Below are 72,089 nucleotides of genomic sequence, written 5' to 3'. Positions count from 1 at the left end.
ATCTGTCGTATCGTGAAATAAGGATCTAGATAGTATGCAGTAATTAAAGATTGACTTTGATTTAGATAATCTATTTTAATTGCATTTTTAATTGTAGTGAAAATTTCATGAAGTACCATCTGAAAATGCTGATGTGGAAAGATTAACTAATCAAGATCGTGCCTTTCTATTGGAATGACTAGAAAAGGACCATGAGAAGTCAGCATGAAATACATCTCTCCACTAACGCACAGGTCCCTGTGATCTCATCTCGCCTCCTGGAACAATGTAAAACAAATTAAAGGTGCTTCACGAAATGTCATACAATCTGGCAGCAAGATTCTAATTGATGAAGAAATGGCGTTTTAATGATTCCTTAACAACCACAGAAAAATTCAGTAATTGAATGACAAAAACTACCTTAAGGGGACAAAATAATTTCCACCAGTTTTCTTTAACTGACTCAGAGGTCCCACTGGACACTTTCTGACCTACCCACGGTCTATTCTGTTTAGTTTGGTTGAATGGATGGGCAGCTGACTTGTTACTGTGAAAGTTTTAAAAATATACATATGTTCAGAATTAAAAAAACATAACTTGCAGTGACCAGGTTTGCTCGATCTGGATCATGACTTTCTCACTTAATACAGTCTTACCCGATATTGTGAACCTCCTCCCCAACAGTAGTTTAGTAATGAGTTTGGATATATGGAATTTGGTTTTATTGGTGGCCTTACCATTCCTCTGACTTCCTCAGTGTGCCAACCTCCATTGCAGAATGTATCACACTGTATTTGTAAAATATAAATTTATTTTCAGTCTGTCACTAATCAATGAAACACAGTAAATGTTCAATACATATTCTGACATTGGATAGATTATTATAATGTTCTTCTATTTTGATTAATGTTCTGGATGTTGTAATATGTATTGATCTTCAGAGCTTATAGCTCTATATGCCTTCCCCAAAAAGGATACACACACACACGCACACACACATATTAATTAAAGATGATACAGACATATTGTCTTTGCTTTGGACGTACCAAATATATCAAAGTTTATCTGAAACCTGCCAACAATGCTGGCTTTATGTCTAATAAGAGAAGTGTATTAACCATATTTTAGACCTTTATATTTACAATTCCATTTCTCCAGAATTATGACAGCATTAAAATTCAAGGTTTTGGTAAGATACGAATTATCATCAATAAATTTTGAGGGTGACTGCTAGAAAGAGTTGCTAGCAATTTTAGAAAGAATAAAGGGTTTAGAAAGAGGATATAATTAAACAGAAACTTAAAAAGAATTATAATTCAGATAATTTGATAAAGGTCACTGGATTGTCCAAAATTCTGTGATTCTGCTAAAGTTAAAATCATGTTTTGAATCTATTTCTCACCTCACATTTCCTTCCAAAATAAATCATTAAACTTAGAAAAAGCATACATTCACCTTGGAAATTTGGATTACAAAAAACACACTCAACATAATCAGTGGATATTTAATAAATTATTTTTCCAGCCCCCAAATTTATTTCTAATCACATATCCATTATCATTAGTAAAAATTAATAAGTAAGGCTGCCCAAATATTTTTTTACTCAAGTATTTATTTAGTAAATATTATATCTTCAACTCTGGGTTTTATGCAGTGTTGGGCAATGGTCCTCAGACTTTAGTGTGCCTAAGACCCAGAGGAAACTGGTAAAAGTATGTATGTCTTTGTCTCACCCCCAGGAGATCACAGTGAGGCTCAGCAATCTAGAAACTAATAATATAACATTATATAACAATTATATAATAACATAGAGGAAGTAACCACCATTTAGGGTCAGAGATAACTCTAATTTCATTTATTTCTCTTATCACCAAACTGAATATAATTAAAATTTCCTCAAATATGTGGTTTAAGATTATTTTCTAGCTGACATCATCAGATCAACAGCAAAGCTTCTCTATCTGCTACTCCATGAGTACACGGGACATTCAGAGAGGTTCTACGGGATGTCGCTTTTGGAGGGTGCTGTGGGGGGAAGGCAGTTGTTTACTGAGCTCAAATTAGCTGTTTATGAAACTGTGTTCTGAAGGGCATTAGAAAATAAACTCTGGCACTATAATCATCTTAAAATTTTCAGAAATAGTTCTACAATTTCAGTATTGAGGTTAAGAAATGCCACTTCTGTTAACATAGGAAACATATGGAAGTTCAAAAAACAAAAAAAAGCAAGATTCGTGCTACTTTTTCAGATAAAGGTATATCACTCTTAAGGATTTCAGTATCGTACAGATGAACGATCTTGATGAAAGATGATGATGTGTGAGCAGGCACTCATTTTCCCACTCACAAAAACTGTGCATGCAGAATAAATTCATCCATATGCTGGAGATTTTTTTTTAAGGAATATCTGCTACATTTTGTGTAAGTCACATTATTTACTTCAATAAATATTTATTGAGCATTTATTATGTGCAAGCTGAAATTTAGCACCCTCAGAACGTGGGTATTATCAGGGGAAATAAATGGAGATATTTTTGTAGACCCAGTTAATATCTTTTACTATGGAGGAATGAAGACTGACATTGGGTTTGGGTCCACAAAAGAGAGGGCTCTTTCCACTTAAAGTTTGTTTTCCTGCCACAAACTGGGGGAAAATATTTTGATAACATAAAACTAACAAATAATCAGAAAGTGTTGTAAATCACAGTATTTCCTTATTCATATAAGAAATAAACAAAAAAGCTAATAGAAAAGTGACGAAATTCTTAAGTACATATTTCTTGAAAAAGCAATGCAAGTGACCAATAAACTAAGATAAAGAATCGGAGTCCCTTAGTAACCTGAAAAATGCAAATAAGCTGACAGTGGGATACCACGTCACTCGAACTAGACTGCCAAAACCAAAGTTTAACGATACCAAGTGTTGGTAAAGATGTGGATTAGTGGGGACATTAATAAAATGTTTATAATAGCAGAAAGCTGCAAACAACCTAAATGCATCAACGTAAGGATGGAAAAATAAATCGTGATGTAGTCGAGCAATAGAATTCGGCACAGACACCAACACTGAGTCACGGCTCCAGCTACAGGACATTACAGCCATGATGCTGAATGAAGAAGCAGCCGACAAACTGCACTGAAAAGTCCCATCATTAGTCTTAGCTCAGGCAGCCATAACAGAACACCACGGAGTGGGTTAAGTGACAGAAATTTGCTTTCTCACAATACTGGAGGCCGGGAAGTCCAAGATCAAGTTTCCGGCGGAAAGCGTTCCTGCTAAGGATGCTCTTCCTGACTTACGGACGGAGGGACGGCTGCTTTCCAGCTGTGTCCTCACGTGGCAGCGAGAGCGATTCATTCCCCTCTGCTTCAAAGCCCACTGTCCTGTTGGATTAAGGACCTCATTTTATGACCTCATTTTATCTTAATTACCCTCTACCTGCAGACACAATCACACTTGGGGGGGGGGCTCCAATATATGAATATCGGGGACACAATTAGGCCATGGTATCATCTTTATGGAGCTTAAATACGGACAAAGTGAACTAATGTATTATCCAGATACTCATATATATTTAGAAAAACCATAAAGAAAATAATATAACAAGGGGAAAAAAGAAAAAGCCAAATTCTATAACAATGTGGAGGATGGGGCCAGGAAGAGTCACACACGTTGACTAAATGATATTAGTGATGCTCTATTTCTTAACTAGACGATTGACATTTATTTGGCTATTATAATCTATAGTATTTTATTTCATAATCAAAATGGGAAAATAATTATAGAGTATTCCCATTTGGGTAAATAAATCATGTATTTGTAAAATGTATTATTTGGAGTAATATGAGCGGAGAAATTTTATTACACTACATACTAAATCGCTAACCTTAGCTTTCTCTGGATGGTGGATTATGAGGGATTTTTTTTAATTATATAATTTTTCTATTCATTCCTAAAATATACATCCTCCGTTAAACAGAAGTTAAAACTAAATAAAGATAGAATGAGTTCATTTCCAAAGACCAAGCAGCCATCAGAAACCCACCCCAGTTCCATGTTTTTCAGGAAGGTTCCACTGTGTTGTGACAGCAGCAGAGCGGAGGGAGGGTGAGTGGCACTGACAGTGCCCATGGCTGCAGGGGGTTGGGGACTGCGGGCTTCTTTGCCAAGGCTCTTCCCGAGCATTTAAATGAAAATGAATTTTATTGCCAAATAGCTCAGTTATTAGATGGGAAATTTAGGGAGTTCTGGTTGCAAGTATTTCTTCATTTTAATGCGTGACTGCTTCTTGAGTACCTGTCAAATTAAAAGACCTAGCTTCCCAGTTTGGCTTTTATTTACTGTCATTATTAATGATCCAAAGGTTGGAGTAAACACCGAGCCAGTTAAGCCGGGAGGGATTGCTAACACCTGGGAAAACAAAGGAACACAGAAATTTCAGTACTGAGGCTCTACTTCTGAGGAACAGCTCCATTTAAAATCAGTCATTAAAATTCTACAATTCTCAACTTTATTTATTTTATTTTATTTTTTTGAGGGCATACAACACTTTTACCCAATGTAGTTTTGCTTTTGAAAGATTACAGGGAAAAAAGGTCTCTTTATTTATAACCTTCCTCTAAGGAAATAGCCTCAAACTATCTTACCAACATATATTGAGGGTGATGTATTGCTTACTAGGGGCAACTTCTGAACCACAATGAAATGCATTCTCTTTAATTACATTGCCTGAAGGCTGCCTCTAACTTTGAAGTTCCAGTAGCTTGTGAGGAAACCTAGGGGACAGACTTAAGCCAGCATATAAAAGAACCTATGGGTTTTCAAGAGACTTGCTTTTATCCCCATGGAAGATCGATGGAGAAGGCCTTCTGCAGAACTTTCCAGCAATGAGGCATTACAGATGGCAATGCTAACTTGCCTGGGAATGGGGAATCCTGAGTACACAGTGTGTGAGGAGAGAGCTGCTAGGTGTACAGATGGTGTGGCACATGGTGTGTGTTTACGGTGCGCTTATATCTAATGGTCATGTGATTTATAGTCAAGGGACAGTGTAACCTGTCAGGAGCAGGAAGGACATATTGCAGAAGGTAACAAAAAACAAAGTACTTGCTACTGCAGACAAGATTCTGAACGCAAGAATTTAATCATCTGAAAAGTGCAAGTAATCATGACCATGAGAATATCTCTGTGATAACAAAAATAAAGAAGCAAAGATTAAAACAAATGTATGGGGGGAGGGTATAGCTCAGTGGTTGAGCATATGCCTAGCATGCACAAGGTCCTGGGTTCAATCCCCAGTGCCTCCATCAAAAAAATAAATAAGTAAACCTAATTACCTACCCCCCCACACACAAAAATGTATAGGAACCCTGGTGGCTGCACAGAGAACCCAGTTTTCAAGAGCACACATACAGAAGACAAAATAAGGACACACATCCTTTGATACAAAGGTAAAATCCTACAAGAATTGAATCAGAAAGGGCCATATCCAGAATGAAATGAACTCAAAAATGTGAAAATGTCAACACAAAGGAATGATTCTGAAACATTTAGGCTGACGGAAGAATAATAACAGGTTTGCAAAAGCACAACTGTTTCGTTTCCATTTTTACTTCTTCATTAGAAGATGGGTATTTAACCTAAACAGGTAGAAAAAATTTTAACAAGAAAGACATTTTGGGCTGAAACAATACTAAGTCTTCATGACCATGCGGTGTTGCTCTGATGTGAAGACTACATTTCCCAGCCATGTGTCTAGTTCTAAGCAATTCAAGTTGGTAAAAATGCTGCATGATGAGGTTTGAGTCTGGGTGCCAGACATCTTCTGCATGATTCTCAGTTTGCCTTCTCCTTCCTCTCATGACTGCAAGTCAGAGGTAAAGAACCCAGCAGAACTTTGAGGTCTCAAGAACAAAAAGAACCACCAGATGGAAGATTCTGGATCCCCAAGTCATCTTTTGAGGGAGACTCCAGTAGAGTTGCCTGAATGTAAACATTCATGTTGGAATTTGCACGAGTGAGAAATAAATGTTGATTATGCTAAGACACTGAGATTTGGGGAATGTTTGTTATTGCTGTTAGCCTACACTTTAGTAATACAGATTAAAATCTCAAGTAAAAAATATCTTCCTTTTAACAAAATTTAGTGTATTTAAAAAACTTGCAAATGAATTTGCGGAATAATCTTTAAGAAACAATGGACAATGTAAAAAGTACCAGAAAGCTAGGAATAGATTGACACAAAATTTTGCAGAAGAAAAGACAAATTGGTAAGCTTCATGTCAATTTCAGGCAATGAATTTCTGTTGTTTGAGTCACTTCGTCTATGGTGTTTTTAATATAGCAGTCCAAGCCAAGGCAAGCTAAGACATGCTCTGTACAATATAGGAGAAAGATGGGTTTGTTTTAGTCCATCTGTAATCTCTAGGCTCCATTTATCCCAAAGTGTCCAAGATATGTGTCATTGGGTTAACCCCCAAGACTCAAATGCCAATAGTAACACGCACAGTAAGAACAAACCATTGCCAAAAATCCTACCATCAGAATTCTCTCTACCTTGGAGGCACTTACCAGCTCTAATCTACCTCCACAGTTGATTATTAAGGAGAAGGAAGTACACTTTACAGAAATGCATGTTAAATAGCATGTGAACAAATGCCTTTCAGAAAGTAGGCAAGTGGATTCTATCATAAAACTTATACAATTGATATCAACATATTCTATTTTTAGAACAGCAGATTAAAAAAGCATAAAGACAAGTCTTCCACCATTTTTATCATTTTTTAAAAATTGTTAAAATTGTGAGTGAAGGTGAGAGTAGTAGGAGGTGATGTCTAAAAAGTAAAGGGAAGGCCAGATCACGTAGGGTCTTATAAGGTCCTATAAAAAATTCCGGCCTTTATATCAAGAGCAATGAGAAGTCACTGAGATGTTTTAAAGAGGAGTAAAGTGATCGGACTTATATTCTAATTAGGTCACTTTGGCTACTCTGTTGAAACAGCAGGGCAGCCCGGCATGTAATGGGAGCGGAGAACCTGGAGAGGGGAAGACAAGTGCTGAAGAGCAGTCAAAGGTGCAGCTAGTGACCTTGCCCTATTCCCTAGGCAACCAGGAGCCATGAGATGAGGAGTCAACTAGGGTAGAGGCATCCAATACAAGCGCTTCCTATGTAAACGACTTTATAACCATAGACTTCTCTGTGTATCTTACTAAAATTATGAACAGTTTACCCCAGAACAGGAAAAATATATGCCCATACACAACAATTCCATGTATAATTACAGAGGCCCCTTAGGGGCTAGATTGACTGCCCTGATTCAAGTTGATGACTCCTGGATTTTGAGTTGCTCATTGACCCCATCTTCTTCAAGAAAGGAGATACATCAGAGAATTAAGAGAGCTCCTCGCTTTGGGCTCAGAGTGACCGTGACCCAGTTACTTGGTTGTGGCAGAGGATTCTCACTGGTAGAGCTTAGTATCCATCAGCTAATAAAGAGACAACAATCATCCTGGGTGCCTGTGCCAATGGAACATTTTACTAAAGACAATTAAATCAAGTTTTAGTTGTGAATTGTTAAAGTAGCTTGAGGCAGTGTCACTTACATGGCCTCAAATAATGTCTCCAGTGTTGCAGAAACAACTATTTTCTCTCTGCATTAGAAGAAGAAAGGTTGGGTTTATTTTTTTCCCCTTCTCTTCCCTGAGCAAATCCCCATAACAAATAAAGTTACACTTCAAGACCGGATTACTCAGACTATTGGCTTTGCATGCCAATGTTTACTTTAAGTAAAAATGATACTTCTGAGAATTCAAATAATATGTTTAAGTATTTCCAGGCTATAGCTCTGCTTGCATTTGTCTTGGCACTAGCTCACCACAAACGTGTCAGCTTCAAGAACGATGACTCTTCAGTCATGGTTGAATGTCTTCATCCAATGTCTCCCACGTGCTGAATGTGTTTCTGTGGATTTTCTGACTATTGTCATTTGATGAAAAGTTTACTATCATACTGACTACACAGTTTCTGAGTAGGATCCTGTTATCTCATCTAGAAATAGTCTCATTTTGTTCAAGAAAGAAAAATTTAAAGAGAGAGAGGGAGAGAGATTAATTTAAAAATCGACTAAAATAAATGAGGTGCTACACAATTTATAATAATGGAAATAATCATCTCTCAACTAACTGTCTCAAAAGACATCAGTGCTGTCCTTGTTCTCATTTTAAATAATTTTACAGATGTCAATAATTGACCACAGTCTGGTTGCACTGAATTTATTTTAGAGAACGCAGCAGTTTTTTTCTCACTTTACTTTCTCTCTCTGATTCTACGTTCTCTAAAGCATATTATCAGGTGACTAGAACAGTTCACATTTCCTAGGGATATCTATTGATTGTACTCATGTGATGATTACTCACTGGAAAGAATATATTATGGTCCTTACCTCTATAGTCTAAGAAAATATAACTTTTTTAAGAGGAGAACTAGTAACATACCTTATCTTTAAGTTACCTGAAGCTCAAAGATTTTTTTATTCTAAAGGTACTAATTTCAGGCACTATAGTCAGAATAGTTTGGGAGGCATTTTAAGATAACCCAAGTGAACATGTTTAATTTTATACATTTACGTCCTTATTTGAGAATGAATCACACTAAGAGTCTCTGTGACGGCACCTATGGCTTCAGTGATGCATGTAGCTGTTCTCTTACCTGGCAAGATTTCCAGCTATAAAATCCACATTAAAAAATGACCTTGGGTAAAGTTGAAGGGAACTCTGATTTCAGACATGATTATTTTTCAGCCTTTCTTGAAGGTTTCTTAATTATCTTATATAACACTCTAAAAAATTTCCCCTAGGGGCTAGGAAGTTCTTTCTGTTTAAAATTCTACCTGGGTAAACCTGTTTCTCCTTATTCTGCCCTCAGTTGATATTGAGGACAACTATGTACTGTTCTTTTGAGATACATGTTTATAAATGTTAGGGAACCATAATTTTATTTATATATACACAGGGAATGCCAAGAATTCTAACTTCTTAAAAAGCAGTATTATAGAGACAGAAAGCAGATCAGTGACTATCCATGGCTCAGGGGAGGAGCAGAGAATAACTCTAAAGGGTCATGTGAAACTTTATAAGGTTATAGAAGTGTTCTGATACTGGATTGTGCTGATGGTTGCACAATTGTATACATTTACTAGAAATCATCAAACTGTATACTTACAATGGATGAATTTTACAGTATATATTCCTTACTCAACTTGCATATAATTATGTGAAATATATATATAAAAATATACCATGAAATGTATCATATATGTATGATAAACATATATATATATATGTTAAGCATGAATTCTATGAAAGACTGAGGTGTCATATAGTTACCACATAAGTGCAAAATCTTAAATTTACTCTATAATTCTGAAAAATGATACAGCTTTTTTCAGTAGGAGCTAGCTGCATTTATGCAGCCCTACACATTTTTAAAGAGTATTCTGTTTTATGGTTGTTTACTAGCTATGCCTTCAAAAGATAAAGCATTTCTTGGGACAAGAAAATAAACTGTTCATAATGGATTGATTTATTAGGAATGAAGGTTATTTCTTTATGGTCAAAGAACAATTCATCTTTCCTTTCTTGAGCTTAAAATGGGAACTTTTAATTTGCATGCCGTTCACCAAATACTTATGGCTCTCTGTCTTCTAGACACCTGCAAAGATGGCTTACTTCAGTGTGGTTGGGTAATGTTACATGACTAGTTCTAGTCAGTGATTTGTGATCAGAAGTCATGACTGTCACTCTTCTGCTGGAGAATTTAATTGAGAAATCTACTAGAAATCTTTATCTTTTTTCCATGGAGACTATTAACTCACTAGATTGTGACTGTTCCAACAAATTGGACTTCAGAGTGAAGAAATATGGAAACTTCCCAGCTGAGCTGTGATGAATTTTACATATACACATATATACATGTATAATATATATAATATATATATAGTTCTCATTCTGAGATTATATATAATAAGAGATCTATAAATTATGTGTATTACATTCATTTAATATAAACTGTGAATATATATAAAATATACATATATATGAGAGATACAGAGAAGAGACAAAACACCAAACTTCTGGCAGCGCTGGTCGCTGTCGCCTAACACTGCCTGTCTTGAATGACTGAGGAAGCAAGCACAGATAAAGGGAGATCAGGTTAGAAATTAACTGAAATAATTCCTGCAATAGATAACGTGTCGGGCCAGGGCGATAGCAGCAGAGGCGGTGAGAACTGGTCAGGTCTGAGATATGATTTGGAGGTGGAGCTGACAAGATTGCTGAGTTGGATCTGCTTTATGAGAGAATAGAGGAGTCAAGGATGAAGACGAGGTTTTTGTTCTAGCAGTTGGAAGACTGGACGTTGCCGGGCACTGCGACAGGGAAGACTGGTGAAGAGCAGCTTTAGAGCAGAATGTTAGGAGTTAGTTTTGGACAATATTAATTTTGAGATAACTATTAGATGTCCAAGTAGAAATGCTCACTGGCAGTAATATACATAAGTTTGGAGTTAAAGAGTGAAGCCAGGGTTGGACACATGAATTTCTGAGTTACCAGATTAGAGACAGCATTTAAAACCACAGCATACATGAGATTACCGAGGAATGAATGTGTTCAGAGACAGAAATCCCAGAACCCAGACGGGCAAACCAACATTTAGAGCGGCCGTTCTCAACCTATTTGTTTCAGGAGCCTCTAGACCCTGAAGAATGATTAAACCTCTGCTTCTGTGGCTTACATCTATTGATATTTACCATATTAGAACTTAAAATTGAAACAAAATATACATTCAATGACTCATTTACAAATAACAAGAATAATTCAATTATATGCTAACATAAATAACATATTCATTATACAAATTAACTATATTCCTCCCAAAAAGTTTAATGAGAAGTGTTGCATTACTGTACATTTTGCAGATCTCTTTAATGTCCAGCATAATGAGGACAGCTGAATTCTTGTATTTGTTTCTACAATCTGTTGCAATATGTTGTTTTGTTTGGAAATTACAAATTAATCAAAAATCCAACCTCACAAAGATATGTAATTGGAAGAGGGAGAAATTTTAATAGACAACTTTTCAGATATTTGTGGATATTCTTCTTTGAACCAATTCCCAAATTAGACAAGTAGCAGGTTCTTAAAAATCAGTAGCCATGTGGAGAATAAAATCCTATGTGTTACATTAAAACCCTTTGGCCTGTCTCACATTTTGAATGAATCTTTTGCACCTGTGTGATTTTATAACATCGAGGTTACTTGGAAAATGTTTCACTGAGTTATGCAGATTTACAAATGCTTATACACATCACACTCACACATACACCAACAAGCACACTGTTACTATTATAAACAATTTCATGAGAAAAATTTTTAACTACTGAAGTTTTATCAAGCCTTGTAGCTGAAACATCCTCCAAAATTGTAAGTTTTATAGGAAAGCTCAAATTTTATCATGGGTAACAAATACTGTTAAGAGTTTCCTTGAAGTAATAAATTTCTTGTATTGATTTTTTTAGAAAATATCTACCAATACTGCATTCTGGTTCTCAGTCATTCTTTCAAGGGTAAATGGTTTTCCATGAAAAATGCAGTTAGTTTAGCTCATAACTCAGACAATCACACAAAATGTTCTCCTTAATATTACCATCCCATTTCAGACGTAGCAGTGTTTTATGCATTCTTCCCATTCTGTTACACACAGTATTAAAAAGATGTACTCAAGAGTAGATATTTCTGAAAATTAATAATTTTTACTGCTCTATCCAGGACAGTCTTAAGTGAATGTAATGTCTCCTAGGACAGTTTGATCAGGCTAAGGCAGTTACCCACCACTGATTTCCATTATCAGTACAAATATCAAAATAGCAAAAAGGCAAGTAATATTTTGCTATTGTGAAAATACTTCTAAATCTGAGAACCCTTGAAAGTGTGTCTCCAAGGCTCCCAGATGTCAGAGGATCATATTTTTAGAATCACTGGCTTAGAGATTATCTTAAGAAAGTCCTCCAGATATCATGAGTATAAATGGCATATCTGAAAAATCTTACAATCATACAGTCCTATTGTTGTGGAAATCAACTTTTTTTAAAGTTAAGTGTGATTATGTTCCTTTTAAAAAGTGAGACTGCGAATGTAGTAAAGACTTTCACGGGATAGAAAAACTATCATAGGTGTGTGAACTAACCACCAGCATAACAAAGTAGAGGACCTAAACACTTGCTGCTGGTCCTGTTCTGCCCCACGTAATGAATAAAAGGAGAAGTGGGTCAAGTTAATTAACACTTTGTTAAAGAGCAAAAAGACATAACAACAGTTTTAGGAGTGACTTGACCCTGAGATAAAGCAATGTCATGAATTGGTTATCTTGTAAGGATTTTGGGGAGAGTCCTAACAAGGTTACCATGACTTCAGCAATGACTACAGTTAGACTGCACTCAGGAACTTCAAGAGAAGGGAAAAAGCATATAAAGAGGAAGATAAGAAAATTGGATAGGTAATTATGCAAAGGTCTTAAGTAAGGGTCATGTGATTTCCAGAAGGTCCAAAGGCAAAGTGTGTAATCAACATGGCCAAAATAATAGTTAACCCTAAACGTACTGTCACTTTTCAAACTGACATCAAAGAAAATTTAAAAGGCTGATAGTGGTTGTAAGAAGACAATTAGAAAGAGAGCCACAGACCATCCTAAAGGTAGCTAGATAACAATGCTAATTAAAAATGTGTACAATCTAGGAATACAAATGCCACAAAACAGAACAACACTAATACAAACGCAAAAAATTAAGAAAACCTAAAATTGGTCGGGAAGAACATAATTTGAGTTTCCTGTATAGGTCAATGTAAGTGTGAGAATTTACAGTCTTTGTGGTAGATTTATTAAATGTGCAATCTTTATTTTTTAAGTATGATTTTTAAACTTCTAACATTAATTATTCTTTTAATATTCGTTGACTTTCCTGACTGCTCATTGTGTGCCCCTCACTGTGCTATTACTACACAGAACTTTGGAAAATATTTTTGGAATATGTCTTTCTAGCACACGCTTGGGCTTGAAAACTACACTTTACTGTCTGAAGTTATAAAACGATGAACTGAAAGCACTGTCATCATGTTTGTTAAGCCACAGTGCTTTACTTATTTGCAAAACCAATAATGTAAAAACAAACATGCTTGGGGCACTTTAGTAATTAAATTCTTTGGGAAAAGGCCCAGAAGGAAAGGCAGGCACTGCTGTCTGTTTCGTGGTGAATCCAGGTATCCTTCTGAGCACTTTTTCATTCTGCAAGAAGTGGAAGATTTAGGAACTAGGTACAACTCTTTGATAGTTTAGGGATGGGCTTAACTTAAAGAAGGAGAAGGGACTAGTCCTTTTCAAGAGTTGTAAAATGTATCACAGAAAAATAGATTTGAAAGATTTTGTATACTGGGGCAATCCGTTCTTCAAGGTTACTGGAAAAGTCAAAATGTAATTCTGTGCATATTTAAGGCAATAAACATGTTTGTTCGGGGGATTTCTTTTTTTTTCTTTTTTTGCATAAATTTCTTACTTTTATATTAAAATTTTTACATCCAATTCCATTTATGAATCAGCTGATATATTTTACTATTCTATTACTCTATGAATATAAACCAAAAGTTAATTCCATTTCTTAATAAAATAATTTATACAGTGATTTCATGCCTTAATGAAATAATTTATATATCTGTTCTCTTCAATGTCATTATTCTGAATTGCAGGAAATTTAAAGAAAGGATAGCTGGAAAAGAGTGTTCCTTGAAAAACATTAGTTTCATATTTTTGACAATTATTTTGATTTCCAAAATAAACTTCTGGAAAATATTTGGATGTATCAACAAACACCCTTGATTTCCAGGAATTTACTAGATTATGATAACTCCATTGTGGTTTTTTATGGTGATAGCATGGACACAAGAAATTATGTTTCAAACATATGAAATATTTTTAGAATAAAATGCCTTGGGACTATAACTTCCTGGTAATACTGAAATGTTTTTTCAGGTATTGGTTTCTACAGAAGACTATATCATTTATTCTTAAAAAAAAGTTTTAAAGATACTTAGCAATGTCAAGTTTAAAAATGTAGGTTAAAAAGAAAATATTGCTCTTAACATATTTTAGAGGTCCAACAGTGAATAGGAATGTATAAGGCTAGGCTGAAAAATATGATGCATTAAGGTTTCTTTCCTCATGTTTGAATTCCATCTGAATTGGGCTACGGAGCAAGCATGTACATCCAGGGATAAAGACAACAACACTGGCTTCCCCAGGTGTCGATTCTCATCCCTCTTCCCACTCATCCCCAAAGACTCAAAAGCGTCCCACTAAAGTGCTTTATTCTACACATTCCAACACTGTAATGTCTACTTCAGGCGATGAGGAGGAGTCCAGAACCTATGGACCTGTATCCTGGGAGGAGACAGTGTTCCCTGGTTTTAGACGTTGCGAAGATGGATAAGGAGAGAGTTTAACTTTGTCAGGTGAAGACCTTGCAATTCCTTCCACTCCACAGGACGGAAAGGAGAAGTTTCTAAAAGGGAAACAGGAAGTGGTGCTTCTAACTGAGGATGTGCTGTGTGGCTAACTTTTCCTTCGCTCTGTAACATTTACAAATGACTCCTCACTGCCCTTTAGGATTAAGTAAAGCTGGTTCCCATAGAAACTGCCTGTCTCTGATTTCACAGTCTGTAGCACACAAATTGCTCAACTTTCAGGAAACAAGGGTGATTGCTTGTGGCAGCAAAAGTAGGAGCTGTAGATGCACACCTGGACTGGGAGAAGCTACTGACCCCTAATGCTGAGTGAATGGTGCGGGAAGAGACTCCCTCTAAATCATAGAAACAATATGATTGCCTGTCAGACTACTTAATGCAGTCACTTGAGCCATCCTAGGCTAGGCAAGGATGCGAACCTGTAATTCACGGACTTTGTTAAGAGCTAAGGTTCCTCATTCAGCGTGCACGCCGCCCTATTGACTGAGGGAGGTAACTCACGATGTTGAGTGAATTCTGCAGTCTGCTCCCCCGATGCCCAAATCCTGGATCTGCCACCCCCACCCCGTGACTATGGGAGCTTCCACAAGCTACCACCAGTTCATGGACTTTTGTTTTATCATTTGTACAGTGGGATAAGGGGAATACTTTCCTTAGAAATGTGTTACGAGAATTCAATGAGTTCATTCATGTCAAACAATTTAGATTGTGGTCTGCCAAATCATATTAAGGACTCAATATATTTTATGTATTTTTAAGAAGTTGTCCCAAATCTATTTAAATCATAAAACAGTACATGCTCTTAGGCTTAACTTGGAAAGCAGAAGATGACAAATTGCCCTGTCTTTAATAATACTAATAATGTTAATGACTTTTTGTATATTTGAAATATTTTCTTCCCATCTTTTCATGAGCATATTCGTTTTGTACACACAGGTATAATTTAATGATATCTTTGGGTATACTGCTTTTCCTCACTCAGTATAAAATATAAGGATTTCCTGTGTTATAAATATTAATATTTCATCATATTCCATCATGTTTAATACTGTTGAAACTCCTCCTTCTCAGTCATGTGACATACTATTTTAAAATATTAAGTTTTATGAATATCAGTGTGTACGTGGGCTTCCTTCTTGGTTCCACTGATTTACCTCATTAGTCTTGCAAGAAAATCTTACTATTTTAGTGACGATAGCTTTGGGGTCTTTACTAACATGTTATATGAATATACTTTATCACTCTGATATTGATAAACATGACTTAGCTATTTAAAATTTCTTTTTCTTCCAAATGATTCATAAACACATTTATATAAGTTCCACAAACAAAATTTCAAAAGAGCAAACAAAAATGCCATTATTGGAATTTACTCCAGATTTGTATTAACATGTGTTCACTTGTGAGGGAAAAAATACCGATTATATTGACTATTATCATCCAGAAACAATGTATGTATTATTTATTAAAATCTGTTTTCATTTCTCCCCATAGAATTTGGGTAGCATTTTCTCTTTATTTATATACCCCTCATTTTTATAAGGGGAAAAAAAATAAACATAATATGAGGAGGGGTTTGATTTTGTTTATCTTGTAACTGTAATCTCTTGAATATTTGTAGTTTCTAACAGATTATTTTTGGTGTACAGAACTGCTGGTGCTTTTACATCTTTATCTTGTTTTCAGTCACTGAACTCTTCAGTTAATTTTTAATGTTTTTATTTTTATATTTAATACTTTTCATTTCTTATTAAATATTTTCATTATTTTTTCAAGACAGAGTATTTTTAAATCTTTTTTTTTTCCTTTGGAATTTGTCAGTCACTTTTCTCAGCTGTCTGTGTAGACATTTCTACTTAACAGTAAAGTCTTCTCGACTTTTTCTGTGGCTCATTTGACTCACTTTTTCTGTGCCCTTCTGTGTATCGCAGGTGGGCTGATCCCCCTTTGTCTGGATTCTCATCTATCAACTGACACATATTCTCATATATCAACTGACTGTCAACTAGGAAGTGTCTGGTGGGATACTGGGGGTGGGGCATCGAGATATGGGATGGAGAGGGGACACTAGGCTTATATCCTTCATCCTCTCTGCTGCCAGTGATGATGGACAGTGGTCGCGTTTCATCCGTGACTCTCCTCCACTGTGGCTCTGGCACCCGTGGGGAAACCCTGGACCTCCCAGCCTGCACTAACATGACACTCTTCTATCATTCCAGCCTGGAGGGGATGGGTGCTGCCTGCTTTCAGAAACTTTGAGTTGCCTCACTATTTCTGTTTGCTTTTAGCTTTCCTGATGCCCAGCCCAAACTCCCTCTGTTTTAAATTCCCAAGTGGATTCTATTTTCTGATTGGGTCCTGACTGATCCATTACTCACTCATCCCTCAGATCTGTACTCACTTTCCCTCTGAAATGGTGGCTGAAAATAATGTTGCCAAACAGCTGTCACTGAAAATAGGAGATTTATCATGATGAGCTGAAGGACTTCTGTAACAGACCTACCATGTGCAAAGGTGGGCACGTTGGTGGAAGGAGTCACCAATGCTACTTTTTCTTGCATTTTCAGCATCTCTTTCCAAGAGTGCTGCCATATTGAGATGACAAAGACATGCATGCTCCTGGGTAACAGAAAATTCAACAGAACATTTTTACATTTAATACAGAACTAAAAAGTTGCTACTTAAAAATGGGAATGATCATGTATTCACCTGTCAATTTACTTTTTTCAATGCCATATTGATAGTCTTAACAAGAAACTATAAAGACAGAAAGTGCCATTCACTGAGGCATTTTCCCAATGGTGCTTGGAAATAAAGACTGAGTCCATTAATCTTGTTACACAAACCAATGTATTAAAATTAGGTGGACAATTGCTATGCCATTTCAGGTATTCATAATGACACTTACTAAGCTTCTGCATGTATGAATTATTCTACTGTCAAAATGGTCAGCTTTGCTCTGCGTTAGGACTGTCTCTCACTCTGTACCATCATAGTGACATAATCATACGTTGTATATTTTCGATGGAAATTTCAGAGAGGATCTCATTTTGTAAGTTTAAAAAAAAAAACACAAAGGAAAACAAACTAAATGGTAAGAGTGTTTGAGTCTCCCTGCAGTGTGGTGGGTCCTTCCTTAATGTCTGGCACAAAACAAGCATTTGTAGAATGCGTGAAGAGAGCAAGTTCCCTGAGAGTTCTAGAAAGACAACTGGTAGGGTTCCCCACCACCACCTCTTTTTTTTTTTTTTTTTCCTTCTGAATTGGTTATCTCATTCCCTTCCCACTTTCTTAAGAAACTTCAGAGCCAATTGAAGAATTAACTCATAACAAACTGAATGGCTAATTTTCAGCAAGTGTGGACCACCTTTCAGATGACCAAGATAAAAATTAAGCATTTTATTCATACATTAGACCCACCCCGTTCCTATTTATGTCCATCAAAGCTTGGGTGTATCTAAAACAACCCAGTTATTGATATCTTGTGTCTTTGTTTTGTTTTCAACATCACAGTCTTTGGGGATTTTCCAACACAAATGTTTCAACTTTTGTGTTAGACAATTGCCGTGAAAATGCAGCAGAGACTAGGCCTGTACCTCAATGCAGTTTCCTCTAATTACCCTCTACATTCTCCCATTATTGTCCCCATTTTCAGTCATCATTTGGTCATCAGTTGAGAACTACCGTTGCCTTGGCAAGGCCTAGCTGGGCAACAGAAGGGGATCCACACCCAGCACACTGCAATGTCTGCCTATCAGCAGAGGAGGTTGTGAGTTTCCTCATCCATAAAAACGGAGTTCATTAAACCGGCTCCCTTCCTAATCACAGGGGTGTGTTTTGAATTAACAGAATCATAGTTTAAAAACACATTGGGCTTCACAAAGAAAGGAGCTGCCTGAATACAAGTTATTATCTTTATTACTGGGCTGAGCTGCTCCTGAAACCACACCTGCATCACCGTAAACCACCACCTACTTTTTTTTTGCACAACCCCAGCTTCCGCACTGCCCTCCGGATTGCTTAGTTTTGGTCTGCAGAGTCGTGTGATGCACTCTGAGGCTCCTGCACGATGCTGCAGGCAATTTTGTACAAAAGCAAGAATGAGTGATTTTATTCCAGGTGCGACTCAGCTGCTCAGTTCAAAATAAATTATGCTCGTGTGCATTCTTTCTTTACTTCTGGCGCAGACCGCTTTATGCTAATGAACTTCACACACTAATAAACTGTTTTTTGAAAAGAAATCAGTTTCATGTCTAAGATTAGACTGTCCAGCCCCTTGTGGTCTATTTTTCCTCCTATAAAAAGCATTTCTTACCACTTTTTAAAAGATTGGTTTAAGAATACATGTTTAAACGGAGCTGAGAATGGTCTAACCTTTGTGAATTAGTAAAAGCAGGGTAATTAATAATAATGCTTCCATGAAAATATATTTTGTACATGGAAGGGTTACTTTGGCATCACCAAACTTGCTAGGAAATTTCTTCTGCAAATTAAATTCATTATCAAAAATGCTTCATGAACCAGCCTTAAAAATTCCCATTTAATTTTTTTGAACAACTTTAATTAAAATCTCCCGAATTCCTAGTGTGTTTCTCTTTCAATTAATGGAGAAAATACTTTAGACTAAACCCTCAGGATTACAAGCCTGTAACAACCATTTATAATCACAGGGCTTGAGATCGCTGTCACCGTTTTAAAGTCAGCCCATCTTTAATACAATGTTTTAAGCGGACAAAAAATGGAAATGGTTCCAATCACGAAAATAATATTTCATAGAAGCTATGACTTATTCTTCTCCCCACTAGTGTTAATCAGATTTCATTTATTTTTATAGCATGCCAGGCATTAGCATTACCCTCAAGACACAGCCCCCTTTCTCTTTGTCCTTGGATAAGTTATCTGCTGCATTAGGATAACTTTCTTCCTCAAGATAAATGTTTCCTGATAAGACAATATTATTAACCTGTAGCAATGGCGATGTGAAATAAATGCAGTTGTCAAGTCAGCTTTGAAGTGGGGGAAGAACTGTGACAGATGAAAAAACTACGGGATTGTTCTCCGCTTCCCCCGTGTTCATTTATCTTCCCAGCTACCATCTATGACTGAACGGTAGAGAAGGCACCTGCAGGTAGGAGCCATGACAAAAGATAGTAGCATCGTGTCTGCGCTCTGATGCTTGAGAGGGCCCAGTAGTCCCACCCTCTGCATCATCCTGGTCACTTAACTTCATCAAACAAGAGAGAGTTCAGTTCAAGAGGCCAAAATTTGTTTCTCCACCAAAGGGTGGGAGAGTGTTTTCCTGTGGTTCTAACTCTCCTTCACAGATGAACTAGTGCTCTATGACCAGACCTCCCTGAGCAACACTCAGAGGAGATCTCTAAGCGCCTCTGAGTGGGGACCGCCCCCCCACCTTGCCTTTGTGTTAATCTCTGCTTTACCCACCCCAGTGCCCATCCCATCACTTCTGAAAGCTACTCACATGCCATGGACAGTGCTAACTGCATGAGCTCATCAAAACCTCACGACACACACAGGAAACAGGTGTTGCCATCATCCTGGCACTGAGCAGGACTCTACGAGGCCCCCAGCTACAGAACCTTTCCGTGTCCCCCATCTCTTGTCTGTGGGAAATAGGCTTCATTCAGCCTCCTTGACCTTCCCTGACTTCCAAAGGGCAGATTCAAACAGTTACTCATCAGGGAAGGGAGGGGGAGGCACAAACAAAGGAGGAGCAGTCAAGAAACAATAGCGCAGTGATTAAAGCAGGGCCCTGGTTCCTCCTCAGGGGATATACATAACGATACATCTGAGTTCTTCTGCGGGAACTACAGCTCCCATCCCGGTGGAGAACGGCAGCTTCAGCCTGAACGCAAGATTCCTGAAGGACCCCATTACCTCCCCATCGGCCAAACAGAAGAACGTCACACACCTTGCAGCCCTCACCTTAAATTTCTGCCTATAAAAACTTCTCCCTGAAAACCACCGGGGAGTTTAGGTTTTGCAAGCATGAGCCACTCCTTCTCTTGGCCCTGCATAAAACTTGTTCTGCTCCAAACTCCAGCATTTCAGTTTATTTGGCCTCACTGTGGGTCGGAAACACATGAACTTGCATTTGGTAACAATCTGCATTTTACGAATGAAGACACTGAGGTGTAGAAAGACAGAGTAGCTTGCCTGTGGCCACACAGCTAGTAAGCAGGATTCAGACTTAAGACCATATGACACCAGAGGTTTCATTCTTTTACCCATGCAGCTTGGTGTCACTAGCTCATCTGTGTGTCTTGCCTTCACCCTCCTAGAAAAAAGGAGTTTTCTTTATTTGCTTTTTGTTTTGTTTTGTTTTTTCATCCCTGGCTCTTAGCACAGTGAGCAGCATGTACCGGGGTACAGTTGGAGTTAGCTGAATGAACAGAAAGGTGGGCTATCAAAGGCGTGGGACAATGCCCAGTTTTCCCTCCCGGTGACACTGCTCAACTTCCAGAAACACTGTGGGAGGAACAGGCTCTCAGGTAAAATAACCACAGTTCCTGGGCGTGGGGAGCAGGACCAGGACCAGCACAGGAGGCAGTGAGGCTCCCGCTGGCTGAGGGAGCATCGTCAGCTTTTCCGAGTGGTACCAAAGGGGTGGTAAATAGCAAGGTCCTACTCCTCACTTTGCTTGATTAAGAAGCCAATGACTTCAAAGAGGAAAAAAAGGTGGGGGCTGAAAAGGAACAAAAGAGAGAGAGAAAGCCAAGTCTGTACCCACACAGCAAAATCACGTTGTGATCCAGGAACACACTGTGCCATCTGAAAACGTGTCAGTAATTGGAGTCCTTTCTTATTAACTGGATGCGACACAGATTATGTACAGGTAGGGAAGCAATGTTACTGGGACTTATACGTAAATAGTCCTTTGGGCTATTTCAGTATTAAGAAACAAAACATAAGTAACGCCATAGTTATCAGAAATATTACTGTTCACTATCAGATACAATTGCTCCAGAAAGAGAGAGGCCACTTTAAGATGCCCCTGCCATAAGTGCCCAGGGACCATTTAATACTCATCTCTAGGCAGTACCTCCTAAAATATTTGAGAAATAGCACATTTTAAATAATCTAGTTAGCAAATACCACAAAAATAAGGGAATGTATTTCTGGCCTTTTTTTGTGAGCATGTGTGAGCGTGTGTGTTTTCGGGCTAGATTCACGTGAGGCAGGTGAGGAACGGCACGTCTGGTGTCAGCTACAGAGAATCAACTTCATTCTGTCCCTGTTTTCTACTCGTGGAACAGTTTCCTCCCAGCCACGTACTGCAGCATACGAGGTGTGGGGCTCTAAGGCAGCTCCAATAATTTTAGTGGATTTGAAATTTAGTTGAAAATTATTGTAATATATTCTTCACACCCTATTTTCACAAGTACTGCATTAGGATATCAAGTGCGGGTAAAATGTTGTAACATTATTATTCCTAAGTAATGTGATTTTATGTTATGTTGAGTTAAGTGATAATCTATATGGATTTATGTGGTATAAAATATAAATGTATATACTATTATTTAGTTCAACTATATATGAGTTTTACATATATACACACACACACAAACACACACATACACATACCTGTACAAATGAGCACTCAGATTTGAGATATATTTTAGAGCTGAAAATTATGATAATAATAAAATACACCAAATGATTAAAAATTGGTTGAAAATTATGGCTTTCTGCCCAGAGCTACATGAATAATGAAAATGTAACTTGCTGTAAGGAACTGAAAATCAACTGGAAGAATCATATAAATAAAAGGGAGAGCTGTTCCAATTTATGCTCCCCAAACCAAACCAAGCACAGGAGAGGAGTGTGACACAAAGAAAGAGGAATAAAGCTGATGCTTTTTTCTTCGGAATGGGACAAATTTATATACTCATTTTTCCTCTTTTACTTTTCAATTTTTTTTTTGTATAAGTTTTGGAAAATACTGAAAAATCTTCCCACTCAGAGGTAGAAACCCAATTGTTTTGGTGAATATTCTTCAGGACCTTTATTACGTTCCGTTCACTGTGTTTCCCCCATTTCTGCTCTAAACCAAGTTAGAGGCTGCCTTCTGGCGAGTTTCAGGTATCACTCGCCTCACATGCCAGCTGCTTGTGAACTGGGCTTTTAGGTTTAATTGGACAGACATTACTCACTAATATACTGGTTTTCAAATTAACCGCATCCATGAGTCATAGCAAGCATTTTGGTCACTTAAGTAAATAAATGAGCCACATGAGCTAAATTAATGAGCTTCTATAACCAGAATGTCTCTTGTCTTTTATTTTCTCTTTCTCTCTCTCTCTCTCACATTCACTTTTTCAATTTGAAATAACGGCATGATAGTGACATACAATAAAAAATAATAAATAAATTACTCTGTGATATTTTTCAGATTATTGGTAAGAATTTAAATGCATATTTGCCAGGTAGATTATCTAAGTCAACCAATCTCTCTGGCATAAAAAATTGAGCAGAATGCCTTCAGAGATTAGCTTTTCTCACAACTACTATCATGAGTCTTATTAAACATGAGCTTTTATGAGAATTCAGAACCTAAGTGCTTTTTCTTTAGGTCAAATCACCACAAAAAAAAAAAAAAAAAAAAAACAGACTTTAGTGTGGTAATTCCCTTTTGTAGTTCTCATTATAACCTTCACTTCCTCTCATTAACCTTATAGGATAACAAAATGTACAGATTGTCAAAAACAAATGAAATAAGCTGTTTTGAACCTCAGATAAGATTAAATTGGGTCACCACTTCTGAACCAAACAAAGGTTAGTTTTGCTCCATTAAACAGAAGCCCATTTGAGTTCCCCGTCCCTGAGAACAACTCCCAAGTTCCTCATCCCACACCAACACTTCTCAAGTTTGTCTATGGAGCAGGAAACATGGGGCCTGACTACCAAGATTGTTAGCTATATCTTGAAGGTATATTTTAGTGCTGTCCCTGTTAAATATATGTGCTCTGTGCTTGGTAAAGAAGGAATAATTAAGCTAAAATATGTAAATAAGCTGGTTCTGATTTTCTTTGGCTGTTGGAGCCAAATGTCTATTTTAAACAGTTACTAGTTCCTCTGGAGAATCAAAACAAAGTGCCCAGACAGTGAAACTCCCAGGTACCATTCTCCAAGGGACCTTTGTCTGCAGCGAAATGCAAAGTGTCTCAGTTTGACAGGGTATACGCCTTGGCAGATCGCATGAAAGCAAAGCCTGCACAACAGCTTCCCCAGAAAAAGTGCTCTTTATGAACGCCACCAGACAGGAGACAAGCTGTCACCAGTGGAGTCATTCTAATGCCCCCAGACAGAGTATCCCGATAACTCTTTTATTCCACTGGAGTCACTCTGCCACTTGGTGACTGAGTGTCTCCCTCGAGTTTAGAAAAAGAACTTATTCATATCACTGCTGTAAACTCAACACCCGGACATATCGCCTCACACCAACAGCAGAAAATGCAAATGGCAACACTTGGCACTTTATACAGCGTGTTCCGGGAGGGGCTGCTCAGAGAGGTTAGTAAACCAGGACAACCTTTTTTGAAGGTAGAGAAAGGCATGGAGTATTTAGAGGATGGGGTCTCCGAGTCCACAGACCAATGTACAGGAAGAGGTGGGCAGGAAAAATAAACACATCTACATGGTGTGGCATGCCAAACTGGCTTTATATTTACAAAACTCTTCTGAAAAAAAAAATGTAGAAAAACATATGAAAACCTCACTTCTGACTTTCTCTAAAGTGACAGTGATTCACTTACCAAAAACAAAAACAGTATTCAAATGCCAAACATCAAAATATTTGGGTGGTACATGAGTCCAGTCTCCAGTTTCTATCGAGTTTATGTTCCCATTGGGAATCTCATTTGACCTACAACCTTGCATTCAGGGATAGTGCCCCGCCCTGCCGGTTCCTTTTGTCAGATCGAAGCCCCTCTGCTCAGGTTTTTACACTGTCCGTGACGTGGTGGTTTATAAACTGCCTCATCCTCCAACAGTTGTGTAGAAACGTTCTCTGAGAAATTATTCTTCATCCAGAAAGCACAGACATGATACAAGACGGAGCAGGGCAGACTAACAGCAATATTTAATGATTAATACCAGTAAAAAGAAAATTGTCTAGGAACAGTTTCCCCAAGTTTCTGTTGCTTTAGGGGTTAGGGGTTTGTTTATTTAAATGAATGTATTGAAAGATTATTTTAAAAAAAAATACTCTGTGTGATAGATATGTTAGAACAAGAAGCCTCTGCAGAATTCGAAGCCTGAGAAGCTTAGTTAAGAAACTCCTGTGCTCATCCCCAAATGGAATGGTCGCAAATCATACTCTCAGAGGCTAACTGTCAATCTGTTCTCTGTATCACATCATTTGTGGCCCTTGGATAGTGACAAGTGTTTTTCTTGCTCCCATCTGGTAAGTGATCATCAGTGTAATTTCTCTGTAACAGAAATTTTTCCCTTTTGGTCTCAAATTTCAATTCTGAAAAGTTTTCCCTGATTCCTTTTTCAGTTCTTATATTTTTCAAGTCACATAGTTTTACTATAAAATAAAATGTCCGTTGGCTTTCTCAGGAAGGTTAGAAATTAAGAAATCGGAATCCTGAATCAAAAATATCTCCCCTTCCATTCAACGTCTTTTCCCAAAGGGAAACCTGTTTCATGCACTTGACCTGCAGTCTTTCCACGCTCTCCTTTTGGTGCAGTGGAACAGGGATTCAGGTCATCCTCTGTGTCTTAACAGAACGTGAAACAGGCAATGGCTTTAAGTGAATGATAATCTTGGTTTCCCAACGTCCTGGATGCCAGGTCAATAAAAACAGTGTGGTAGGGCTTCTTGAGGACTGTGCACTGCTCCTCAGCGTAGTTCCTTTGGATGTGTAAATTGATGATCATCTCCCTATTGTAAAGAACAAAGGAGAAAAAGAGAGAGAGAGAGAGAGATGCCCGCTAAGCTGAACAATTTGAGCCAGAGTGTCTGCACACACTAGGCTCAGCAGAGACGACTTCTCTATGTACAGTCTTGACAAAGCCATCAGGGAGAAGACAGAAGATACGTTCTACGAACAATAATGGATAATGTTTCTTTATACTATAGCTCAAAAGAAGAAGGTAAGGCTCAGATGAGACATTGTTGACTAAAAGAGATACAATCCCAAAAGACCGTACAGCCTCCGTATAATAATATACATGGTCTTAGAGGGAGGAGATAGCTCAGTGGTAGTTGTGCACTTGGCAGGCATGAGGTCCTGGGTTCAATCCCCAGTACTTCTGTGTAAATAAATAAATAACCCCCCACAATAAAATAAATAAGTAAACAAACAACAATAATAAAACAAAACAATAATAAAAATAAATAAACAAACTTCTTCCCCCCAAAAAAGAAAAAAAATGAACATTGTAGTTTTTGCATTTTATTATTGATTTTTTTCCCCATGCTTCAAAGAAAAGATTCATTGGGAGATCTTTTTTTGGTATAATAGTAAACCAAAAAAATGAGACTATAAAAGACAAAGAATTTTCCACCTCTGATTCCTCGGTGATAAACTAGCCAGACAGCTTTACAAAGTGATGCTAACTCTATGCACACTTGACACAATTACTAACTGTGCCGACCATCTCGCTTCATCAGGGACGAGACCATAAAGAACAGCGATCGCCCTCCGTGAAAGGTTGTAACCAAGGGAGCGCTCGGACTTGATGAACCATTTTCTGCCGGAAGGAATCTCCTCTCAGTGGAAGGCAGCCGAAGGCAGCACACTGTTGTTGTTTCTTTGTCTTTTTGTTACTTCTCACCTTTATTTGTGAAGAGCTAATCTGGGATTTTAATCAGAGCCAGAGTGACGTCATCAACCGACAATAAGAATCACAGATTTACAGAATCACGATAAAGCTATTGCTGGTAGCATTTACCAAAGTCTTTATGTATAATGTCACTTAATTCCCATAACAACTTGGGAACTAAGAATTGTTATCTGTATTTTACAGATAAACAGGAAACGAAGGCTCAGAGAGGTTAAGTAATATTTGCAGTTTCAAATCTAGATCAGTCTTACTACACGACATTATCAAATTATCTTCTATCATTTCTTTTTTTATTTTTCTTTCTTCTAGTAGTGTATAAAAAATCTCCTAATTTTTAATTATTCAATTGAACCTTCTTAAAATGAGCCTAAACTCTAGCAGGGTAGACCTGTGACCTTAAATTGATGAGTGGGTGGGAGAGGAGGAGGAGAGGGTTAAAGGTCGGAGAAGACAGGTTAGGAATGCACCACTGCCTGGCTAGGAGCACAGTCCCCATGTAGAATTTCTTGAGTGAATTTGTGATATTTTTCAGGGAAACAACTGACTTGGGTCAACAGCTCCAGAATTTCATCTGTGAAAACTGGATGGCTGTGAGTTGGTGGCATATTTAGAAACCATTAAGACGCATAACAAAATAATTCTGTCTCCATTATATCTGTGTGACCGACACTGAGGAGTTAGCTACTTCTAACATTTAAAACACATACTTCTATTTGTTTTTAATACTTTACATATTTAGTATTTTCTACCAATAAGATTTTTGAAATCACTTTTCTCTATTTACCTAGCAATACACAGTGCCTCCAATTCATATGTGAAAGCCATTTTTGGATTAAAAGTGGAAACTGATTTCTTTTCCCTGCCCATAGGCTGGCAGAGCGGCAGTGAACAACGGCGCACTTTTGGCGCTGAGAGCTGCTGCGTTTGGATTTACATGGCTCTCGCTTTCATGTTAATCACCACATCCTCTTTACAACTAAAAATAGCTCATGTCTTTCCAAATAGGTACCGAGCCCTCTGATTTCTTAGAATTTGTTTTTCCCCCAACTTACATTTGAAGCCACCCACCCATTTTTAGTCTTTTCGTGGCTCGACAGCAGTATTCTGCAGAAACGTTCATTCACCTTCCCTGGGTACCAAAGTTCCATTACTCCCGTTACAGAGCGGCTTTGATGTGTACGTGAGTGAGAGGGCAAAAGAGCCAAAGGCAGAAGAGGTATGAATGTGGGGGGTGTGACATTAATTTGCACTTTGAATAATCATCTCAGGATATGTATACAGGATGTCAGCATATCTGCTTCAAAGGTGGGGGGAAAACCTGCAGTCAATCAACTACACGGTTTAAAACAGTCGACTTAGATTTTTTTCCCTCAGTTTGTTACTGCTCTTTATAATATAGACACAAGTCCGCTTAACTGTAGCATATAACTTTCCCATAAACCTTAATTTGTACACATTTAAACAGTGTGCTCACAATGAAAAGGAGTGACCATGAGCAAACATTTTGATGTTTCTTTTTATTTCTTAGTATTTTTGGCTTCTGTAAAATAAATAGTTTGGGGGTAATTCTAATAATATTCCTATTCAATAACTTCTGGTCTGAATTGGAGTGTCTAAAACTTATTTCTGATTGAACAATCTATTCATTTCGCTCAAGTAAAAGAGCTGAAAGTTTTGACTTAAAGAGTTTAAAAAATGTATACTGGCACTTTCAAAACATTTAGAAAGGAAATGACATAACTTTTAGAGAATGTTTGATTTTATTCTGTTATTAATGCAAATGAAACTTATAGGATTGATCACAAGCATTCATATTTATAGAATACTTAGTTTTAAGTTTAATTCTCTTGAATTAGATAAAAATAAGGCCAAAAGTCCATTTATTAAACTGACTGCTTACTTTTTTACTGTTTAGGATAACTTTCTACCATTGTACCTTGGACATAGCCCATTCGATGACCCACTGACAGCTCTGTCTGTCACACCCATTGGGTAGGAAAGGGCGAGGGGTCTGTTATGGGTTGAGCTGTATGCCCCCAAACTTCACCTGCTGAAGTCATAACCTCCAGTACCTCAGGATGCGACCTTGTTTGGAAACAGAACCGTTGCCGATATAATTAGTTAAGGTGAGGTCATAACTTCATGGAGCAGGGTGGACCTTTAATCCAACATTACTGGTGTTCTCATAAGAGGGGGAAATCTGGACCCAGACACGCTCACAGGGAGGACAGCAGGTGGAGGTGAAGGCAGAAATCAGATCCACAAGCTAAGGAAGGCCCCAGAGTGCCAGCAAATGGCCAGAAGTGGGGAGAAGAGGCATGGGACAGAGTCTCACCCATAGCCCACAGAAGAAACATGTCCACCTGAGACATCCAGCCTCCAGAACTGTTAGGCACGACATTTCCCTTGTGTAAGCTGCTCAGTTTGCGGTGCTTTGTTATGGCAGCCTGAGGAAGCTAACACAAGCCCTAATTTGAGGAGAACCATTCTTTCAGCCCCTTCCTTATTTGTCAAAAAAATCATATATATATATATGCACACATATGTATATACATATATATATGTGTGTATATATATATATGGAGAGAGAGAGAGGGGGAGAGACAGAGTAAGATGAACTAGGATGCCATATTAAAATTTTATTTATGCCCTACAGATTTTGATTTGCACAGAATGGTGGATCATGGTTTTGTACACCTACTTCACAAATCAAAGCTTCAGTGTTAACAATGTCATCCACATCTTCACATATGAGCTTCCGCATTCAAAAAGAGACAATTGCAGTAGTATTGTCCACTTTACTATATATATTTTACTTCATGTAAAAACATTCTTGAAAGGAAAGGTGATTAAATATTTGATTTAGTAAGGTGGCAGAACACATGACAGATCTTCAATATTATCACCATCAAAGTTTTACTGCTTTTGGGAAGCTGTAAGTGTGGTATAAATTTCTTTCTTAATAAGTCATCTTAAAAACAGGTCATAGGAACTGCCATCTAATTAAACTTCCGTTAGTCTCTTTAAAGGATAAGTTTGTTATATTACTTGGTATACAAGGATCAGTCCAAAGAATCAACTGATACTTGGAAAATAAAAAGTTATATTTTTGTTTCTTTGTCTAAGAAAGCAATTCTCCTTCATTATTCTTGACTGAAATCCTTACTTTGAAGTAATCACAGACTCACACAACTGAAACAAATAGTACAGAGAGCTTCCTCAGGCCCTTTATCCAGTTTATGCCCAATGGTAACATCTCAGAAAATCATGGTATCATCCCACCCAGCATCTCATCAACACAGTCAAGGTACATAATGTTCCCATCATCACAAACATCCCGCTAGACATCCTTTTGTGGCTAGATGACCTTTTGTGGCACATTCACCTCCACTCCTGTTCCTACCACCTCCTTTTAACCCATAGTAACCACTAATCTGTTCTCCATTCCTGTAATTTTCTCATTTCAAGAATGGTGTATCAGCGGAATCACATAGTATGTAACCTTTTGAAATTGGCTTTATTCACTCAGCCTAACTTTCTAGAGATTCATTCAGGTTGCTGTGTACCAGGTATTTCTGTCTTTTTATTGCTCAGTTGTAATTTCATGGTAAGTTGTATCTGGCTTTGTTTTACTGCTCACTCATCAAGGGACATTGGATTATCTCATTTTTGCCTATTACAGTAAAGGTGCCATGACTGTCCATGTACAGGTTTTTCTGGTGGGGAGGGCACCAAAGTTGCTACTTCCCTGGAATAAATACTCAAGGGTGTGTTTAAGAAACTGCCAAACTATTAGCCATTTGGGAAATGCAAATTAAAATCCGAAATGCAAATTAAAATCACAGTGAGGTATCACTGCATACCTACCAGAATGACTAAAAGAGTGATGACGCCACGTGGAGTAGGGTCTAGAGAACCCATGTGACTCACACCTTGCTTGTGAGAAAACCATTTGAAAAGCCGGATATATCGATAAATGTATCCTGCGGTCACTCGTTCTCTGTTTTAGATTTACCCCTTGAATGCCCTTTGGAATCTACTTGGCTACCCCTGCTGTAAATGAAGATACACATCAGGGCAATCTCCTACAGTCAGTCCTTCTTACTCACGGATTCCAGTCTTGCAAGTTCGCCTACTCGCTATTAATCATTTGTAACCCCCTACTCCACAGTCATAGCACTTTTGTGGTCTTTCAAGGACAGGCGCAGAGCAGCAGATCATTTGAGTCCCTGGACATGCAGGTTCCAAGCTGAGGTGGAGCCAGGGAACCCCCTGCCTTCCTGTTCCACTTCACACATTGTAAATATCTGTTTTTTGTGGAATCTGCTTTTGCCACATTTTTCTCAGTTTTGTGCCCTCTGTTGGTTAACTGACTGTCTAAAATAGACTTTGCATGGGATGCTGAAATGCTGTCTTGTGTCCGTCAGGGTGAGAAGGCTGTGATGCACCTTGCAGAGGAAATTCATGCTCCAGACCAGCTCCGTGCAGGGAGGAGATTGCAGCGCTGCTGGCTGTGTGTCCAATGCTAATGAATCCATGATGTATATTAAATGAGGTGTCTTTAAACAGAAACCAAGATCATGTATTGATCTGTGGATGAACCAGGGTGACCAGAGGCTCACAGGCACCTAGTTCTGTATTTCTCTTGGGAGCAATCATTCAAGATTCTCTAATTCATTGTTCCTGGAGATGTTAAAAAAGATAACTACCATAAATAATGAGAATTGACTGTATTTGACCATAAAAAGGTGGTGCAGGTCAATAACAACAACAAAAACCTTCCACCCAAACCAACACATGCCTTTCTACCCAAAAATTCTCTATTAAGTGCCTTCTCTGTGCAAGTACGTCAATGGTGTTGTGGTAAGTGTGGGTCCCGGGCTGGGAGTGAGCAATGGTTCATGGGAGGAAGAGATGGGTGAACATCACATGAGCTGCTCCTCTGGTTCTCAAGGAAACAGAAGAGCTGGGGGGTGGGTGATAATACTGATTGATCACCTGCCCTGTGTCAGAGCATCCTTCACTGAGAACATGTGATCCCTGGAGCAACCAGACAGCCTCACAGCAGCTTTACAGCTGCACAATGCAAGGTTCAGACTGGTTAACTTGCCCACAATTAAACAGCCAACACAGGATGGAGCTGAGGTTCACACCAAGTTCCGCTGACAACCAAGCTTAAATCCTTTTCCATACCACGTGGTTCCTCCAGGTTATAAGAATCAGTAGAGATGATTGTTTAAAAAATTAAATTCCTGGGCCTCATGTTCAGAGATTCTGACTCACAAGTTTTGAGGTGGAAATCGCAAACCTACTTTCCAACAGTTCTTTATCATACATCCAAAAAAAAAAGAAAAAAAATCCACAAAACTATTTGAGGCATTTACCATGAAGCAGTAAAGGATAGAGATATGAAAGTAAGTAAGTGACATAAAAAGTGCAGTTGTATTGACAATGTATTTTTTTTTTTCCTGAATGTGACAAAAACGCTACCTCCCACGTTTTGTTAGATGATTTTATGGAACAGTGTGATTCTACTGAACCCTGAACAGAATGTTTAATTTCCCCCCAGTTACTATTTCCCCAAGCAACTCACTTCTGTTTTCTCCATCAGGTAGAGTTAGAGTGACCAGACATTCCAGTTTTGGGAGGGGGGAGCCCTGGTTTACATCCATTTTTCTATGCAATTATTATTAGTGCCACGTTTCAATCTCAAAATAGCATGATCTTGAATGATATGTGATATTGTCACTTTAATTAGAAGTGAGATGAGTGGCATTTGAAGATTATATTTTTCTTAAGGTTTAAAATGAAACAGAAAACTGCATCCAGGAGAATCACAATGAATGTATCTTCATGTGCTCTTAAATCAAGCTTTATAGACTCATTTGCCTATTTGTACCATACAGGTTAAGTTATTTACTTCATAAGTAAATAATTCAGTGTTCTTAGGGGCAGGGCTCTGTTAATTGTCAGCACTCTCTTTTCTTCCCCCAGAGGGATTGGCTAGAGAATCTCTCTTCCACATGTGTTGTTCTCCAAAATTTTGGGTGAGTCTAGGTGTGGAGAGAAAGTAGCAGAATCTATAAGACACGATGATGTCTCTGGTGCAACAGGTTAAAAAAAGCAACGTCAGTGCCTTTCGGCACCCTGGCTCCAGGAAGACAGAACTTAGGAAAGTATAACTAATGAGGTGAAGACTCTAGGCTTGAACATTAGATGAATGAACCCTTCATATGCCTCTTAGTGGTGGGGGGAGTTACTGGGCAGATTCCCACATGAGTCAAGGGGCTATGAGTGTACCCCTTGGGTGAGGATGCCATCAGAGGTCCCTGATGACTGGTCCTGGGGATCCCCAAGGCAGCAGCATGTAGAATGGAGCTAGTGATGCCAGCGGCAGGAGCAGGTTTCTGAACCTATGGTTCCTGTTGGTCAGAGCTGTGATTCCCAATTTTCAGCCATGAGATGGAAGGGCAGCTTCTGATAGCTTTGCTGTGGCTCTGAGAGCATCAAGCCTCAGTCTGTAATCCGTTGCTCCAAAGAGCATCATGTGATTCAAATGGGTTATGCTACCAAAACAAAAAAACAAAAAAACAAAAAAACAAAAAAAAAAAGAAAAGAAAAATTTCTCTTGCCACATAATTCCAGTATTAGATTTTGAAATTTGGAGAATACTTTCTCTTCCATTGATGATGCAGATGGTAAAAAAAAAAATGATACCTTTCAGATGATATTGAAAAGTGTATTATATAAAGTACTTTAAGACTTGATAATGGGGCTAGAAAACATTATAATCATAAATGCCAATAACACGGAGATTACTTCAAACTGCCATTACATTCTAAAGAGAAGCATGTATTTTCATCTGCTTATGCTCTGAGAAGGAATTCCTATAAAGCAGATAATAAAACATATGAGTTAATTTTTTTACTCTATTTTAATCCCTAAACTGATACGTTGTTTTGTTGATGCCTAAAAGTAGGAAACTGAAAATCAAGGCAGGTAACAATGACTGAAAATGAATGAGTTCATTTATTGTTTTTAGAATCAGTTTTGGCTTTCCATTTTCACAGAGGCCAGTGGTTAATGAGAAATAATCTCCTATTTCCTGGGAAATTTTATTAATGTATCTAGATACCAAAAAAGGCTACAGGTTTTACCCTTTAAGTGCATATTTTCCAAAATGCCAGTAAATATCTTCATGAATATTAAGGAAAGATCAACTTTATAGCAAGAAATTATGTGTAATAGATGAGTTCTGAAATTGTTCTCACCATTCTCATCTTCAGATGCATCTTCAAATGCCCACTGACCTGGACATCCAAATACCTGTATATGCTCATTTTATAAACAGCCATAAGCACCAATTTCCAGAAGTGGACTCGGGTGGAACTGTGAATCATTATTTACTTTACACTTTAATAATTTTTAATTGAATTTATTATTGCTTATGAGTTTAATCATTGCCTGTGAAATGGCTAGAACAAATCTTAAAATTCTGATTATGCAGATTAGGCAATTGAGTCTTAAAGACTTTCGATCAGATGAGGCAATTGGCTGGACAGTCTATTGCTAAATCCTTAGCAGGAATCAATTCAGGTTTTTACGGAAATGTACCTTTTCTCTGTATCTAGATAGCTCAGTATCTTTTCTCCCCAAACATGTGCTCTTTGCTCCCTTATCAAACCCCCTTTCCTACACTTCTCTGTATTCTCTCCTCTCCTCGGCGTTGCACTATGTTAGGATAGCCCACTTTTCCCATTAGAGGTGGAGGTAAAAAAAAAATAACTGAGTCATAAAGCCTTAGAGTTAAATGCTTTCATTTGGGATGCACGCTACGTCCTTGAAAGAGGGCAGCCAAGGCAACAGTAAGTCCCCCAAAGGCAATGTACTTCAGTTCATCCTGAATGGCTATCAGCAAATGGTGTCTTAAGTCTGTTCAGCTGGCAGTGCAATTTGATCTGTTGGAAATGATTCAAATTTTGAATGTCTAGGTCATATTGGAGAAAGATCCTAAAACACAATTTAGTTAAAATTCTCAAAACCCTCAGCCTTCCTGACAAAGCTGATGAAGTAACATTTTCTCATAGGGGGATAGAGGAGAATGGGAGGAGAAGAAATTAATAACAACTCTTTATAAGTTGCCTTGTTCTTCCAGAAAATAAGGTTGTCTGCCTAGAAGCTACCTAATGTACCTGCTAGTTTGTGATTCATTATTTGATGGCACTCTGAGAGCTAGGAGGAGACGTACGGGTGCTCTTCAGTTAGATTTCGTGTGTCACATTGTGTTAGGTAATTCAGACACGGGAGTTTGCACTGCACCAAGTCATGCCTGTAGGAGTGAAGAAAATTGGGTGGACTATAGGAGTATTTAAGAGACAGAAATTCTAAGATTTTATAATGTGGGGGATGTCCAGAATGAGATGTATGAATTCTCCCCACTCAGCCCATAATTCTGCCAGGTTTTCAAGTGCAAACTGGGTAGGTGGCTAGTAGCATTTACAGGGTTAGAAATCTGGAAAGGGGAAAAGGCTACTATTGGCGGGTGATGGTGGGGTGGGGTGTGGATAGTAGTGATGATGGAAGTAGAAGATTTCTTAATGTGAACATGCTGCCTTTGAGCCCCCAGCTGGAGAAGTCCAGCAGGCAGTTGGAGATTCTGCTCTAAATACCAGGAAAGCAGTAAGGGGTGGGTTTGCAATGTTTCTATTTGAAAGTTGATATATGAAAGGAAATGCAGGACTTATAAAATCTCTTCTAGACCTTTAGCTAACACTTTTTTGTCTGTTTGGTTAGCCACATGAGTCTCTGAAATAGTAATTTAAGGCATTTAAGCCTTAATACATTTTTTAAACAAATGATTCAGATACAAATGATTTTTAGCTGAGTACAAGATGTAGCCAAATATAATATAAAGGTTAAAAGCCACACCCTAATATAGGCATTTGATTTTTCTTTTTACCCTGGGCAAAATATAATGATCTATTTTCAAATAATGTGCATGTATGTGTATACATTACACATGGGACTGGGTTTTATAAGCTTATTTTAAAGGCTCAAAGGGCTTATAGACATCAAATGGCTCTTCAAAAACAACAACACAGTAATTGAAGTGTAAATGAATCATGAAATATATGAATTAAATATGCCTGGACTTCTTACACATAATTATAAAATTTAAGACTTGCTTTGGGCAAAGTATGACTGAGACTTTCTACTGAACCCCAAACACCCGGAAACACTGAAACATCGTACTATCACATCTTTCCAAGTCTGTGAGCCCTGAGATTTTGATAGGTCACGTTGCCTAGTTTCCTTCGGAAAAATATTAGCCCTTCATTTGAAAGGTCTAAAATACAATTGCTGGGAAGAAATAACATATTCCTTGAAAATTCAAATAAAAGTGGGTTTGCTTACAGTTCGAATATTAAAATAAAAAGAATGTACTTGAGAAGAATTGGATTTGTTTGACAAGATCTGGGACTAAAGTGAACTAAACAAGCTGTAACCATGACTACATCTAATTGGTTGAATAAATGTTGGGCTCAGGACTGAACAGACATAAATTAACAACAGACGGAGCAAATGAAACACAGTTCAGGGTTTTCACTGACTAGGAAGGCAGTACAAGCCGACGATATAATAGTGCTGCCATTTAAACGTTCTCTCAGACTGAGTGACAAGGTACAGTGAGTGGACGCTCTGCTCCAGGGTCATCAAACCACGCTTCAGGGCTGTGTTCACCTCACACTTTATGACTTTGTCTAAGGAAGAGTAACCTCGGTCGTCACTGGACAATTCCTCATGTAGGAAACACCAAGCAAGTTCAAAAAGACAGCAGGCTCCAGGAGCACATGAGACCTGCCCAAAAATTAACTGGAGGGGAACAACCTACAAAGGGTCGAGATTCTGATTCATAACAAAGAACCTTTCATTGATGAGCGTTATCAAAACTGGGGTAGTACTGTCACCTACTACTCAGGGTAAAGTAATTTCCTCTGATCAGAGGTCTTTAAGCGAATACTTTGAGCGGCTGTAAATATGGTTGTTTATCACCTAGAAATAAGAAGCTCCCTGTACAAGAGCAGGGAATGTTTTGCCTTATGTGATGTCCCAGGAAAGCTTCAGCCACTTCAGATGGACACGCCCTTTCCTCACTCCCCGCATTTGATTCACAAGTTGTGATAAACGTGGGGCTCTTGCCTGAGAAGTGCGGAAGATGTGGCTGAATGCATCTCAGAATTACACCGGCAAGGCTCTGTTATACTTGGCCAAATCATCAACTTACATCCTTTCATTTTTCCAAAAACAAATCTCTCCTTGACTTCTGCAATTTCACTGCTGGGCCAGGATGTCTGTTTGACTTAAATTGTGAGACATCCATGGAACAACCAATAGATTTGCACTCTTGTGTCTGCTCCTACAGGCAAGAGCTCCCTAGACCCCCATGGACAACTTTTTCCACAGCTCACATCCCAAGTTCTCACAGGTTGTAACAGTGCTTTGAGTTTACAGCATTTGTGAAAGGGAATGTTGTGGGGAGGGTAGCCAATATATTATTTGCTAGAGATGTTAATCTCAATATATGCCATGCTAAGTCTGGAACCATCTGTCATTTTGTTGGACATCTCTTTTGCTGAGAGTTTGTCAAAAGGAGTTGCTTTGTCCTGAACCAGTCATAGTTTTTCAGATACAACTTCATTTCAAGCGCTTGGATCAAGCCAGTCAACCAGAAGTTGGATTAAACATCGTATATTCAAGGCAAGGGTGAGGAAGGTGACAGAGGAAAATGGACATTTACTGAGGGCCCACTCAATGTGTTAGACACTTTCTACATTTGATCCAGAGCATAACACTGAGGGATAGGAACTGTGATCTCCACTGTACAGAGAAACTGATCCAGGGAGAAGTGAAACACACGACACAGTGTCCCAGGTGGGAACTGCCTGGGTGTCCTGTTCACCACGTTAAAAAGTCAAGATTGTATATTCTGTGCTCCTCTAACACTTAATATGTATTTCATTTATGACTTCCTTTATTTCTAATAATTTGTTTCACAAGCTACTGAAGAGACAGTGAATAAGGAATTACGTAACTCAATTTTGTACATGTAAGTCCTTGTATAATTCTTAGCATAGACCAGAGGTCCTAAAATTGTTTAAGAATTAGTGAGTAAATGAATATGTGACTGAATAATAAGCATCTTGCATACATTTACGTATCCTAGGAAGAATACCAAATTCTACAGCTAAATGGGAAAAAAGTAGGTGAAATTTCCTTCAGTAAGACCCCTGACAATTATGTGATATCTCCAATGGCAAGTATTCCATTAGACTCTGGTTCAAAAACCAAAAGAAAAAAAAAATGTGCGTGTGTGTGTGAGAGAGTAAACGTGTGTGTGTCAGGGAAAAGTTAGGGGATTCTTTTGTTTTGTTTTCCCATCTGATGAATCACAAATACACAATCCCAATCACAAAGTGTCTCTTTAAATTCCAAATAGAATTTTTTTGTCCAATGAAGAACTGATTTATATTTCATATTGATATTCAAATGGGCATTCTGGGAGAGACTGGGTACCACAGACCTCTTAAGAAGACATCTAAGAAGCACTGTTCTTATTGGAACTACCATCTAAGGCAGGGATAAAGAATAGGGACAATTAGAACATATACGCATCTGATAAGGTGGCAACCTTCCCCCCTTCCTTCTTTCCTTTCTTCTTCTCTGGGGATGTAAACATTTAAAAAAAAAATCATTTTATTTTGTATTTTGAATGTACTGCAATGCGTGTCATTTTTAACCACCCCAAGCATTTCAAAGGAACTCGGATGAGGGATAACTACAACACAAAGAGAAACCTTGGCCAGTGGAAAGTGAGGAGGAGAAAGGTTCCCAGCAAACCAGAAAGTGAAAACTGTTCTCAAATCAACGGCTACACAAATTACGGTGCAATATGTTCAGTTCCCACAAACACCTTTTCCTTTACAAAATATTTACCACTTGAAGTCTTTTCTAATTAAACAGCCACATGTGTCTTGTTTTTTTGACATGAATTTGTCTATATCTGAGTTCCTTTCAGTCTTTTATCTAACGTGTGAGAGGGAAATTTCAGCATCTCTGGATTGTGTATAATGGATACAGTTTTATATAATCATCAATCTTGCATCTTCTTCATTTCCTACATACTTGTGCTCAGTCTGTAATACTGTTGCCAAACAATTTGTAAAATTAAGTACGAGAACTTAGCATGAAAAATGAGGCTGTATATTACATAATATCATGAGTGATTTTTAAGTCAATTAAAGCATTCCAGCAGTTTTGTTTTACCTAAAAATTAATGCATGCAGAAGTTAACAGCAATGCCATAAACTTGTTTTAAGCAGTAACTGAACTGTAGCTTCACTGTACAATAAAAAGCTGCCACCAGTTGGAATGGAATGTTCTAGAACCCCCCACAGAACCATTAATTTCCATTGAACTAGCAGCCAAACAAGCCAATTTAAATTGCATACTGATTATTTTTACTAATCTAGGTTTACGAAAACATTAATTTGTTTTCCAAAGGAATACCTTTACATGTGATTACCCTCTTAGCTAATTTGATTCCATTTTAATATATGAAAGATTGTGCTTTGCTCTTTGCTTTTCTGTCTACCTACCTGTGCATTCATCCATTTCATTCTTCACTCCTAAATTCATTTGATTCATCTTGAAAAAATAAAATTAAACTGATACAGCTATTATATCGTCAGAAAAAAAAAATAGAGATAGAATGGTAAAAACACATTTTCCCAGAAAGGAAGTTATTAAAAGTAGATGCGTGTTATGAAGTCTGTACTACAGCTGAAGGTCACGGTCATTTACTGAAGTCATGCGTTTGGCAGGATAATATTATATCAGTTGCTCCATAGGAGTAAGGCTTTTACTTCTACAGAGCTCCATTCAAACTCTCCCTCATGGTTTCTTACAACTGTGTCACTCACTTGGTGATTTAATGACTTGTGGGCACGTTGAAGAGAATTGTTATAACTTCTGGTGATGTTTACACACCTCCTGAAAATGCATCAAGGGCACAATATATCAGAGAGCATGAAATATTTTTGCAACACAGTTTTATGCTCTGGGTCTTACTCAATTAAATCTATGATCTCTAAAAATTTCCTTTTTACTGGGCAGCCCAAGCTATTAGAATAGTCACAGATTATACAGAACACACACGTATTCTGCATTCCAGCTTTCAAACAGGAGGCAGATTTTGTTATGTGACAAGTATAAAAGTCCTTGCCATTTCTTGGTTCTAACAGGGCCAAAGTGGTCAAGAATGTTATGACATCCTGGATAAAACTTGAGCTCTCATTTCACCCGAGTACACACAAGCACGTCTCCTGAACCATGCCCCTATACCTCCAGCTGTGCTTGGCGCCTTCTCTCACCCACGGTGATGGAGTTGATCTCAGCAGGGCTGTGGCCAGCACGCCCACCAGGTGGAGGCCAGGGCGGGAGTGGGGGTGGGAGTATGATGACAAGGACCTGGGAGAAAGCCTCTTGTCCTGAACTCTCCCTTCCACTTAGTCTCTAATGTAAGACATCTTCCCAAAAACCTTGAAATCTATGATTAAAACTAAGGGTGAAAATACAAAATGGCTCAGAGGAAGCAACAGGTAATTGCAATTCACATAGAGATGCAAATGGACCCTTAAGAGCAGAAGCTTTTCCTGAGAGACAGCAAGTTAAATGGGAAAGAGGAAAGCATTTAGAGTCAGACATGACTTCTTGTCACTTCCTATGATCCCTTCTGTCCAAATTTCAGCCTCCTCGTCTGTACAATAGGGGTAATAATACTAGAGATTCTTAGAATCTCAAGGAGATAAGAACACTTATGAACTCTAAAGAGCTGGCTGATTGCTATTTAATTCCTCAATTTCTTATGCCGATTTGAGAGAGTTCTTCCAGGGTCCTGGAGAAGTGGGCAGTGTGGAGGAGAAATCTTCAGAGGGCAGAGGTGGGGAAAGGGACAAAGAGAGGAAGCAGACGTGTCTTTCCGGACGGTTTCACTCCTTCATGATTTTCCTAAAGCACCGGAACTGCTAACCTGCTACAAGAAATTCCCCGTAGCCATTAGCAAATGGAAACTTCTATGAAATGCTGCTGCCAGAATGCAGTTCTATCCAACTATACCTTAACAGGCAAAGAAGCTGATCAAGCCTGAATGACAATGAACACTGGCTTCTATGGAATGACTCAAGAGTACTGAACATCCGACCACATATTATTTGCAAAAACTCATTTTGTTAGTTTGTAACATACTTCTCACTTTTGGACCATGACTTGTGCTGTGTAGAAAGAACTACGCTCCAGCTCAACACAAGTTCCTACAATGCAATTCAGCCCAGTCCATTCTACCAAAAAATATTTAATACGTTTAGAGCACAGTGCTTAGAGTTTAGCAAGACTTAAGTGATGCATCATAAAAGGGATACATTGTCAGACCAAAATATTTTAGTAACATGGAACATTAAAAGTGAAAAAAAGTATGACTGCATTTAAAATGAGTTTCCTTTTAATCCTGACCCATTTTGAACATAAACACTTGGACTCTAAAAGCCACAGGCGGTCAGTACAAATTTTGGGATAATCGTCAAATTTGTTGTCAATGCCACATTTTATTTAAAATTGGAAAGCACTCCTTACTACTGAAAAAAGTTAAAAAAAAAAAAAAAAAAAGACTACTCTTCAACATTATTACCCAGCTTTAAAACAGTAAGCTGAATAATTTTATTCCACTCTCTTTGGTCAGAGAGAATACATTTTTAAAAAGTTAAATGCTACTAACATTAATCAGAACTGAGATACTTATTATTAAATAATTAGGTTATATCTAGCAAAAGGTTTATTGTCAATCAAGCTCACTGAAAGTTCAACTCCATAAGGAGAGAAAACATATCTTATTCCCTGAAAAATCTCCATCTTGGAGAAGAGAGACTAACAAAATACCAAATTGTAAATAAATAAATCAATGTGATGGGTTCAACAGGTAGCCCAGATGTTGGAGGAGGTTTTGGAGTCAAGGGAAATTTTGTTTTAATAACTTAATGCTAAACAGAAAAGCAGTAAACAGTACGTATTTAGTAGGATCAAAAATTCATTAATGGTAAAAGCTTTATGGGAAATATTTCAAAATATTAATAATCAGTTGCTTAAGGGGAAAGATATATGTTATTTCCCACTCCCCCTCAATTACAACTTTTCACTTTCCAAATTTTCCTCAGTGAGCACAGATTATTTTGATCATAAAACAGTTTTTTAAAACACGCTTTCACTTTTCAAAATAACTAGAAATGTGAATGACTGTGGGTACAGATCAGCAATAAAAGGGCAGTTCTGAAGTGTGTGAATTGGGGTGGGGCTGGGGGTGAATGGACCTTTTCTGTGTTTCATTGCAAAGAGATTAAATACGGTTAATATAAAAAGAGAATTTGAATGGGCTCACAGGTGGCTGTAAGCTATGCCAGTTTGGAAGGCAGTGTGTTGCTGTGGCTGAGGGCAGACTTCTGGATCTGAATCTTGCTTCTGCCTCTTCCTCTGCAAGCCTGGGAACCCAGAGACTCACACTTGTGTTTCAGTAACTTAAACTGAAGTTACTTAAACTCTATTTCAGTATCTTTATCTGTGAAATGCGGGCAATATAGTATTTGCTTCCTATCGTGAGGACTGCTAAAGTCAACACTTGTTAAAGCATTCGGAACAGTGCCTGGCAGCATGTTAAAGGCTACAGAAGTGTAAGCTCTTATTATGAACCACTATTCACTCCATACAAGGGACCACAACAAAACAAACAGACATATTTGTCTCCATTTTTGTCTTTTAACTTCACCTAACCCCCTTCCTGTCTAGAGCAACCCTTCCCCTCCCCTCTTCTTGTTTTGCTCAGTGCTGTGTCAGGTCTGGGACATCAAATACACTTTTGCATGTATGGTTAATTCTGTATTCTCCCAGCAATATATTTTATGCATTGCTGAAGCCCCACACAAGCTGAGGCCACCCACAAGTCCCACATGCAATTATCCATGAAGGTGTTATGGTAAGACTTGTAGATTCTTTGCTGTATATAGTTTTTGCTATGAGACTTCCCTAAATATGACTTAGAAAAACATTTCAGGTATTTTCTGTCACCCTAGTTAAAAGACACAGAAAACATGGGATATTGCCTCAGCACATTTCCCATAAAATCTTTTTTTTAAAGGTGTATATCTTGTCTAACCAACAATATCCATTTTGGTGGGGTGGCAAGTGTGTCTCTGCAACCAGGGAGGCACTGGACACCATTTCCAATATATAGACCAACACCAAACCCATCAAAATTTGAGATTCAGACAGCAGAGACAGCATATTAGTTCCTAAGTCTTTTTAAAATCTTTTATACACTAATAGACAAAGAAAGCATGCTACTTCTCTTTAAAGTAAACCCCAAATTCTTATCAAGATGTTGGAGTATTCCTAGTCCATGGACGGTCTGAACAGAAGGAAAACAAAGGCTTTCCTGTTCATTTTACCTCAGACTATTTCTTTAGTGAAAATTGTTTCTCTTTAAGCTTTAAGAAGAACCTATTCAGAAAAGTGCTAAAGGAAAGAGACACCAGCCCAACCTAATCAAATTACCCAATCTTAGTGATCAGTGAAAATGGTATATCACAGCCATTTTTCTTGAACAGAGAAAAGGATCTGTGATTAGCTTCAATGAATCTAGGGTTAACACTAATGCTTCACTAGGGTCAAAGGTAACCCAGAGCTAGGTGGCTGAATGTGTGATTTTCAATGCCCACAGATGACCACCTAGGGCAACTTCCCCTCCTCTCTCATTTTCAGGATTGAGAAAGAGATTAAGATACTTAGAAAGTAGGCTCAAGCTATGGAGAACCGTATGAAGGTTCCTTAAAAAACTAAAAATAGAGTTACCATGTGATCCAGCAATCCCACTCCTGGGCATATATCCAGAGGAAACTCTAATTTGAGAAGATACATGCACCCCAATGTCCATAGCAACACTATTTACAACAGCCAAGGCATAGAAGCAACCTAATATCCATCAACAGATGAACAGATAAAGATATGAAATATATACACACACACACATACACACACAGAGAGGAATACTACTCAGCCATAAAAAAGAATGAAATAATGCCATCTGCAGCAACATGGATGGACCTAGAGATTATCATACTAAGTGGAATAAGTCAGAGACAAGTAACATATGATATTATTTATATGTGGAATCTAAAAAATGATAAAGCTTACAAAACAGAGACTCACAGACATAGAAAACAAACTTATGGTTACTGAAGGGAAAAGGGCCGGGGGGAGAATAAATTTGGGATCAATAGATAGATACTACTATACATAAAATAGAATAAACAACAGGGACCTACTATATAGCATAGGGAACTATATTCAATACCTTGTGATAACCTATAATGGAAACCTGAAAAAGAACATATATATGTGTGTGTGTGTGTGTGTGTGTGTGTGTAATACGTAAAACTGGATCACGTTGCTGTATACCCGAAACACTGTAAATCAGCTATACTTATTTAAAAAGTAGGATCACGTCCTCTGAGTAAGACATCATGCTTCAAGAATAGAAAAAAATCTAATCAGAGCAACCAGTCTCAGTTCTCTAGGAATTCATGTAACACTGTAAAATAAAAGCTTGTCCTAGGATGAGGACATAGAGAAAATAAACTGGTCCCAACCACTGGATTTGGGGAAAACTCCACTTTGATAAATATCGGGGAGGCTGCTACTGGACTACTTGGTAAACCAACCAATTTTGTGACATTATCTGTAATTTACTTATCTTGACTCTACCCTCACTTTATGTGGAGTGTGATCTTGAATGAGTCGAAGACCAAAAAAATCAAAAGTAAATCAACAAGAAAAGCATTAAATTCCAAGGTATCTTTCTTTTTGGAGACTCCTTCCATCTCTCTGAGTCTACTTCCCAAAGTAGTAGCCATATATATGTATTTTTTAATCAAGCAACCAGCAAAACAACTTCCCTCTTCAAATTTTCTGTTGCATGCTGTATTTTGAAGGTTCTTATTCTCTGATGTTGTATCTGAATTTTGCAAAGAAACATTAAAAGTGTGGATCCTCACTAATTAGAAGTTGAAAAACAGAATCCCATTTTCTTCATTTTAAATGACCTATTTTGGGAAGTTGTGTGTGTGTGTGTGTGTGTGTGTGTGTGTGTGTGTTGGTATTGCTGATTGAAGTAAATAATCCATTTCATTCCAAGCTTTTAAAGATATTGTTTTGTCAAGATTAGGAATTTTATTCTTTCTTTATACAGTGATGTGCATATGAATCTCCACCTAGCTGCCAGGTTTGCTTTTTTCTTTTTTTCCTTTCCAGTCTATTCTATTGCCCTGAAAGGGAAGTTTTTTAAAAAGTTGCAGCATTTCACCACCCAGCCCTCAGAGTGAGAGGTAAAAGGCACCTACGGTGCCGCTTTGTAACAATCTCAACCATGTTTCCACTTCCTGCCAGGCAGTGGTATGATCGAGCACATCTGCCTTGGTTTTTCAGCTTTATTTTCTTTTAAATGAGGCTGGCTACTCAATAACAGTTTTTTTCCTCTTTGAAATCAGTGCTGTTTTGATAATGAAGCACATCAAGTCTCTTCATGGCTCTTTTTTCAAACCACTTTGAATTAACCTGTCTTGCTCTGCATTTTTGCACAGGAGCATATCAGGAAATGTAGGAAATTCACAAATGCTTACTGATAATTACAATTATCAGAATACCTCTGGTGATGAGAGTGATATTTAGAAAAGCTGCTTGGTTAGACACAAGTCCCAGGGCTTTAGGGAGAATTTTATATTTACATGAGACCTTTAAAGTTACAGTTCCCATAATTAGTCAGATAGTTTTTAGCTTAAAAAAAAAAAATCACAGCAACATTCTATGATTATATTTCCCAAGAACATAATCAGCAAGAAGCTGTAACATTCTATTATTTGAATTATTGTAAGCAAGACTCAAGCACATGAACCTTCATTTAAGCTCTGATATTCTAGGATCCTTGAACTGCTATAATGTTGCTAAATTTTGTATTATTTAAATAAAGGTATCAATATATTTATTCAGTTAAAATAAAAATTACTCCTGAAGAACATACTAAATGCAAGTCACTTCAGAGCTTAGAAGATAATAATTCAATTTTTATTCACAAATAAAATTTGTGGGATGGTACATTGTAGGAAGAGGGATATTGCAGTTCCACATGTAACTGTAACTCAAAATACACTATTAAAGTGAAGAAAAAAACAAACAAACAGGTTTCTTCGGTAGAGCACAGGAAACTATATTCAATATCTTACAATAACCTTTAATGAAAAAGAATATGAAAACAAATATATGTCTGTATATGCATGACGGGGACATGGCGCTGTGCACCAGAAATGGACACATTGTAACTGACTTTAAAACAAACAAAAACTACACAGGAGAGGTGGGATCAAATGCTCTGAAGGGTTGAAAGAGAGAACAATCGTGGACCATAAGTGAAATTTTCTCATTAGTGTATAGTATGTTTATGAATTATGACTGTAATTTTAAAATAGCTTTGGAAATATCTTCAGGTAAACTGAGTATCTTAAAATAAGCTTAAATTCAAATAACTGATTTATCACAGAAAAGTATCTAGAGCACTGTTTCTTTTCTTTACATAATTATATTTATGGGGAGTGGGGAATAATACATTATGTTACTACTCATCTAGTTTGTAAGTAACCAAAAATGTCAAGCAAACAAATATTTCCCCTGGGTATGATTTAGTATTAAAAAAAAAAAAAAAAAAAAGAGAGAGAAAAACAAACAGAGAAACTGGTACTGAGGTTGGATTTTCCTAAAATATATTTCAGTATTTGACAGATCAGATAGACTTTCAGCCAAAATCTTGCAGATTTTATTCATGTTCTATTCAACCTTCTCCTTCACTCTTTCATAATTTATTCACTTAAATGACATTTTTTATCATGTTTCTTAAAATGCCATTTAATTTTAATTTAGTCAAGGTTTTCATAACTATATCAGTATTTAGGAAGAAATTTACCTTCAAGGGTCAGTAGTAGTGTCTATTATTTAATCTCCTTTGACAACTATAATTTCATTTTGATATACTTTTTAGTACATTTTTTTTTAGGAGATAAGTAGATTCTGGCAACTGAATCCCTTCTGCAACCTACCCCTTGATGAAAAGAGAAGTCAATCATTGTAAGAGAGCACATCTGTTTTGGAATCAAACAATGTAAAGTCAAAATTGTATTTAAAAGTATCAGCCAGTCCACTGATATGATCATCTATCAGGTTTTTAAACTTCTGCCAAGCAACATAAATATGTTTGGTTCTTCAGGGATTTGGAAGCAATACAAGAAATGTTCTAATAATCCTCTGAAAAGGAAGGAAGATATAAGGTAGGAAGGAAGGAAGGAAATGTAGGACTAAAGGAAATAAGTAATATGTCTATATTTTTCTTCTAAACATTTATCACATATGTTTATATTTTAGCCCTCGTCAGATATGTGACTTTAAAAAGTCACTTTAGTAATTTCAGGTGGTCTCTATAATCTCTTCAAAGCACCGAAGTCTGATACCACACAATTTTACATCAAGTGAGTATTAGATTGATTATTAAACCAACGATTCTCAAACTGCATGGTTACTGATCTTCAGTAGGATTTTGGTAATAAGAATTTCATGCTATTTGCAGATATTTGGGGAATTGGCAATCCATCTAAATATTTAATAAAGAAATATTTCTCATGTGCATTGAGGATTTTACTGTCTTTGCAACAGGATAGTTTATAAAATTCTACATAATTCAGATTCTGCAAATGAAAAAAAGAATGAACAAAGGAGTCTAGCAGTCTTATACTAAGAGTCCTGCTTTTAACTTACATTGAAATTGTTTGATGCTCACATACATCCAGTAGCCTTAAATCTCAGTGACAACGTCACATTTCCAAAAAATGAAGGAGCTGGGCGTTAGGTAGACAAAATTCAGAAGGTTCACTAAATTTAAAACTTTCCACAGCCAGGCTCCAAAATGTATTTAACAGTCAACTGCTTAGGTGGGGCCAGAAACTAAATGATAGTCAGATTTAGTGTTTTCACTCTGGCCCAGTGTCCTCTTCTTGAAGGCCTTAATAATCATTCCAATTGGAAATTAAGCATTATCAAATAAATTAATAATCACACAGGAACAATTCCAACCATTGTGGTAAGAAAATCAGTTTAAATATATTTTCTATAACATTACCTTTCAGGAATTTTTTACAGAGGTGCTTGCATGGGAAAATGCACTGTTTTGTTTTGTTTTTTTAAATATAAACACTATAAGAATTTTCTAAAGATTTGTATCAGACTTATGAGAAGCACATTACTAGTGTATTTTTCAATGCCATACCTTTTCAATATTTACTTTCCCAATTTCTGTTCTTCTTACACTTCCTTCAGCCTTTCACTGTGAATATTCTAGTGCATCTTGGTTGATATTTTGAGTTATTTCTTTTTCTGTTAATCTTTTCACATTAAAGCAGGACTTCTTGAGGTGTGGCCCTAGAGTGGTGGTATTTGGTCTCAGAGACGTGTCATTGGCTAGGTGATTTATTTAGAGTCAAGCAAATAGATATACCTTACCTCATTCCAAATAAAAAATACTTGTGAACCACTACGAATAGATGTAACAAACTTTATAAACTTGAAACACTCTATTAAAAAAGACATGGTAATACATATTAGGTTCAAAATTACTAAACCCATTGAAGGGTTTGCTCTTAGGTATTTGCACTCATACGTGTTTTTTCTAACGTTGTTACTTTAAACTCATTCTTTTCCCTCAGATTTAACTTTTTTATTCCTTCCTTTAGGTAAATAAGTATTCATTTTAAAATTTTAGCCATTTTTATAATATCTAAGTATAAAATAAGAGAGGAAGATCGACAAAAATTGCTTTATTACTCATCCTTCATGGAACTCAGAATAGCTGAATTTACTTACCTCCCAACAGCTACACAGAGCTCATCTCTGAGTAGATGCGAAACATATGCAAGGTTTTCAGAAAACTTGTAAGTGACCGAGAACATGGAAGGATTGTGAAAGTCATCCTGAGACCCCAAACACACTTTCACCACAAACACTTTAATTTACAATCTGGTGATACAAACCTCTGAAACAGCCACTAGCCTCTCAGTTACAACGCTGACTCGCCTACAGCTACATTTGTCCCACGTATTTTTTTTTTAATCACAGGAAGCATAGCTATCATTTGTAAAACCAATTTCTTACATGACGTGTTTGACCACTCACCAACATATTTAAGTGATCTTTTAAAAAAAAAAAAGTAGCACATTGCAGTTTTAACTAATTGTGTTTAAAGGATAAAAAATACTCCTTTAAAACTGAAGAGGTTTCAGTTACCCTTAGCTCTTCTAATTCAGCAGACACAACAGTGCCCTTCTGGGAGTGAAGCGAGCTTTTCCCATGTAAATGACCTTGTTGCAGAGCTTGGGGGGCTATGTGATTGCCGGGAAGGTGTACCCCCACACCCAGTTCAGTCTGCATAGTTTAAATATAAATTTTTTTTAGCTAAATATTCAAGGTTTTTGTTTAGCCAGAGACAATTTAGTTTAGCCTTAGCAAATACCTTTGAAAGGTTAATTTTTCTCTTTCTCACCTCCAGTTTTGAATTAATCTGTAACCCCTGAATTGCTGATTTGCTTAAGGAAGAGCAGTCTTCCTACTTAAGGTTATAGATTTGGGATCAGTGCTTTTATGCAAGTGAAACTATTGCTCCTCACAGACCTACAGACTGTCTTAACATTTATTTATTTGAGCTGTTTCCTCTCCACCACAACAGTTTCTCCATTCTTTTATGTTATCAGCTGAAGATGAATCTGTTACTGAGATCTGTTCCCAGAACAAAAATGATGTGATTTAACTTTGGCCAAGAAGTTAAGCATTTTGAAGAGGAAGATGTAGAAGTCAAAACTCTTCCACTAAACCACTCTCTGGGGACATAGCCTCTTTTTGATACATTAATGGTGTTCATTAGTTCTTCTGAGTTTCTATGGGAGATCTGTGGGCAGAACTAAACCAGGAAATGGTCGCCTCCGAACTTTGCAAATACCAGGGGACAATGGTTGACAGTTTCCACTATGTCATTCTGCTGACCCTTGAGCCTTGCTTTTATCTTTCCTAAATGAATCACCCTACTGTGGTTTTAATTAAGAAAAATCATGTGGGGAGTGCAACGATCTGGGAAGGATAGGACCCAAATTTATGTACAACTGGATATCTTATAAACACAAAGAATATTTTGTTCTCTATCATTCACTATCTAAAATTTCTAGAAATTATCCTTAAGATAGCAGAAGTGTGCTCATTCAAAATCCAAAAATGTTCATTTATTAGTTTTTTCAGAAGCATCAATTTACCTTATGTAGTCAATACACTGCCTAAAGTCCCTTAATCACTTAAAAAATAGTTTCACTTCTTTTGAAGCCTCCATTTTCCTTTCCTGAGTACTGTGGTGGAAATCAAATGGAGCTGCTATTTTCTTAGAATAATAAGCAGTTTTAAAAGCTTTAAGTGGTTTTGTCATGATCGTGGCTTACCTGACTCTTACAGTTTAAACTTCTAGAAACTGAATTTGTTACTCTTAGAATTGGGCAGACTATTGTAAAGGTTTGAACATATATTGGACAAAATGGTTACTTTTAGGGAGTTTGTTCAGATAAAAATGTGTTAAGTATAGTAATGAATATTCGTAGAGAAATTCAGTTAAATGTGACACAGTTTAACAGGTTAGGAATAAGAACCCAGTGAACCTAGGACACTGGAGGGTTGAAACTATTTTGCCCCAGAGAAGAGAGGAGAATGGAGGTATGGCAGAAATTGCACTATTAGAGCTGAATGCAAGTATGTGATACTTGATTTAAATGAATTTAATTGATTCTAGGAGATAGCCTTTGATTCTGTATCTTAACCATTCCTGTAATAAGTTAGATATTGTTAAATGGTCTTGTGTCAATGTAATTGATTAATAGGAGCAAAATAAAATCTTTATTTGGGGGGCTTGATGTAATCAAGAAAGGTTTTCATCATTTAAGTAAGTGATTTTAAGAGACAAAATGGCTTTCATTAATTGATTTTTGTAAGTTAAAAATATTAGCTGCAGAAAATACAAAGCACAACTAAACTTTAAAATTGTATGTATAAATATATTTTTTTCTCTTTTCACCCCCTTTTCTCTAAATTTCTACCTGAGGTCAGTGGAAATTCACCTCTGGTGCAAATTCAGATTGAGATACACTAAAGATGTGATAATAATGGGGGCTTCTTTTTTTTTTTCACCAAATAGGAAAAAAAAATCCCTATTTTATAACAATGCAGATCCAATCAATTTGAGATGCTTATTATTGGATCATTAATTAATTACACTTTCAATTCATCTTTCTGTCAAATACTGGGGACAAAATGGAGAGGACAGTGACATTGTGGGTTGGTACAAAAAGAGTCTGTATAATTCAGTGACTGTCACATTCATGAGTCTGACTGGAACAGGACTTTCTATTTCTGGTCCGGCGGGGTGAGAATTACAGAACCGGACAGACTCACAGAGATCACTGCTCCCAAACTCCCATTCTACAGTCAGCGAAAGTGGAGCTGAAAAGGGTCCTATGTTCAAGGTTACATAATTCTTTGATAATCTGCTGCTTGATTTCCAGAGCCCAGTCCCTTTATGTGTAAATTATATTCAAGTATTTCTCAATAGGGAATATAGAGGAGTCTGATTCTAACCCGTAATTCCTCCTTTAGTCTTTAATAAAGGTGATTGTCTCATCAAATGCTTCTACTTCAAAAGATTAAAAAATTAAAAGTAATGAGGCCTCATTTCATGCAGTTATTGCCTATTTTAGGGAATCAGCGGCTTAGTGTCACAGACAGCAGTCACGTGAATGTGTCAAACTGCAGACTTGGGCCTTTTAAGGCAGATAATGGCCAGGATGCAGAAGACGCAAAGCAGCTCTACCAGCCTGCAAGCAAACAGGGGAGCAGCAGAGGCAGCACCAGGACCTGACCTGAGCGAATGGAGCCCAAAATGCGCGCAGGGAGGAAGACAGCACTGCAGTGTCAGCCTGCTAGAGACGGGGCCAGAGAGGCCGCTCGTCCACCCAAAGAGCAGAGTCGCCAAATCCACAACCCTACTGGAGGGACAACCGGTCCAGTCCATTTAGGGACATGAACTCGTTTTTTTGTCCTTTCACCCCTGCTGTGTAACATACAAGGAGCTTCATCTATGGGATCTCAGAGCATACAGATTTCTCAGAGCATTGTTTTCTGTTTCTGAAAATCTAAACTAAACCAAACATAATCATTTCAGAAGAAATCAACTTCTGCAACAACCTGCAGCAGTCAGTTCTAGCTATGCTTCTCTTTTCCACCACTTCTTTGAATAAGGAATTAAACAAGACTCTACGCTTAGAACTACAGCTCATCTAATCTTTGCAAATATTATGAGTGGGCTACAGAACCTGTCCCCTAGGTATGCCTGGTTTCTCAGACAACCCAGTTAGGGTCTTGGGATCACAAACTCATTTTCTGTACATAAATGATGCTTCTGCAGTAGTAGCACTGAATAGGCATACCAGGACCCTATACTAAATGCACGCGCTCAGAGGGAACTGCGTCCAGTTTAACGGCGTATGATTTGCTAATTCATGATTTCTCTTAATGAGCAGATTTTAAATTTTTGGAAGAATCCCACGAAAGAAGGAAAAAAGGCAATTCAATTACCATTTTAGTTTTGTGAAAATACTATTTTGGATTGGATAGGAGATTAAAAATTAGAATTTCCAAAGCTATAGTTTCAGTGGAGAAAATCTTTGCCAGATTTGAAAAGGACTGCATATGGTACTTACACTGCACTGCCAGGGCCTGGAGAGCGGATTTCCTCAGTCCTCTTGACGAGCAATGAAGGCTGTTTCATTAGGCACAAAGACATCATTCTTATTTTGAAAAGTGGGGGCAGAAACAGGAGCCCAGGGCTAATTTTTCCAGTCCTAACTCTAGAGTCTTGGCCACTGAAGATTAAAGGTATTCTCTTTGAGAAAGAATATTATTTTTACTCACAGCTAAAGCATTAAAATATCTTAGCTGATCAGTGGGTTGAGATTAACGGTTTCTTTTTTGAATCATCAGATCGGGGTGTATAAGGGTGAGAGTTTATGGGGCTTGTTCAGAGGAATTTGGTAAAATACTCAGCTCCCAGAATTAAAAAAAAAATGATGCTGGTATACTGTCTTGATTTAAAACACTTCTTTGCAAACCCTAGTCATGGGATAGGAGGCGATCAACAGCTAAATCATGACAATTGATTTCTGACTCACTCCACTGAAATTTGGACAAAATTTGCAACATGCCACCCTGGAATGGATTACCTTCTCAGTCCTGTCAACAGTAGAGAACTTAGCAGACAGCAAGCTCAAGGCGGTTCAGGTTATGTTCCCTCTTGACTGTGATGGAGAAACAAAAAGCCATAGCTTTAGGGAGGGGCAGGGGATGCAGTTAATTTTCTAGAATCTTCTCTCCTTTTCCCTTAATGCCTAAATGGGTGAGCACAGTAAATCTCTCTTCCCTTACACAGATATTATAGTGGGTGGAGGTGGGTTGATAGAACCCCTTTTTTGGTTTCCAGTACCTCATTCTTATTCACTGAGGATGACGGAGAACTGACTGTCAATTATAAGTGTATTCAATGTACATCTTCAGAGAGTAGAAAGAGGGTGGCATATAATAAGATTTGCTTAAAGTGAAAGAATAGAAAATAATTTCCGACTTACCAAAATACTCTTCAAAGTTAAGAGCCAAATAGGGTCACAGCATTCTTTTCATTTATTTAGTTGTCTTTTCCTTCTTTTCCTCCTTTCTTTTAAAATCCCCCCCCCCATTTTTGTCCTGATTAGCTCATTGGAAATATAGTAAATGACTTTTTCTTCCTGTAGAGAAACATGCCTGTACTAGATTTACGTATGATTTCTCAAGGAAAAAAAAATGTGTATTTTGAAAGTACAGAGGATGAAGGATGCTTTAAAGAAATATATTCATTCCTCTCACTGCAACAATGAGAGATAAGCAGGGAAGATCTATTAAAGACCCCATTAAACTAAGTTCTGTGGAAAGATGGCAATGATGTGTTACGTTTATCAGGCCAGAAACTGCAGAACCACAAGGAATCTGTCTATGGTAACACACTCTCTATTCTAATAATGACACCCTGCACAATTCAGTGCCCCCTGTATCTCACTTTAAGCATAGCATGGACCTGTCGAAAAAGATCAACATCAGACCTCTTAATAACTAGGATTTGTATTCTGTGGCTCAGGTTTGTTACCTTAATTCCAGGAATTTGGCACCATAGTGTTGCTGAAGAGACTCTTTAAATTTTAAAAACTTCTCTCGGTGCCTGATACGGATGCAAACTGCTTGCTCATTACATTCCATCTGCTTTTTAAAACAGGTTTACTAAAGCAGAAGCCTTCTCTGGCAGTAAGACAGCTTACCTGCCAAGCTTGACATTTCTATACCAAATCAATATTTCAATAGCCTCCAGCTATAAATCTGATGTTGATTTGAATTCAAGAGAGTAATGAATGATCCAATTAGAAAACAAACAAAAAAGTAAAAAAAAAAAAAAACATAATTAGAGTGTTTATTCTTCCCTGGTGATAAGGAGTCCATGACAAGACAGAACGCTGTTCCCAGCCAGCCTCTTCCTGTAGGTGTAATTGATCTTGGAAGTTAATGGTTTGCTTGCATTTTTAACGTTGGGAGTTAAACATATTGCTTTGATAGAGCTGTTAAGTGGCAGCTTACCTACCCCACAGTTTATTACCTGTATGTGTCTCAAATATGCCAAAAATGTTCTGTTAGGTAATATATTTACAGAAGAGCGGGGACATGATAACAAAGTACCCAGCATAGTCCCTGTCCTGTAATAGGACCCACCAACTGTGTGTTGGGTGCATAATAAATGCTGTTATACTTCTTTTTATGTGTTTTTTTTTCTTTTCAGAGTCAAGAATTTGATAAATATTTAGACCCATCCACATGCTCTCTTGTATTGAAAATTTATCTATTCATTTCCATCCATCCACCCATCCATCCATCCATTCACTTATTCATTTTTTCACTCAAGTAATGTTTATTGTAATTAATATCATCAAAACTTTGTGGGCCATGCAAAGATGAGACAGAAACTGACAACGATTCCAAAGGGCTTAGTCTACTAAGAATTAAATAAACAGATAAATACTAAGGCGCACTAAAATCACTAACAGTGAACTGATAAGCATGTGGGAGAGGTGCACGTGTACACACATTTGTTCCTACTGGATAAGCCAGCAATTCTTATGGAAAAGATGAGCTCAGATGGTTCAGTCGAATTTTATCATGCTGCGAAAGCTATGCCCTCATTCAGAGATTCGGGGCAAAGCACCAAACAGGAGTGTGGATCCTGAGTGTAGAAGCCACAGTTTTGTGTCCAGTTGGCCTGGGACATTAGGAAAATGAAATGATGTTATTCTTTGAGGCCATTAATGCTAAGTCGAAGATTTTTATTCCACAGGCAGTGGAGTTCTGAGCAGGGGTTCAGAACTTTGCATTTTGAAAGTCTGCCCAAGGGGCAATGTGCTGTGACCGACTAGAGCTGGCTGTGGGTGGCTGCAAGGGGCTGGAACTAGTGGACCAGTGAAGACTGGGGGGAAACCAAGGACAAGCAGGGTGAAAGATCTGACCTGTGGAAGATGTGAGGAATGTACAAGAAAGGTAGAGGTAGGAAATAAATTTGGGGATAGAATTAAAAAGACACTCATTTACTCAAGAAACATTCAATTTTCACCTAATTCTCTGGACTATACAAAGTTCTATGACATTTATATAAATAAAGGACACTATCTATCTATCTATCTATCTATCTATCTATCTATCTATATATATATATATATATATATATATATGACATACCACAGTGGTGTTCTCATGGGGTTCAAAATTTGCATCTTTAGTTTATCTGTAGACCAGCAAGATAAATAATTGCATGCATAAAAGGAGACATCAAAGATATGCCTGAGGTTTCAAATCAGGGTGAGAAAGGTGATTTCCAACAGCTTAGTGGTCAAGCTCACAGGTTTTCCAGGACAAACCACCTGGGTTGAAGTCCCAGCTTTCTTTGTTTCTCATCAGCTGTGTCAGTTTGAAGCAACTTAACCTTAACCTTCCTTAAGTTTCTGTTTCCATTTCTGTACATCATTAACCATAATGTGTCCTTCATTGTTTGTGGTGAGAATTAAATGGGCAGATGCACGAAAAGTGCTTAAGTTGTATTTGTAAAAGTGGTTTTGAAAAGTAAAATGAGTGGCAGAATTTGAAGAGCAGATCATGAGCTGAGTTTGATCTACATCCAGCAAACATTTAGAATGTGGATCCCAAGAAGAGCAAAGATGATGAACTGGAGTGCTGTGCACCCAGATGCGCCCGGAACAGGGACACATATGACCGAGCCTTCCAAGTGCATGCAAAAAGAGGACGGCCACGGACAGATCCCTGAGAAATATCTGAATTTAAGAGGTAGCAGGAGGCATCAGAAAGCGAACAAAGGAACTGGTAAATATGAGAGACGTATCTTTTAATTTTCTTCCTTAATTAAATTAAAGTCATTTGCTCTAAGAAACACAGTGCAAACTGGAATGTCTATGGCTTCTTATTTGATTTAACTTCATCATAATTCGAATGGGCTTCCTTAAGAATTTTGTTCGATATTAGCACTTTATATTTTCTTAAACTTAGGGATTTCTACTTAATGATGGCTGTTTCAGGGGAGGCACCATGTGACTGACTAGCTCTTCCCTGGAGCTGTGTGAGAGAATCGAATTGTTCACTTTACCAACTTAGTGATTCAACAAAATGCCTCTTAGAAAGAATGCAAGGTTGCGGTGACAACTGCCTTTATTACACTGCTTTTATATTCATGAAATCTACATCTATGGACAGTTGCTTATAAAGAAGTGACAAGATGTGATTGATAAATAGAAGTGTTTGGATGATCTAATAATTTGTCTTCCCAACATCATAGGTGAATCACTATTTGAGAGAAATCTCAGTATGATAATTTGGGGCCGAAAATGGCATCAAAAAGGTATGCAAGCCTTTAAATTAAAGTTCTCAGTACATGAAGTCCAGAAAGCAAGCTGGGTTTAATTAAACCTCTCAGTGTACAACCAGAGCGTGTATTTTAAGGACTCAATTGCTCAAATCATAGAGTTGTAATTGATTTCAACTTTTTATGCTAAAATTGTGTACTTTTTCTTTCCAAACAAGAACTCCAAAATGTATGGTGTTTGGAGCAATAAAGATGGCAGATACCTACTTGAGGAGTGTATTAACCATAGAAGTGCATACATACCCACGCCCTATTTCCTCTCTTTCTCAAATACTGTCACTTCTGAGAGACAACCAGACAGGGGGCATGAAGAAAATGAATAAGCCAAGACCGCAGAGCAGCAGCTCCCAGCACACACAAGTTGAAGATTCTCCCTCTGTAGTTATAATATATCATTATTTATGTTAGGGATACGTTTTACTTGAGTCAGAGCTTCTGAGTTAAATACTTTTAAGAAAACAAAAACATGATTTTTAAAATAAGTGCTATGATATAAGAAATGTGATATATGGCTAAGAGATGGGATTCCATTCTCAGTTATTGCAATGTTTATGGGCCTCTTGTTGCTTCTAAAGAGACAAAAAGACTTGTTGAAGTAGAAACAGCTGCATTGTCTCTTAATTTCTGCAGTGTTCTTTGATTTAAATATTACTATTCTTTCCACATTGAGTGAAATGAAATGGGAGCGAAAATAAAGTTATCTAGCCCCAAAGGGACCTCAAAGGAAAAATGAGGCAAACAAAACTTTTTTCCTAAGGAATTAAGCTCCTGACATATTCTGAATTGTCTAAGTGCGTTTACCTCTCTTCCTGGGTAAGTAAAAGTTAATTCATTTAACGTGATCCTTCTAGAAAAGAATGACTTTAAAAGAACACCAACAGCTAATACCCACTTACTTAGGTGGTGATTATTATCTCAGGTGTTGAAAGTCCAGAGGACAGATTTTGTCTCTCTCCTTCAGTCTTATACAGGAGAACAATAAGACATCGGTTAAAATGGTATTTTAGAATCATCCCTGTATTTTGTTTCTTTCCTAAGGCCAGAGCTTACAGCTTCCAATTGAGTAGCAAAGCATTTATTTCACAGAACACTGTCCCAAAGATGTGATCCTGAAAACTGTGGGACTGGCTGAAAAAATGAATAGATACAGAACTGAAATAAGGCAAGACTACATGGAAATTTGGTCATGCAAGTGATATTTGGAATCACACAATTTTGGGTTCAAATTCTAGTCCTTTGCATTCTCACTAGCTACTTGACCCTTGAGCTGTAGTTGATCCTACAGGGAGCTAAGAAAATTAAAAGAGGTGGTGTCTGTGGCACCCAGCACAGTGTACAGCCCCCAACGTTGTGCATATAGGAGCGCTTGGTTTTAGAATCTCTCCCTTCCCAAGTTTAGGCTCCTGCTTCGTGGAGTTACAACAAGGGACATTTGCACTTGGTTTATTTCTACAAAAACATTCATGCATGAACTAAAGAGTCTATTAATGACTCAACTGTCATCATAATAGGACCATGAAGTAGATTTTCTATGGTTAAAAACACTGGTTTTAAAATTATGGAAAGTCATAAATGAGTCACAGCAATCTTCTGACAAAAGCACAGATTATACAGAAATGTATGATTCACTTGTGTTTCCCTTACACTTTTACCTGGGTGTATTGATTTGCACACCTCCTTCTAGGATTCTTCATTTTAACTACGAAGTTTACATTCAGAATAGAGACGGCTACTTGCCACAAAATACTTTAAATTGAATGGAAAATGGTAGTAAGTTTCCCTACTGCACACAATTTCTATAAAATAATCAATTTTATGACCTGAAAAAAGTTCAATGAGGAACAATAAAATTACCTACAGTAATAAAAAGCTATAGCCCATTTTACAAAAAGTATGTATATACTGAATATTTTAGAAAAAAATGCCCCTCTCGGTCCCAAGTCCTTTCCCTTCCATAAGCATAAGAGAAATTGGCTTCCACTTCGGATGAGTTTTTCTTAAAAAAATAGAAACTTGGTGAAATTTTTATTGTTTCTAGCTTTTCCTCTTCATTTTATGAAATGCTACAATATATAAACTGGCATATGCATGCCTTTTCACTTGTGTGAATAAATTTATAGGATAAATGCCTAGAAGTGTGACTGCTGAGTCACTGGGTAGAAACTTTAAATATTACAAGATAGGGCAAATTTCTCTTAAAAGTTGAGCTTTTAAGGCGTACAAGCATAAACATTTCACCACATCCTTACCAGCACTAGATACTATCAGCTGTTTTAAACTTTGCCAATCTGATAAGTACAAATGGCATTTTGTTGCTTTAATTTTTCATTCTTTAATCATTAGTTGGGTTTAACCTTTTCTCATATGATTATTAACCATTTGTGTACCTTTCCCTCTGAATTTTACCTGCGTAGGAAATTTGGCATTTTCATGATCTAATTGCGTAATCATGTGACTTTTGCCTTTCCATTTATATGGTACAGCTTCAATCATTCAGATATTTAGTCAGAAAGTATGAGCACCTATGTTGGGACAGTTTCTGTATCTACCACAATAAATAATTCATAATTAATAAATAAGTACATTAATGACTACATATTTTCTTTCAGTACTTAATTCAAAATAATTTTTCAACTTGTATTTTAATTACAGATGTGACAAGCCAAGCTAAAGAGAATTATGGAGTACTGTACATATGAATAATCAGGGACTGACTGGCATCAGATTTAGGGATATTTGCATAAACATAATCAGGGTGCATAATCTGTAGAAAATATTTTGAGAGATAAGACAGATAAATGCTACAATGAAAATGTCTTAAGAATTTCATTTATCCTTACAAAGATAACTTCATCCAAATTTTTAAGCTTGGTTTAAAAAAAAAATCTCTTAAAAATGTAGAAACTTATGGACCATTAATTTTTTTTTCTGAACCATCACTTCTCTGCTAAGCAGTAAAGAGTGGGTAGGAGGACTGAGATCTTCATTAAATGGAGAGAAGTGAATGTGTACATTTTGGGATGCTAAGGAGAATGATAGAGGAGGGGTTGTTATAAGAGAAATCAGCCTTGAATGGACAGGGAAAAATTCTTACCTCTTTACTTACTCCTCTTTGTAATTAATAACCTATATTTGAAGATATCTTTTGGAGAAATTAAATGGCTCACTAGTATAGTGCCTTAACTGATTGAGCTAAGCAAACCAGAAAATAGAACACTAACCAGCTTTAGAATTCTGAACAGTTCTGCATATACTGAATATAGTTTCATTAAAAACTGTATTCCATAAAAAAGAGGAAATGTTTTAATATAGTACACCAGTGAAAAGAAACTTATGGTATATTAGTTGAACCATGGAAACTACTCAGTATTTGACCAGTTTGACTTAGAAAAACTACAATCCTACATGGTTTGTGTGTAATATGTGTGTGTGTGTGTGTAATATGTGTGTGTGTGTGTGTAATATGTGTGTGCGTGTAATGTCTGTGCAACAAACATCAGTGCTTTCCTAACCTGTTTACTCACAGAGAGGTGGATGCACGTGTCTATGGTGGTGCAGTACTTCTCGTATACCTATTCCTGTTGTTTACACATGTGAAGAGAGTGAGAGAGAGATTTAAAAAAAAAGAGAGAGAGATGCAGGAAACAGATAAAAATGCAAACACTTTAGAAAGTGTGGTGATTGGATGTTAAATACTCAGGAACTGCAGACAGTTCTTTCCCGCATAGCATCCCCTGCAAACAGTTATGATATAGGAAACATAAAAAAGCCAAGGAGACAAGCAAATAAATGTTGTTGCCTAAAATATAATATCCTGTAGCTTTGCTTAGATTTTTTTGCATTATTAAATTTTGGGGTATCCCCCCTCAAAAATAGTGCAATAAAATTAAAAAAAAAGAAATACAAAAAATTAAAATATCCATAACTTTACTGGATCTATATTATTAAGTACATGTACATATATGTGTATTTATAAAAATACATATATATAACATATAAATGTATATAAATGTATACCTAGATTTTTAAAATTTTAGTCTTTAAATTGCTCCATGGATTAAATTCTGTTAATTTAGATACTGCCTTTTTCTTTTATGTTTCCAGATATTGCTTAAAATGCTCCCTGGTAACAGAAACTAAAGAATAATTTAATAATGTTATTTATTTATCACTTGTTTTTATTGGAGAAGGGGTAGAAAGTTGTTGAAGTGTTACAGAAGCGACAGGCCAGCCAAGAAACAAGCACCACGCGGAGGGCTGGAGTACTCAGATTTATTACGCTGGCGGGCTCAGAGAGGCTTCCGCTCCGAGGCTCTGAGCACCTCCAAGACGTGTGCATGAGGTTTTATAGGGTTCCTTACAAGCTTGGAGTATTCAACCAATAGGCATGGAACAGCTTTAGCAGCATCATTATCACAAAGCAGAGGCAGGGAGGCAGCAAACCGACATTCCAAAGCCAGACATGTCTCTCTGAAAATCCAGCTGGCTAGCAAAAAAAAAAAAAAACGTGAGCAGGGAATCAGCAAACCGACACTTATTAACTTAGATTTACGAGTTAGCCCAGCCTGGCTTTTCCTTCACAGATGTCCACCAACAAAAGAAAGTTCCAGAGAAAAATACTTACTTCTACAAAATTAGAAACAGTATAATCTTTTAAACTATGAGAACACAGATGTCCATAATACATAATTCACAGACTTCTCAGAACTCCGTGACACAAACCACCTACTGAGTCTTTACTCCACACCACGGGCTATGTTAGATGCTATGGGATGAGACAAAGTCCTTGCTTTAATGAAGCTCAACTAGTTGCCAAAGTATTTCCCATTTTAGTAAAGTTGCAAAGAGATCTTCTCTTTCCTGTTCTGGTGTATTTTAATATAGCATGGTCTGTCCACCAGACACACAAAATAAGTTGATATTCATAAAGATTTAGAGCTTTCTGCCATAGTCAAGGCATGAAGGACCAGACATGATGTGGAAATATAGACAATTATCTAAATAATAAAGTTTAGGGTCAGGAAAACAAATCTGTTGGAAGTTTTGAGTTCACTAAGATTCAGGCATTTTTTTTACATCTATCAAATTTGTATCAACTTTGTTTTTATGGCATATGACATATTTAAACATACTAATTTTTCAGTAAACACGTGTTTCAATTTTTAAATTGAATATAATTTCTCCACATAGCTAACTTATTAAATAATTGATAAATTACAAAAATCAGTTACTCTGTTACATAATTAATTTATCATAAAATTCATTTGCCTGAACTACTTGGATTAAAACTACTTTTTTGTGTGTCAATAACTGAACTAATGACTACTATAAAATCTGTCCAGAAAATGCCCAATCAGAAGGCAAAAATATCTGAGGATGCTATCACAGAGAATATTTTTTCCCTCCAGTGCACTTGACAGAAGCCTAATAAAAACTTTATTTACCAGTGTTCCATTGCAACTCACCATATCAGTGAGGTACATGTTCTAAATCTAGGGGAAGTTTTAGAAATATCACAAATGCAAGTAAATACATATAAAAAGAAATTTTACCTCTTAAAGTTTTTTTAACTCCACAGGAGTTAACACTTTCGATGCTTGACCACAATTACAGAGTATACATTTATGGGTATTCATAGCAAAACCACTTTAGTTTGGAAGAAGGAAATGTGACATGGGGGAAAGAGATACTTAGGATATTGTTAGATTTCAGCATTTATTTGGGTTCTTGCACTTACTCTTACCTTTAGATAAGATACTAAACTTTACAAGTATACCAAAACTTTCTAAGCCTAAGTTCCTTATCTGTAAAATGGGAATGATTTTTACTTACCTTACCGAGTTGTCCTGAGAATTAAACCAAAGTGTGTTAAGTGCTTAGCAATGAATAAACTTTGCATGTAAATTATCTATTGTTGGTTTTTTCTCCCCACATGTAGTTTGTTTCATTATCTTCCTAACAAATGTTTTTGTTACAGTTCATGGGGAACAGATTTAATCGATGTTTCTCTAGATAAGAATTAACTTCTGGTAATTCTTAGAAATAATTATATTTCGGACTTACCTAACAATCCGTGGACATATATTTTCCTCTTAGAATGTGAACATCTCAGAAAAAATCCTATCCCCAGTCCATGGCAGTTCAGATTTTCACATCTTCATTTCAAAGTGTTTACTTCCATGCTGTGAATAAACACAAGAAATTCTGAATGAAATGTCACTGAGAAAAGTTGAAAGGCAACTTCTTAATAAGTGCCAACCTCTTCTTCTGTGTTCAGTTTTTCAGGTACAAAATCTGAAAGAGATCAGTATCAAGATCTCTTAGTAGATGACTATACATGACTCATTTACAAGGAACTATATAACTGGAAGAGTCACAGTAATATTAAATAATTATGAAACTTATTTTCCAGTTCATCACTTATAATACTGTATTGTCCTTATTTCAACAGTGCTTACTATATTACTGTAAAAATCATAAGTTATAAAAATGAAAGAAATAAACATAAAATTAATGACTACACAGGGGTAGTATTTGGAGCTAAAATGAACTGAAGCTCAGAAAATAGAGGTTCTAATTCTATCCCTGCTTCAAAACATTTCTGCATTTTTTTTTGCTTTGGAAAAGGGATTCAAAAATTCCCCTAACATGCTATCCAAAGTATATTTCTGATGAATTTCAGCAACTTTAAAGAAAACCGTATAGAAAGTTTATAGCAAGAAAACAGACATGAGCAATCACCACAAGCAGTCTATGAAAAATTTAAGAATCAAATAAAAGTCTCCTTTTGTCCTGGTTTAGTTTTCTTTCCACAAAATTAGCTGCCTTCCTGAAATAATTGCTATATACGTGGAACAATTTATATTTACCTTCACAATATCTGTGAAAGGTGGAGTCTAATTTCATGCATTATTTTTATGTTACCGATTAAGGGAAGGTGAGGAGCAAGAAATAGTACCTAGAACTAGATGATGGGTTAAGAAAGGATTATTTTAAATGATTATTCACTGGTGGGGTGGAATCAAAGCCAAAACTGCCACCTTATTTATGACCTCCCAAGATGGAATCACTGAGCAGAGAAACTATCAGTACTAATGTCAAAAGGTTATGTGTGTTTTCTCAAAACAATCACATGTAACACTTAAAATAATATGTGTCTTTCTGGGGAGACCACTGGACTTTGAGTATGTCCAGGTAACTTCCGGGGATTTTGTTCCAACATCTAAAATTTTTAAACTAGGCTAAATAACCTGTGAGTGTCCTTCTATCTCTAATACTCTATAATTTAACCTATAATTATGAAAACTATAATTATAAATATTATAATTAAATTTTATTATGAACCTAATTATATCATTAACTCCTTGAGCAATGGCAGTTCATTTATATTAACTTTGTAAAATATGTTTGGAAGAGTTCCACCTCTTCCAAAGAGTTCCTGCTTCTACAAAGTTTGAGAAGAATTGGTACTAATTCTTTGAAGTTTGGTAGAATACACCAGTAAAGTCATCTGGTCCTGGACTTTTGTTTGTTGGCAGGTTTTTGATTAGTGATTCAATCACCTTGTTTAGTAATCATTCCATTCAAATTTTTGTATTTCATCATGATTAAATCTTGATAAGTAGTATGTTTCTAGGGATTTATCCATTTCTTCTAGGTTGTCCAATTTGTGGTGTATAATTGTTCATAAGAGTGTCTTATGATCTTTTGTGTTTCTGGCCTCAAGTTTCATCCATATTGCAGAATTTCCTTCCTTTTAAAGGCTGAGCAATACCTCATTGTATGTATATACCATACTTTGTTTACCCATTTATCTGTCAATGGACACAAGTTGTTTCTATGTTTTAGCTACTACGAATATTGCTACAATGAACATGGATGTACAAATTTCTCTTTGAGATCGTGGTTTCAATTATTTTGCATATATACACAAAAGTGAAATTGCTGGATCATATGATAATACTATTTTCAGTTTTTTGAGACATTATGCTCTTTTGAAACTTGTCAGAATGCTCTTTTTTTTTTTTTTTTTTTTTTTTTTTTTTTTTGGCTGCTATTATTTCCTTGGTCTAGAACGTATTTCTTCCTCAGCTTTAACTGTTCAAACTGAATTTGTCTTTCAAGGTCCTACTCAAAATTGACTTTCTCCATAATCTTATTTTTCCCTATCTTAAACCTATCACCCATAATACATGTTGGTCTTAAATAATTTTTTCTTCCTCTATTAGCTCATTAGCACTTTGTAATTCTCATAGCACTTCTCATTTTTAATGTGTGTGCAATACAAAGGGTAAGCATTTAGGGGGGCACAATGGCCATGTCATCATCTGCTTTGAGGTTCAAAGAATGTCTAAACAATGACTGAATTCAGTAAGTGCTTGGGCTTGCTGATTTTAATAAAAATAATCTCACATGGGGGAATGGGAATGGGAAGGGATAAACTGGGAGTTTGGGATTTGCAGATACTAACTACTATATATAAAATAGATAAATGGCAAGCTTATACTGTATAGCACAGGTAACTTTATTCAATATCTCGTAGTGATCTATGATGAAAAAGAATATGAAAAGGAATATCTGTATGTATGTGTATGACTGAAACATTATGCTGTACACCAGAAATTGACACAACATTGTAAGCTGACTAGACTTCAATTAAAAAAAAATCAAATACCTATAATAGTGCTGGGCATATACTAGGTACTCAGTAAATGTCATTTCCTTCCCACTTAGTGTGTCTCAAGTAATCAGATAAGGTGTCTGAACTGGTTGTGGGCAATAATTCTCAAGTGTCATATAAGCTTTAATATAGTTTTCCAAAACACCAATGCTGACTTCATTCATTTTGTTAAAATCTGCTCAATAATTGTAATATATAATAAATAGCAGGGAGGTCTTACACAGTCACTGGAACAGTATAAGTCTTTTTACTTATTGCCTTTTTAAACAAATGCACTTTTGTATTCATTGTTAATGATTTATAGCTTTGTTAAATTAAATTTCTAAAACATATGTATTTTAATATAACGTTTTTTTCTTTCATTCATACAGAAAAATCTAAAAAATTGTAAAGCCCTAATTCCCACACTGTTTCGTGAAAGATTTCAAATTGTTACTGAGTATTCCCTCCTCAAGGAAATACAATTTGGGAAACAACAATTAAACAATTTAAGTTTTTGTTTGTTTGTTTTGAATGTTAATATTTCTCAGAATTAGAAATGAACTTTGGAAGCAGTGCTGTAAGGCAATGAGTTTTTATCACTATACAATGCAATTCATTTTAATACAAATGAATTTGAAGAGTTCATATTGCCATAGTCAGTTTTAACAGAATATAAGGAACATGAACAAATTGGATAATGTTCATTTAAAAAGCATTGTATCTTTGTCTGGCAATTTTGGTGTGAATATAAATGTTTTGCAGAAAAGATCCATCATCTGAATCAGATATAGCTTTCTAGGTGAATAACTTTTAAGTATCACAACTGTATTTATTTAATGAGATTATAATACTTAAAAAATTTATGGCTGAGTAGTATTCCATTGTATAAATATACCACTTCTTCTTTATCCAGTCACCTGTTGATGGACATTTAGGCTGTTTCCATGTTTTGGCTGTTGTAAATAGTGCTGCTATGAACATTGGGGTGCAGGTGTCATTCTGAAGTAGATTTCCTTCTGGATACAAGCCCAGGAGTGGGATTCCTGGGTCATATGGTAAGTCTATTCCTAGTCTTTTGAGGAATCTCCACACTGTTTTCCATAGTGGCTGCACCAAACTGCATTGCCAGCAGCAGTGTAGGAGGGTTCCCCTTTCTCCACAGCCTCTCCAGCATTTGTCATTTGTGGATTTTTGAATGACGGCTATTCTGACTGGTGTGAGGTGATACCTCATTGTAGTTTTGATTTGCATTTCTCTGATAATTAGTGATATTGAGCATTTTTTCATGTGCTTTTTGATCATTTGTATGTCTTCCTTGGAGAACTGCTTGTTTAGGTCTTCTGCCCATTTTTGGATTGGGTTGTTTATTTTTTTCTTATTGAGTCGTATGAGCTGCTTATATATTCTGGAGATCAAGGGGTGGAGGGTGGGAAGGGATAGACTGGGATTTCAAAATTGTAGAATAGATAAACAAGATTACACTGTATATCACAGGGAAATATACACAAAATGTTATGATAACTCACAGAGAAAAAAATGTGACAATGAGTGTGTATATGTCCATGAATGACTGAAAAATTGTGCTGAACACTGGAATTTGACACAACATTGTAAAATGATTATAAATCAATAAAAATGTGAAAAAAAATTTAAAGGTTTATGTCCCTTGAAATAAATGTGGCAGCCAAAGAAAAGGGAAATGTTGAAAATTTTTAAATAAAAAAGTAGTCACACCTACACAGCAGCTATCTGGCTCTGAGGAGAGTGCCCATTCCATTGGGTTCCATTTCATTTGAGTGATGATTTTGACGCTGTTTTCTAAAGTGACACTAACCCGAACAATAAAAATGAGTTTTAGTACTTTAATAGAGGAAATAGGATTTCTCTTATTTATCTCTTTAGATAAAATAATCTAAAACAATGAGAAATACTCATCATTACTTTTGTCCCCTGAATCTAGCTGAGGAATGATTCCATTAGTCACACTGGGTAAAACAACAATAAATGAGTATCTCCTTGGAGGTTTTACATCATAATTTACAAAAGGCAGTCAATAATTTACTATTTCCTGGAGATTACTGTCAAGAGATGCAGAGGAATTTATCCACTTCATCTCTATTCAATACATGTGGCAATTAAAGCATTTTTTATTACTAAGTAAAAAATATTTTTCATCAAATCCTTTTGCTGCAATCTTACAGGATTTTAAAATGAATTTTTTGATCTTTAACTGATTAAACTAGGGTCTCTTGTTCCATAATTTCTAACTTTGCATTGTTGTTTTTCATAAGATTCTTAAAGTAGATTTTTAGGGAGGGCTGAAACATCTAAGCGTATCACTATTGATTGGTGTTCTATTTAGAAAGTCAGAATCTGCTTTAGAACAGATTTTTCTAAAATATTCTGAATTTGTCAAGAAAAATATTGAGAGAGGACAGGTGAGCAAGAATGGTGGGAGGGAAGGAGAGAGAGACAGACATACTTCTAACACTGTCTTCTTCCAGGAAAGTTATAAGTGGTGTGATGGCTCATCCCAGGAAGCCACCTGTTAAGTATTCAGAAATCCTGCAAGCCAGTCTTTAAAGCATCAGTAGCTTGACATCAGTCTTTGTGTACTATTTACCATGTGCTACAAATGAGGGATGGTTTTTGTTTGTTTTTTAACCAGTACACCCACTGGACCCATAAACATTAAGATATGTCTGAGACTGCCTAACAACTTTCTGAGAAGCACTGCGTTAAAATAAAAGTAGCAGATTTATTTTCCAAATTTTTTTGGAGAGAAGGCACTTCTTATTGAAATAAATGGCAGAATTTATAGTGGTTTAAAATCTCAGGCTCCAGAGGCACATTACATGGGTTCAAGGCTTGGCTCCCCCATTTGCTAGTTTCTTAATGGACCAATTATCTAACTGCCCTGTGACGTACATTCCTCATTTGTAAAGTATGTAAAGTTACAGATAAAGTATGTAAGGTTATATGCTTCATAAATTTGTCTTGAAGGTGAGGTGAGTTAACATTACAAATAGTTAGAGTGATACCTGGAACTTAATAAACTCCCAATAGATGTGAAGTTCTGTTATTTTAAAAAAAACAGTGCTCCTCAGAACTTAATTGAAAACTTCCCATGAGAGTATAAAATAGTCTACAGGGAGATAAACTAGGAATCCTCTGGTTCATTCTGAGCCACTCTGAAGCATTTTATTTTTAATCCAATATACTGAAAGCAATTCCATGTACCAACTCTATAATCCGTAGGCCAGTGTCTGTCATAAGAACACAACAGTTAGGATTTTGTTTCAATAGAATAGCTTAGGAATTTGAAGAATTTTTAAATCATGTCTATTTCCCATTGAGCAATCCTTCCTTACACTTGTTTAAAAGATTATCACTCTGAAAGTAATTTATTGTCTTGAGGCCACTGTTAAAACAGACTTGTACTAAAGAGAGAAGAAAAATAGATGCAGCCTGCATGTATTTATCTGATTTCCTTTGTGCTAGTCCTATTGATCTGCCATAACAAAATGCCGTAGAATGGGTAGCTTATAAGGAGTAGAAATTTATTTCTCACAGTTCTGGAGGCTGGGAAGTCCAGTATCATGGCACCATTATGGATGTGCTCTAGTGAGGGCCCTCAATCTGGTTTACAGCTGGAGCCTTCTGCCTGTGTCCTCACATGGTGGAAGAAGAAAGGGAGCTCTCTGAGATCTCTTTTATAGGGACAATAATCTCATCATGACAGCCTCTCCCTCATGATCTCCTCACCTACCAAAGGCCTCACCTCCTAATACCATTACCTTGAGAGTTAAGATTTTAACATCTGAATTTGGGGTGGGGTAGGGGGTGGCTGGCATTCAGATCATAACATTACTGAAAGGCTTTCTGACTATATATAATTCAAGATAAGTAAAACCTAAAACCACAATTTCACAAGTTCAAAGTGACCTGCCATAGTTCAGCTGCCTGCTAAGGTGAAACTCAACACTCTTCAGAGGAAGGTAACTGAATGTACAGGATATTCATAGCACATCATCCATAAAGTCCAGTACACAACCCAAAACTATGAGACATGAGAAAAAAACAGAAAATATGACAGTGTCCAGAGAAAAATCAAAAGAGACTGACAAAGGGCCAAGATATAAGTTAGTAGACAAGAACTTTTAAATAAGTGTAATGAATTTGTTAACAAGTATAAAGTAAGAGACATTGTTATAAAGGGTGATGTGATGGAGAATTTCAGAAGAGATTTGGAAACTGTAAAAAAGAAATAAAATGGAAATCCTAAAATTATAAAAGACAATATATGCAGTTAAAAGTTCATTGGGTGTATAAACACAAACTGAACATAAGAGAAGAAAGAAATTAAGCAACACACTTCTAAATAACTTATCAGTCAGTGAAGACATTACAGAAAAAATTAGAAAATATTTTGAACTGAATAACCCTGAAAACAAAACAAATCAAAAGTGGTAAGATGTAGCTGAATTGGTCATTAGAGGGGAATTTTAGTTTTAAATGCTTATATTGGAAAAGAAAAAATTATGTTTAAATCAATGATTAAAGCTACCACTTAAACTAGATAAGGCAGAGCATATAAAACTCAACATATAAGAAAGAAAATAGTAAACATAAAAGTAGAAATCAATGAAATGGAAAAAAGACAACCAAAAAAAATCTAAATTAAAAATTTGTTCTTTTGAAAAGATTAATACAATTGTTAAGTTCTTAGCTAGACTAATCAAGGAGGGCAGAGAGAATACAGTATCAGGAATGACAGAGGGGACATCATAACAGATCATACAGATATTACGATGACCTTAATGTCAATGATTTTATCAGCATAGACAAATGAACAGATTTATTGAAAAGCACAGCATACCAAAACAAAGACAAGGATCACAAAATCTGAATAGTGTTTATAAAATTTATAAAATATAAAATATATTTATAAAAATATCTACAGGCCAAATGTCATGACTGGTGAATTCTACTGAATATTAAGCCAAGCAATATTACCAGTTCTACACAAACTTTCAAAAAACAGAGGATTACTTCCCAACTCATTTTGAGGCCAAAGTAACTCCAAACCCAAGCCTGACATTGTCATTACTAGAAAATAATCACAGATCAATAGCACTCTTGAATGTAGATGCAAAGATACAGAATAAAGCACTAGCAATTCAAACCCAGCAACGTATAAAGAAGGTAACACAACATGACAAAAGTTGCACATCCCATGAATGCAAGGTTAAATATCAATCAATATAATTCATTATACTAATACAAGTTTTTGTGTTTGGTCATTTTCTTTCCAAAATTATACAGCTTTTTGGGTCCATCCCTCTTTTCTTGGTAAGCCATGTGTGAAATGAGTGGAGACTGAGTACGCACGGGTCCTTTTAAAATTAACTCTACCTAAGGATTCAGCTGCTTATGTAACACAAACATCTTGCTCCATCCCCATTACTAACTGGAAATCAGATGAACATTATTTTAATGTTATGTAATAGGTTTGCCCAAAGTCCTTAGGCATATGTACCCAAACTCCCTGACACAGTCTTTTTAGGTCGCATTGCCACGTAGGAAAGGCAGTGAATTCTACCTCCTAGGTATGTATGCCAGGATCAGAAAATTCAAGTGGAAAAACCCTACAGGTTGAGGCAGTGTTCTCACAGTTATCCAGGGCTAAGAACCTACAGGGCTGAAGCAGGTAATTGTGAAACTCAAACCAGCTGGTGGCAGGAAGGGACCAAGCTGTGTGAGAGCAACTGGCCAGTGGACTGCCAAATGCTGAGCCAGGGTCGGACGCTGACCTACCTACTCAGTAATGTGCAAGTGCAAAATTGTGTCTCCCAGTCTCCCTTTAGAGCACACTTGGATAGAACTGAGTTCCCAAGTGACCTCCAGCTGCTCTTCTCCCTCAGACCAGATGGTTTCCTAAGTGACCTGAGTTAGTGACTGCAGTCAGTAGGGAGGAAATAAAGTAACCATATCACTCACATTTTTCTTCTGTCTTTATTTGTGTCATATATATACAACTTGCAGTTGACTTATAAATGCAAGGTGTGTTTAACCAGTTAAACTGGTGACTCAGGGAAAATATATATATATACAAAAGGAGGATACTAATGTGTTCACATTTTAATTTATGAATTATGATTTGCAAGTGAATATCTTTTCCACTACCTTCAAAAATAAGTAGAGCCACTCCCAAGAAGTACACACAAGCAACTGACAGTCATTATATTTAGTAACACAAATACTAGATGTTTTATTGGTGGTCAGATGACCAGATTGTGGGTGTCATACGTAAGTGGGGATCAGAAAGAGCAAAGAGCTTGCTTAGAAGCCCTGGGTTAGATCAAGACACCTGGCTGAAGTTGGCCACTGGACAATGGGGATCCAAAAGATCTCATTGTCACAGCCTAGATGTGACCTTTCCTCCCTTCCTCCCTTCTTTTTTTTTTTTTTTTTTTTTTTTTTTTTTTTTTTTTCTTTTCTTTTTTTGAGCATTATGAGTATGGAGTCTCTTTCTTGGAGCCCTTCCTATGGTGATTCACTCATGTATGGCTTTCCTAACTAACCATTGCTCCGTGGGAAGATGCATGGTCATAGGATGCTTTAAGCCCTGCTACTTCCCTGCTGCTAACTTTCCTCTGGGCAAAACCTGGTTTGTATTTGTACTCTCTCGGTATGCTAGTACTGCCATAGCAAACCACAGACTGGGTGGCTTGAACGACAGAAATTTATTTTCTCATAGTTCTGGAGGCTGAAGTCTAAGATCAGAG

The sequence above is a fragment of the Camelus bactrianus genome, chromosome 35 (assembly GCF_048773025.1).
Source record: "Camelus bactrianus isolate YW-2024 breed Bactrian camel chromosome 35, ASM4877302v1, whole genome shotgun sequence".
NCBI lineage: Eukaryota > Metazoa > Chordata > Mammalia > Artiodactyla > Camelidae > Camelus > Camelus bactrianus.
This window is presented reverse-complemented; position numbering follows the sequence as displayed.